This window comes from Nymphaea colorata, chromosome 6 (assembly GCF_008831285.2).
Source record: "Nymphaea colorata isolate Beijing-Zhang1983 chromosome 6, ASM883128v2, whole genome shotgun sequence".
Classification (NCBI taxonomy): Eukaryota; Viridiplantae; Streptophyta; class Magnoliopsida; order Nymphaeales; family Nymphaeaceae; genus Nymphaea; species Nymphaea colorata.
Genome location: NC_045143.1, coordinates 16,863,859 through 16,924,806, shown reverse-complemented (window position 1 = coordinate 16,924,806; position 60,948 = coordinate 16,863,859). Strand labels below are relative to the sequence as shown.

Sequence of the window (60,948 nt, the reverse complement as noted above, 5' to 3'; positions counted from 1 at the left end):
ACCCACGACTGACAGCATCGATGCATTGCAGGTTGTTGTACATGGAAAGAAAAGAAAGAAAGAGAGACAGAGAATGTTGAGGGAGACGGCAGTTGAGCACAAAGAGGGGAAATGGGTGGTCGTAAGATGAGAAAAAGAAAAAGTTACACCTAATCCTTCTCTGCCAACGCTTCGGCTCCGTCGACCTTCGATCATCGCTGTGGGTGTTCGTTCCCGATGCTATTCGCCGTCGAACCGTTCCCTGGCCTATTCCCCCGACGGGTTTCTTCTCAAGAGGAAATTATTTGGGTAGCAACGCGTGATTATCTCCTCGCATTTGGTTACGGTCGCAAGCTTTGCCATTGTCACGCGAGTACACGTTACCATAATATTTGGTAACGAATTTAATTAAATGTCTCTCGTACTCATGTACATGGCCGCCGTTCCAATATATGACGTTCCATCTTTATGCCAGTATATTCAGCTTTTCTTTCTGCTCATACGAAAGAAGGGGAGCCGCAAAAGAAGACATGCGGATATGAAGTAATGCGTGGAAGAGAATTATACATGCAACTGAATGATCGAAATATGACATCCAGCAAATTGTTCGGTAAAATTTTTAATGGTTCTTTGATAAAATCCAGCAAGTGGACTTCTTATGACGGCCTCGCCGATCCCTCCTCCCTCCATAGGCAGATCAACGGCCGGCGAAGGGGGAGAGACACGATTGGTTCAATACCCGCAGCAGAACGAATTCCTCCCCTATCTACGGTATCCATCATCTTTGGTATGAACCCTTCCAATCAATTTGGCTCATTTCAGTTTGGTGGCATCACGCAAAAGGGTATGAATTGTCCAAGATTTTTGTCTCTGAATCAGATTTTGAACATGACAATGCTCTAAATCCATGTGGTATAGAAGATCTATAACCTGCAAGTTTGAAGTGAGACCGGAAGAAGCTCTTGCTCACGATAACCAGACATGGGCGTAAGCCTTCTCCAACCCGAGTAACCCAAAGTCCACAGGATCCGTTTGGATACAATTCAGTTTCTTGATTATTTCGTTTTCATTCTAAACTGTACACAGTTATTAAAATCTTATTAATGCATCCGCCTTTCAATAGAAAATTTATTAGATTAATTGGATACTCTCATCAGATGATAATCAGTAGTTCGTGAAGTTCAGGGGAAAAATCTAAAGAACCAAAAGAAACATTGCTGCTTCCTCCCTCTGAAGGTGAGAGAACCAAGAATAAACGAAAACTGCTCGCAGGCAGAAAACATACTCATAGAAGAGAATTCACTATAAATCCAACACGAATTTAATCTTATTCCTTCCCTTACATGGAATCGAACCCTGGCTTAGGAAAAGCTAGAAAGTAAAGAGAGAGAAAGAGGGTGTTCTAAAACTGATAGAGACAGCTGCCGTCATCGCTCCTGGCCGTCGGATCGAAGTTTGCTGCGTTTGGGTCGGTGCAGCCTTCTGGCACTGGAATACTTATTTGCTGGGCTGCTTTGCCTGCAACATGTAGCAAGTATGAGCTACTTCTCTAATGTAAATAGATCCTTTTACTGCATTTCGGTGGATTTGTATGAGTATTGAATGTAGTTTTGAATAAGCAGGAAGCAGGAAACAAAAAACTTTCAGTAAATTGTTTTCCCTGATAAGGTATTCTAATCCTTGCTTAAGAACCGCAATTCTATGTCATAAGAATGTTCATGCTCGCAGAAATCATGTGTGTCTTGACATAGGAATCCCAACATCTGTCCTTTCAGATCCAGGTTCCTTAAGAACCTTATGTTCACATGCCTCCATCTAGAACTGGGCTACCCCATAGTATCAAATATATCTTTTAGCAACAGAGTTTCACACTCCCGTCTGTTTGTTAGTCTGACATTTCGAAATAGCTAGTCTTGTTTATGAATCTATGATTCCCCTAATGTTTCCTTATTTCAACTTCAAATTTTTCAGCCATGCAAGTGCTCAAATTAAGGATAAAAGTGCACTAACCATAGAAAACCCCTGTTTGAATCGCATCTTCATTGGCGTCTCCAAGAGCTGCCTCCGCCAAATATTTGTCAGCCAACTGCACTCTCTTCACATTCTCCTGCTCCTGCACCAGCATGTTGCCGTACTCCAGGAGCTTCTCCAATGTCATAGCTGGCTTTTCGAATGTTGGTGGTCCTTCTTTGGAGTTCACAAGCTTCTTCCCAATGTTCTCAACTCCAATGCTGGATACCCATTTCCTCACTTCATCATCATATACTCGTGCTCTAAGGGCGCCAAAGAAGTCTGCACGTAGCAAATAAAATTACTACTGAAGTGACTCAGGGATTAATTTTGATGTGCTACTGATGGAAAATTTCCCATACTTTTGTTACTACATTCTAGTGACTTACCAATAGACTGGCCAGGGAAAGTGTCGACGAGTTCGACAACATCCGGGTTGGGCACATTGTCAGCCCTGAAAATTCCTTGGCAGACACCAACCCGGTCATCTCTGGTGGGTGCCCAGTAGAACTTCTCCATACGGCCATCACGGATCAGGGGAGCATACAGAGTTGAGAAGTCATTTCCTGTGACGATGATGGGGACTCTGGGGTTCTCTTGCTTGTTGTACATACCAGGGAGCTGTACATTTGTGGGGTTATCAGCAATGTTCATCAGGGTAGCGTTCACCATTTGGTTGTTAACTGTGTACTGTGTGGTGCCACCCATTCTTCCAGCACCTGCATCAAGATCATTGATGAAGAGACAGCACATCTTCCCCTTCCTAACGATATCAGCTGCCTCACGATAACGCTGCCTGATGAGTTTTGCAGGCTCTCCTGCATCTCCACTTTCCAATTCTCCAGCACTCATCATGATTGGGCTGCAAATTAAGATACAGTTGAAAAAGCATGAGAACAAGCATGAACTCAAACACACTCAGAAAACAGGGAGTACGTTCATCGCCAACTTGCCTCCATAAGAAAAAGTCAAATTGTTATCGTACTTAAATACAATTAGATCAAGCCTCGCAAGCTAATGCAGAACACGAACCATTAGAACAGAACAGGAGAGCTGTAGAACATATTGAAATGATTAAGGGGGGAAAAAACAATGTAAGGTCACTCACTTAATTCCCAATTTGGCAAAGACAAGCTCACACTGGAATGATTTTCCTTGGCCCTTGCCTCCCCAGATACCAAGAATTAGAGGAACCTGAGATGACCAAAACAACAAAACCGTTAACCCAGCAATGACTCAGTTTGTTTAATTTGAAGCGAAGCAGGGACATCTGAAGAAGCAAACCTTGATGCCTGGCAAGGTCATGAAGTTCTTGGCTATGTGAACAATGAGCTTGTCCATGAAAGCTGGTGCAATGTAAAATCCATCCATTGTGTTGTCGAAGTTGTACCTGAATTTTATTCCGCAAAAGACAAATGAAATTAGTTTCTCAGAAACATTTTCTCAAACATCATCAACTCTTTAAAAAGCAAAAACATGCCAAAGTTTGATGCTTAATTTAATCGCTTTAGCTTGGGGCCTCCTGAACTTTAACCATTCTTTCTTACAAAATACAGTGTAATGAAAATATCGGCTGGGGTTCTTACTGCCGAAGCCCAGAGCTGAGGTACTCGTAGGAACTCAAGACAGCATGGTGAGTTCCAGTCCCCATTGGTGCCTGGAACAATGAGTCGACCATTCCCTTTCCTCTTGTGATATCTTGTTGGTCATCTGAAATATCAGTGGCAAGCCCCTTCCATCTATCCTTGCCGGTCTGCTTTGTTTCATCAGCATCCGGTGCTGCTGCTACCACCTTAAAGTTGCTAGCAGAAGGACGTGCACTGATCAATCCAGAGTTGATCTTTTTCAAGCTGCTACCCAAGAACGAAGAGCTTGAAACAGATGGTACAGAACCCGAACCGGGTCTGTTCAGCTGCATCACGCGACATAGTTTCAGTATCAGTAAAATTAATTTCACCCTTCATAGAGGACCAAAAAACTACCTATCCTGTCCTAAAGACAAATTTTGCACTGTTACCTTATGTATAAGAGCCTCATATGAGTTGAATGATTGAAGAAATCAGTAACCATAAAGCGTCAAAACCGTCACATAGAAAAAATAAGGACAGGTTGTTCCCCTGTACTACCATGCACGAACTAAAGTAGGCGAACCATTCCAATAAATTCTTATTCTGCACTACTAACATAATAAGTCTAGCAAGTATCTCACACACGAGCCTTAACACAGTTGAGATTTCGTTCGCCCGTACATGAATCTGTATATTCTGCCGTTATTCAGATTGGACATCTAAACTCGGTCACCACAGGCAAATCGTGAGGTCATATCAGTTGCAGTCTGACTGGTGGTCAATTAACTATGCGACGCTGTTAAAAGTGGGCATACATTTACCCGTGGAAAATATCGATCAAGGTTAGATCATGGGTGGATCATTTCAAGATTCGTAGCCTAGAGAGGACCAAATCAGAAGGTTTCCTACGGGAAACCCTTGTCGGAATTGCGCTTATCCTCGACTTTCCTCAAGATTTGTTGATCTGGTCAACAAGTTTTCCGGCAAGGTTCTTGATGCCATCTATCTATGTAGGCATAAAGATGGACAGGATGTCACATGCAAAGCACCACCTACGTCGATTTCCGTAGCGATGTGATTCTATGCCATTGAACCCAAGCATGTGTCCACAGAGCGCAGCACAACACAGGGCAGAGTGGACCCTGCAGGGCCTTACAGTGGAAAGCAGTATCAAGAGCAGGGTTCGAAAGCAGTAGCTTCAATAGACCACTCGGGAAGTGAGCACCGAGCAGTAGATATTGATGTTAGGAAACAGTTTTAAAGTGGTAAGCAGAGTAATACCAACAGTAAATTTATCTAAAACGATTCAATTTTTTTTTTAATTTCTAATCCTATTGTTGGAGGACAACCGTCGTCGACCAACATAGAGTATGAAATTAATCAAACCTGACTTCGTTTGGGAGATTCCCAACTACTTAGAAGTCGGTGCTCTAGTAGCTTTGAGTGAAAATCTCTTTCTGCCCCAAAACGAGAAAGGGAACAGACCGGTTGTCCACAACAGTTCTTGGGTTCATTACACCATCCGTTTCCCAAGAACTGTTGTGAGCATATTCTGGTAACTTCTCGGAATATAAAACAGCAGAAGGCAGATGTTGACTGTAAAGTTGAGAAATTTCTTTCCCTCAGCAGAGAAACACCCAAAAAGGCAAAAGGTAAAATCGAAGCTATCTCTTACATGGCCATATAATCCAAGATCTTAACTTTTTAAAACGCCACTAAATTCGATCATCATCTGACACAAAACACACCCAAACCATCTGGAAATTTCTAATATAAGGCGAACAAGAAACAAAGCAAAGTGATCGAGTCGAAGAGTGCTGTACCGTCGTAGCCACATTAACGGCGCCGGCGAAGGCGGTAGCCATGTGGGTTTTGCTGAAAGGCTCTTCTGATTCCAAACTCTTTCAGGCGTGACGGTTTTAGCAACACTGTGGAAACCACGCTAGCTTATATCAAGCACTTCAGTACCGTGCTTGTGCTCACTATTGACGACAATCGTGTGGTCGGCCTAGAACTTCCCTTAACGTCCACAGACTGAAGATTGGTTGCCGACACGTGGCATTTCAGGTGACCAGTGATCTGCTAGAGAATGGGGATAGACTGAAGACAAAACAGAGACTTCTAGCCTGGGCCTTTGGAATCCAAGAGTTGGATTGCTGTAGTCCACTTAAATGTAACCATGATCCAAAGGCTGATCAGAAAAATAGAGGCTGCCATCAACATGTCTTGCCTCACAGCGAGACTGAACATTCTAGAACTAACAATCTGATGCTTATGTTTGTTTTTGGCATTAAACATTTGTGCCTTGCAATTAACGACACAAAATAGAGATAAAGAAGAAAGCAATGGCTAGATTTTTGTTTTCATTCGGCAGCGTAAAAATTACAAAACCAGCACTGTTTATGTGGATATCGCAGTGTGATAAATTTCTGTTGCGCATGAATACATGCCAATTTCGGTCTTTGAAGTCTTCTTCTTCCAAACAGTCACGACAGGAAAAAAATTTTACGCTGTTCGGGCGTCATTCCTACGCACACGATGACACGCAAGTGGTTAATTTCCATTATGAATAGGCTTACACGAGATTTACAGCATTCGCAAGTCTCTCTTATCTGTCATACTTTTGGGAATTGGGATCATCATGCCGTACGTCGACGAGGCTATAAGAACAACCAGAGGATAGATTGGCAGGGTTGGTGGAAGTTAATTAGAACAAGTGCCTGGCCCACCTTGTGCTCTTATATTCGAGCATTCGGTGTTCCACCTTAACATTCTAGCACAGGATTGGCTGGAAAGTTTTTGGTTACTCGTCGGATCTAGACATCTGATAACCTGGTATGAGCCGTGCAAGTTGCCTGAAATGCATGGATTAGAAGGTTTTTAGCCTACGAAGATATCCATCCCAGACTAAAGGGAAACTGAAAAAGAAATATAGAATCCATTACCTGTTATACATTTCCACGGATCTCCTCTACTTGACACTTTGCCGAACCAATGTAAGGAGTTTCTTATTTTATTCATACTCTGCTTCAGTCCAGGCTTGAAGTTGGACGTGAACGCAGAACGGGCATTAAAATTTTACCTGTTTAATGATCAGTCATTTTCGTTACAAGAATTTATGGAATCGGGCCTCAATCTGAGTTATTGACAGCATAATTTCAGGATGCTGACATCCACGTTATAAACTCACCTGCTTGGTGAAAAGATCCTCTTCCATTTGAGAAAATGCACTGCTGTTGAAAGGATGCCCACCACGTGTTGCGTACTCAAGTTATCCTGTAAGCTTGGCAGCTTTCACAGATCATTCCTACTGATGGTGAAAGTCTTTTCACAGTTTTCGGCCAGTTATTTTCTTTATTTGTACCTTATGAGTTTTTTTTTTTTTTTTTCAGGGACTGGTTGGACTATAAATCATTCTAATTTTGTGGGTGCTACTCTGAACCGAACGGAGATCTTAGACCCTAAGGACAAGAGAAAGATAAAGAAACTTAGGCCTCTTCAGGGTATCTTCCCTTGCAATCTTAGACCCCAAGGACAAAGAAAAAAAAGGACTTAGGGCTCTTCAGGGTATCTTCCTTTTATTGAGTTGATAACTTGGGGAGCTCCAACTACTATGTCTTGCATGTAACCAGGTCCGTACGACGAGAAAGGAAGAATTATCGAAAACCTACGTAATAGGAAACAAATAGATATGAAGAGGAAAATCTTTGTTAGGTGATTTCCGGAAATTATTTCGCCACGCTTCCTTTCTTCAAGTTGAAAACGTGTTCAGAAGACGCTAAGTTTTAATATAGATCAATTAATCTGTCAACAGGTTAGTCATGTTAGCAACAGAAATGGATTAAATTCAACAACCAACAATTGCAATTCAAAAGGTCCTTTTTTCTAAAAGTGATCAGCTCCGTGCACCTGGATAACAGGTCGCCGGTCGGTTTAAAGAGTTTACAATTAACAGGGAGAGGGAGAGTTTTATTTGTAAATTCAGCAATGGAGTGGATTATGACATCAATACAAGGAGGGAAATGAAAGCATCGGATGTTTCTTTTGGGCTATTTGTGAATGTCCTGCTTCTTTTTTCGTTTATTTATCATTACCAGTCTTTTACACTAAGTCGAATTCATACGCCACAAAAATTGCATGAGACCCGCTTCAATAATTCCACCTACGATTGTTCAAATGAAGTTTATCTACAACGGCTATTCGCACCATCTTGACTAGCCATGAAAATTAAGCATAGCGCAATTTGGCTACCACATTTCTCACTTGCGTGTCAACTATTCAATCGTAAGCAAAAGAGGGATTTGGTCATCTAGAAGGAATTCATAAAATGGACTAGGTGGGTTGGCTTAAAGCCTGCAGGCTGAAGGAGGTTATGAGTCCGATACTGGGGTTTATGTGTTGCATCATTTAGGCAAAGCCATGAGAAAACCTTTGCGATGAAAAAGGAGGTACTAGGGTTTTGCCCTGTGCAAGAGATGGTAAATATGCATCTCCATGCTCAGTAAGCTTGATACGTCCAAAAGAAATAGTGATTTATCTTGTAAAGTAGTTTTCCATTTTATCAGATTCCGAAGGTTAAAAAGGACGAGGCAAGATACTAGAAGTACCATCATGTTGTGCGATCAGGATCAGCAAAAGACAAAGGCAAAAGCAAATAAGCCTTCTCCAACTTGGAAGCAGACCAACATGGTCATATAAAATTGTGCTAGTAGATGAAACGGAATAGCCCATACTTTACTATATTTTCGGATATGAATTTCTATTTAATATCCATAGTCAAGGACAAGGATTGGGGTACATAGAATGAATTTTATCAATGTCAGACATTATTTCCACAGAAAGATTAACCTGACATGATTTGATGACCTCCTGCAATTGCCACTGCTTCGTTGCTCCAAAAATGGCACTACCAACAAGAGGATGCTTTAAGACAAACGCTGCATTGAAGAAATGACAAATCGTTAAAGAAAATAAAAGAGTCAACAGACCTATTAACTGGGCAAGGGCACTAGGAAACAACAGTATACTCGTCAAGAGGGAACTTTATTGGAATACAAAATTGTTATGTGCATATGTGTGTGCACCTGTGTGTGTGAGAGAAAGAAAGAGAGGGAGAGAGGAGGAAGGAAAGGAAGAGGGGAGGGATCTCTATAATAATTGAAATACAGAAGAATGAGGAATAGTTAAGATGTTCTAATATTATGTACAAAGTAGAAACTATACCAATTGCAAGACATGCAGGACGGATACCATAAGCATCAGCAAGAAGTTTGTAAGCCTGCAAAACCATGGATACTTTTTCAAACAGCAACACTCAATTAGGAAAGAAAATGCATAGATCATTAGCGTACATATTATTTGCTTAAGCTACACAGACCCTAAACGTTGGGGATCAATGTAGCGGGTGATACTGCTCTGGGTTCACTATTAAGATCATACAAATAGGAGGCACACAGATGTATTTAAAAAGTCCTAAATAAGTACACTTAGCTCTATTGGGTTCCCTTTTTATGTTATTCTCAAAAAGGATATGAATACCATGAAACTATAAAGAAACAAAGAGTTGGGTTGAACATGAATGTTTCATATTTTTCAACAAGAAAGCAATTCTGGAGTGAAAATAGGAGAGCCAAGTACCTGTCTTCCTATAACTTCTATATTCTGGATCAAGGTATGTTGTAAGAATATGCAATAATGCTGTCCACGTATGTTAGCATAAACTTCTATATTATGGAAAGCCTATCAAATTAAAGGGGGACTAACCCTCAAGGTTGAATAGGACAAAGCAAGCTACTTTGCAGAGCACCATGCTCTGGAAACATGTTTTAGAGCATGGACAAGATTCCTCACCTCAATGGCAGCTTCAACATTTTGTTTTGATAGGCTGTATCTAGTTTCACCTTCAGCATATTTGCCTAAAAAGACATCTTAAGTTAACTGAAGGTTAACAGAAAAAATTATTGTGCATACACAAATGAATCAGCTACAATAGATTAGTCAGCTGTGAGAAGATTGGTGAATCAGAATTGGCCAAAGAAGCCTATTTAAGCGAAGCAAACTCCAGACCTAACAAAACTCTCCATTTGGATATGAAGAATACCCTCCATCCACCTGTGCATGTGCATGCACACTCTCCAGAAGCAATGAATGGGTTAGAAAAAACTAACCTCTAAACAGATTCATCCGAGCATCTGGTGGGCCTCCACCAGGATATAAATACTTCCCTGAAAGCAACCCCATTGCCATTGGACTGTACGCCAGTAAACTAAGCCTGGAACAAGAATGCAAAATCTCTATTAGTGAGAAGGTTGGTAGTGTAGTGAAGGAAAACATGGAAACTCCTACCTACAAAAAACAGCCACACACGGCTATAAAAGGACAGGTCAAAGTAACTAAACTTGCCATCCATTTCTCAAAGGGGTCAAGCAAAATCTGCAATAGAAATAAACAAGAACCCTAAACTTCGCACCTCTTTCCACGTGTGGCATCTCTAGTGGGAAATAATGAAAAGATGACAATACCAAAGATATAGCCACCCGAACTATGTAGATTACTATGAGAGGCCAGTGTTGTACGTATCGTATGATACAGGGCCATATCGTAGCCATATCGTACGATGCGTATCGTCGCGTTTCAAAAATGGAATACGATACACCACCTGCTAAGTCACATGGGTACTCCTCCAAAGGTATGGTACCGTCATGTATGGTATCGGTACGACACCGGTATGGGTATGCCACTCGGTATGCCTAAGGTGCTGCGTTGACCGTACCGGGTACGGTCAACGCACCGAAGGTCATTTTGACCATTTTTGGACAAGGTCAACTTTGACCGAGTCCAAATGTGTCATTTTTTAATTTTAACGATTATTAGATTTTACCATTTAAAATCATTTTAACGTTAGAAAAACGAAAGTTCAAAACCCTTAAAACATGTTTTCGTTTAAGGGTTTCTCTGTTCTCTTCTCACCAAGCGACGGCAGCGGCGACCAGCGACGGGGGCGTGACTGGTGACGGCAACGGCGACAGCAAACGGCGATCGGCGACGACAGGAGGCGAACGGTCACGGTATTTTTTTGTTTGTCTTTTTTCTTTTCATTTTCATCGGCTCCACCCCTGCCATCGCCGCCAGCGACGACCAGCGATGGCAGACATTTTTTCTGTTCCCTTTGTTCCTCATTATGGTTTTAGTTTCTATTTTCTATTTTTGGTTCTAGTTTTTGTTTTTGTGTGTATTATCGATGTTTCGTTCCACCCCTGCCTTCGCCGCCGGCGACGACCAACGACGGCAGACATCGGTTTCTTCTATTCCCTTTGTTCCTCATTATGGTTTTAGTTTCTATTTTCTATTTTCGATTATAGTTTTTGTTTTTGTGTCTATTATCGATGTTCGGTTCTAGCTTTGGAATTATTCAATGTGTTGATACTTGATAAATGTGTTCGGCAACCGGTTTGAGTTTCCACTTGCAGATTTATCATCTCTGCGTCTTCCCTAGTTATTGGTGTGATATATCATTTCGTGAGAGGTTTCTTCTATTTGGAATGATCCATTTTTCTATTGGTTCTGTGTTGCAGCTCTTTTGCTAGGTGTGAATATGTTATCTTATTTAAAATTTTTTGACATATATACATGTGTATACGGCCGTAACCCCGTACCCAAGTTTTTTAAAAATGGTCTGTACCCATACTCGTACCTATGTGACATAGACCACCTGTATCATAAACAGGTGGTGTATTGTGCCTGTATTGCACGTATCGTACGATACAATTACGATACGTTACGTTATAGTTACAATACAGTTACGATATGTTATGTACTTATGTTATGTTCCTTGTTGTGCTTTCTAGATTGATATTGACATATTGTTATGAATTTTGATGTTTATGAGTGATGAAATAATGAACCATAACTTTATAGCAATAATAACTAATAAGTTTATCATTCTGCAAAACATGTTTTTTATGAAGAACATATTATTCTTGATTTTTACTGATTTTTTATGATTTTTTCTATTTTTTATGATTTTTTTTTAAATACGATACGGTTACGATATGTTACGATATTTTATGATACAGCGTATCTTATAGCCAGGCCGACATGGCTTACGATGCGCTTTTTACAACATTGGGAGAGGCAGATGGGCTTTTCTGTCTAGCTTTTATGAGATAGTTAGGATTAAGATCATGCTTCCAAATTCACATTGTACCTTTTATCCATTAAGGATCACCTTGTCCATGTACAAGTTAGCAAAGGTGAAACCGTGAAATATTCTATATACATGCTGAAGAATTCTTCATTTCTGTGTCGTTTCTCCTCCTCCACCTTCCTTTCACAATCATTCATGCTAATTTTTTGCAAGTCTTATCCACGAACCATTTGACTGAGGCAACCCATAGCGAGTTGGTGCAGAATCTGCAGATGACATCAGACCTAAAATTTTTATACAATTGCCCATGAAGCATACAACCACACAGAGCATTTCATGTATCTTGGACAACTTCACGTATTCTAGCTAATACTTAAGATGTAAAGGAAATCTCAGTTATGTGAATATACATGAATATCTATAAGTTGTGAAACTGAAAAATGTCAACAGAAATCAACATAAATATCATAGCAGGTGAATTTTTCATATTGAAGCAGAAAATAAATTATTCAGAAACGTAAAAAAATGCCCAATCAAACAGTCCAAAAGAATTTTTTGGAAGTACCCCTCATGGTGACAACATTCAGCCAGACCAGAATCAAAGTTCCGACAAAGTAAGTTGTAACAATTCTGTCAAAATGGCAGCAGTAAATGAAAGGTCAAGATGATGTTTACAACTTTACACATAAAATAAGATGAATGTCCAAACTAGAAGTACCTGAATGGAAATTATTTTTGGATATCGGCTGTCACTTTCAGAAATATGAAAAAACTTCATTACACCATATGGTGTCTCATTGCTCAATCCAACATATCGGATCTATAAGCAGGAAATGTCAAGTGTGACATTAAATGATGAAGGCACACTATTTTCAGCAGTACACTCAGCTCAGAAAGCCAGTTATAGGTTCTGGAGACACCACACAACGTGTTTGCATGTGAATTACCTTTCCAGCTTCTACAGCATCTGCAAGAGCACCAAGCTGTTCTGTGATGGATATTGATGGATACTGTCTATTTGAATCATACTCTGATTCCCCAAACATAGGCACATAACTGTCACCAAAACGAAGGAAATTCAGGCAAGCTGCCCAGTTATTCCAAAAAAGTACACTGCTGTCAGTTCATATATGTAGTCATAAAGGGGCAAGTAGATACCAAAACATTCCTTCCCTTGGTGCAAACATACCCAACTCGATACACACACATAGACACACACACATACAACAGAAAAGAGCCATACAGCTCAATAACATCACATTTACATGCATGATGCATCATTAACCGGAAAGCAGAGACCAATATTTCTGATTTCATCATTTAGTTAAAAAATATGAAGTGGCAAAGCCATGGATTAAAGAGCACTTTTGGGCGGTTATGCAGCATGGGTCTCTATGAATAAGGGAGAAACTCCACGGTAGGAACGCTAGTGGTTCATATAAATCAACTAATGGTACATGTCTCAAATAAATTCAAGAACTAATAAACCTAACATCAGAAAAAAACAGTCTCCATGCTTTTTCAGATGAATCAGAGTCATACAACTTCACAGACCAAGGTCATCAGATGAGTGGAAATGGCAGAACAAACAGAGACACCACTCTCCCAACTGAGAAAGAAAAATCAAAGAAAAATTTGGCATGCACGGCTGCAAAATATTAAAATTTACTAAAACACATGCTCGTCAAATGCAAGTACTGGTTCAACACTTTTGATTAATAAATAAGAATACGCACCGATCAGGCCAGTGTATCTGATAGAGATCTATGTAATCTGTATGCATGCGCAATAAACTGCATAAACAGAACAAGTCCAAAGAGAATCATTATCCCTGTACTAGCAAAATGCATCTTAGTAAAAGGAAACTGTAAAATACCAAAATGCAAATAACCTTTGAAAGGTAAGCAACAAAACGGATGCGATTAGGAAGACTCAAAAAGCAGCCAAACAGCAAACAGTGACTGAAGGTTGTCATGCAATTTTCAATCATTTCAAGAGTGGACTCTAAAAAAGAAGTGGGCATGTTTATGGCTTCTTGGGGCCAGAAATCAAGTATTTGAAGTTTTAGCCTTTTAGGTGTAAACCTGTATACTGAAAGTCAAATATTTCTTTTTCTTTGTAGAAAATTAGGAATCAAGACAAAATACTGTTTTTAAAAGTGCTAGGAAGCACATGTTCAAAAACCACACGCTAATAGCAATTATCAGAAAAATCATATGCCAGCATCTGCCCTATAACTTCATTCAGATTATTAGCTAAGATGTTTTCTGTAAAATAGTATGCAAATTGCAAGATGATATTATGTGCAAAAGTAACAAAACAATAAAGAAGAATAAGTTTGACGAACAAAAATCAAGCATACCTTGCAGTGCTGTCTTTGTTTTCCTAATGAATTAAATGAAGTAGACTCTATGCACGTCTAACCCTTTAACTATTTATTGGCGTGGAATATGGCCAAACAAATTAACAAAGTAGGTAATGCTACCTCGCATCTATGGCTTCACTTATGTTTTTGGCGTCCAAACACATAGGTCCACCACGAATCCATACCATCTGTCCTGATGGCCCAGTGACCTGCATGATCAGCCAAAAGAAATATAAAGATGATGAAGCATCGCAAGATCTAGTATGATAGAACACCAGATCCGAATTGAATTCTCGTAAGCCCCAGAAGTCCCCTTTCTCTTAGCCCTGGTGTCATTCTACATATAAGGTTCCCCTTGAGTTGCCCGAGTCCCAATCCGGCTGCGAGTTCAAGCAAGAGATGAACCACACGAACAATTGAAGCTGTTCCTTTTCTTCTGTTTTGTTTTATTGTTTTTTTTTTTTTTGTCTTTTCCTACTGCAGAGGAATCAAACTTTTCACAATACATATAATAATTGAAAGCGTTTGTTCCATGCTTCAAAATGAGGAACCTAAGTGTCCCTTTGAAGGGGAGGTGCAAAACAAACAAATAAGTGAAAACAAGAAAATCAAGAATCCTAATCTAAAGAAAACCTGCGCTGGGTACATAAAGAGCTTGACAATAGAAAGAGTTGGGACAACTCACACTCACGGCAATCCTTGATGAATATTATCACTTCGGCAGCAATTTTGAAATCAGCAACGACATTCTCAATTTGGGAAACGTCAAAAGATATTAAAACAAGAGCTCACTTTGGTTGCTAAGACAACTTTATCACGAGGAATTTTCCGAGCTCTGACCCAACGACCAATATATTCCTCACTTCTCCCTTGTGTTACAGAACATTGTGGCACTGGATACCTAGAAACATGTAGACGCTTCAATAACAAAAGAAGCTAGGGTTACCTAGGAACATGTAGACGCTTCAATAACAAAAGAAGCTAGAGAGAGGGGGGGAGAGAGAGGTTGGAAATTCTTTGTCTGCCACAGACTGATGTGGACTGGGTAGTGGCATTGAATCCTTGAATATTATCCATCTGCCTAGATGGGCGAGACCAAAAGCAGACTGCCTTGGTCGTACTCCTTTCACCATGATGAGGCCAAACGAGAGAAAGGTTCACACCCCATGATGCTGCAGATAAACAGCTAGAGTAAAGGTTTGTTGGCACCACCCATCTGCAAAGATGGAACATTCAAGGAATCTCTACCCATCATCACATGCTTCGCCAACGTCATTCTTGGAAATCAAATATGTAACAAGAAAGATGATGGAGACGGATATATTAATCGCACATCTCGGCCGAGTCGATGAAATTGATGCCTGCGTGGAACGCTGCATCGAGAAGGCGATATGATTCGCCAAGCGAATTCTGCTCCCCGAACGTCATGCTTCCCAAACAGAGTCTGGAGACGTTCATACCGGGCGCGAGAAGATAGAGAGGCACCGCCATTGAGCAGCACTGGACTGACTCCCTTCCTTTCCGCGTGGCCGAAGCCAGGAGCACACCCCTAGCGAGACAAGGTTGAGGGGAAGACCTATCCTGTCGCTGAGTCTGGCTGGGTCATGTGCTTTTATGGATGACTCCCCCCCTTTCCCCTACAAAACATCCACTCTACTTCTTTATCGCGGAAGGCAAGGAGGTTAAAGCTAGTTCTTTCCAAATTCTTGGCTGCCAAATGGGCATTTACATGTTGATTGTTTCATTCCCACTGACTCTCTAATCTTTCAGGGCGCGTTTTTAATTAACTTTGGGTCATATCTTGATTTTTCAAGAAGTAAGATCATGGATTTAAGAATCAGATCCTCCTCCTAATTTTCTATTCGGAAACATCCCATAAGATCCTCCTCATAATTTAGATTTAGATCAGAACACTTACTAGTGTAAAAGAATAAATAAAGATCTCAAAGTGAATCTTAGACATAAGAGTTGCATGCTTTAAATATGAATTTTACTGCTTCATCAAAAGCAGCAACCTACAGCAGATCCTTATATTTAAAACTGAGGCAATCAAACGTCCCCATGTTACTTTCTTTTTGAGTTTTATTTGGGGAAGCCATATCGAACTAAGAGACTTCGTCGCTCGCTTGGGGCCTAAAACTTCGAGGCCATTACCATGCCCCATGTTGACTCTCAAAATTAACACCGTTAAAGGTAGTTCTGTCATATTTTTTATACTTTTACCATAGTCTGCAGCATGGTGTCTGAGTCCGTCCAGCTTTTATTTGTGCTATGGGGCTGATGTGATCCAAAACAGGTTCAAGTATGAACTGAGCTAAATATTTTTATGCCAATTAAAAGTGCTTCTCTGGCTATTTACTTATTTGAAACTATCAACTTTCAAGACTAATTTGCGACACAATGGAGAGATGCATGTCTCAGTTGTTTGTTACTTGGAATTTGGAAAAGGTATGTATCTCCTTGGGTCAAGCTAGCTTCCGCATCAACCACGTTTGCTGGTCAATAAGGATGTTAGATCGCTTGCTAGATGCATGGGCTATAATAATGGATTTGATGGAGAAAAGGGATTTAAAATTTACAGGTCTAAAACGATGAATTTGATGGAACAGTAGATGTGGGTGGCTCGTACATCGGATGCAACCTGAGGCATTCAAACGCTGGCGTAAAGTAAGCCGTTACAGAACTAGAAATTAATAACACTTTTCCACTCTACTTTTCATCAATTTAAATGTTCTCAACACCGTTCAGAACTCAGTGACAAGAGAAATGGAGAGTCTTGAGGTTTTCTTCGGATGGTGGGTCGTTAACTTCTTACTCACCCAAAATACAATTCAAATATTCTTTTATTGAACAAGGCACTACTTCTCTCTCCCTTCGCTCTCTTGTGCAGGTTGATGCTATCGTCTTTAGACTTCTACAGTTGTAATTCAGTGTAGTGTTTCTTGATGATATTATGAAGCATGATCGCTTGAAGAATGCGTTGACGAAAATCCGTAGTCCACTATTTCGAACTATTTGTGACACTTCTTACCGCTCTTGAACTGAAACGGAAAAAACCCGTAATCGACTTCAGCCAGTAGAATTCGAGCCTAAGACCCTCGAAACACCCAAGTTCTATTTGCTTGCAGATGACTACAGGGAGTCAAACTGCTGATGCACGAACAATGGCCGCAAATGTGCTCCCGCTGCACCAACCAGCAGATCCGTCGAAAATGAGGTCGAAAATGAAGTTCTCGAGGCTCCCTGAAAGAGCACTTGGATAAGGTTGTGCCTGGCTGCCTGCGGACACGTACCGACTCCTTCGGTGCTATTTAATACACGGAGGAGGCATGGCACGCTACAGCCAAAGAAGGATTTGTGCATGTGATGTGAGTGAAAGGGGCCTCTTCATTCTTCCGCTCTTGATAGCCGTCCTGAACGCTGCCGTCCTGCTTGACTGACGCCACTCGGTGGTTAGCGTTATTTGCTCTCTACCAAAGATACGTGTCATAAGCTTAAAATCTAATGTCCACGGCGATCGGCGCTACGGTCTCGCCCTCATTATGCCCACTCGCCTCCTCTGTCTCACTACCGAAGGCACGTTGCCGCTTCCTTTTTCACATGACGACTCACCGCTACGCCGCTTCCCGGGAGGGAGTTCTTCTTCTTCCGTCGTCGAAGAGCAGCCACCGCGTCGTAGATTCCACTACTCCCACCATGACATTTTCTCAAGAGAAGCGCAGATTCGAGGTAGATTTTACTTTTTGGGTCCTCCCCAGAAGGAATAGAGTGGAGAGATAAGTGACACTCCCGGTTGAGACGGGGAATTTTGGTTGATTTGCTCAACTAGGGGATTCTGACTCGTTAATTTCTCGAGTTTTAGGTGCGTTCTCGAGGAGATTACGCTTCGGGAGATGTCGTGGAGACTGGGGAGTCGTTCGTTGATGATGCCTCAAAGGAGGAAATTTTCTCTTGGTCTTCTGTCATTTTACCGTAAGATTGATCAAGAAACCTTTGATGATGGATTGTTATTGTTGCTTGTTTGTTGAACTTTTAGCAATGCGTCCTTCCTTATCGGAGTCAGCAGTCACCACGGTGTTTTCTTTTGATTGTTGATTGTGTACATTTTATTTGATTTTCTGTTGTTGGAATTATGTATGCTGCTTTATATATGTTATGGGGTATATCTACATTGCCTATACCTTTCTTTTTCTTGTTTCGATTGGCGAATGCGTGGTTAGCATGTCGTTGGAATGTGTTTGATTAGGATCAGTGTCGGGTTTCCTTTTAAATTTAGTTTGTGTCTACCTGTGACGATTTTGGTTCCTGGGCTTCATTACTTATTTCCTTGTTTTCCTTGTATCTATTGATGTCGGATGCAGATTTTTGTTCCCAGCAATGGGAGGCCTTCTATTTGGATATGATATTGGTGCTACCTCTGGGGCTATCATTTCACTACAGGTACGGCAAATTCCTGATACATAGTCCTTTTTTTAGTAGCTTCATAACTAATTTCTTGCTTTTTCATGTTTCAAGTCAGCAGAATTAAGTGGCACTACATGGTTCGATCTTTCTGCGATACAGCTGGGCCTTGTGGTATTTTTTCATGAAAACGATATATATACGAATGGTGTCTGAGATCCCTGTGCTTGTTAATTAAATTGAGGCATCTCTAGATTTTACGTTCTCTCAGTGCAATCTGTTTCATTGTGTTCTGCGTTTGCAGGTCAGTGGATCTCTTTATGGAGCTCTGTTTGGATCTCTTCTAGTGTATCCAATAGCAGATTTTCTTGGTATATTTTTTATGTACAAGTGATTCTCTGATTTTGAATGAAGTTAACATGGGATAAGATGCAAGAAGTTAATCCTTTCTTCTTTATCTCTAAAGGAAGAAAGAGGGAACTGATTACTGCAGCTGCCTTGTATATCCTTGGTGGCCTAATCACTGGTTTTGCACCTGAACTTTCTACTTTAATAATTGGACGAGCTCTTTATGGTATTGGCATAGGAATGGTGAGTTTATGCAGCCAACTTTTCTGAATTTCAGAAACCACATGCTTTGGCTTTATATGCTTTACCCTTTCCAATTAGTATGGCTGGGCAGTATTCTGAGTTATCTGGAATAAGATGTTGGTTCATTCCTTTGGTTTTGGTATGTGACCTTAGTTGCCCACTGTAGTTAGGTTTGATACCAGTGTCACTACTAAATGCTGGATCTGCAAAAGCAACGCAAGGTTTTTGTGCAACTCCTCAATCTTTTGAGAGTGAGCTGCAAGAAAGTGGGTTGTTTGTTGGGGACTGAAGTCGATTTTCTCAATCTTGTTTGCCTTCAGGAATCATGTATCTTAACTTGCTAGTTGTAAATTCTTTTGCCTTCTGATAGTTGTTTTTTCTCTTTCTTCATCAACCTTGTTCAGGCCATGCATGGAGCTCCACTATACATTGCTGAGACCTCTCCCTCTCAAATTCGTGGGTCATTGATATCTCTAAAAGAGCTATTCATAGTACTTGGAATTCTGGTATTGAAAGCACCCTTCTTTTTTCTGGTGGTGAACTTAGTTTCTTTCCCTGAATGTAATTGGGTGATATTTGTGCAGTTTGGTTATCTTGTTGGAAGCATTGCCATTTCTTCGACAGGTGGATGGCGTTTGATGTATGGATTTAGTGTCCCTATTGCAATTGTCATGGGCCTTGGAATGTGGAGTTTGCCACCTTCCCCTCGGTGGCTGCTTCTTAGAGCAGTACAAGGAAAAGGCAGCATGGAGGAAAACAAAGAAAAGGCAATCTATGCACTTAGCAAGCTAAGAGGTCGACCAGTTGGTGATAAGACATCTGAAGAGCAAATAGAAAGTACTTTGTCATCATTGAAATCAGTTTATGTTGAACAAGAGGCAGAAGGCAGTATTTGGGAAATTTTCCAAGGACCCAGTTTGAAAGCCTTCATAATTGGTGGTGGGCTAGTTTTTTTCCAGCAGGTATATATTATATTCATGTCAAAAAACAGTCGTATGAAAGAGTGCTGTGGGTTTGGTCCGTTGACTCCATTCTTTCTTGAATTATGCGGTTGCCTTGCTCGAAATGGTGTCGGACTTAATAATATGAGAATTTTCTTGTAATAATTATGTGTCTATGTTGGTAGATAACAGGGCAGCCCAGTGTCTTGTACTATGCTGCTCCAATTCTGCAGGTAAAATACACATAAATTATAGAGATGACTATTGATTATTTGTCTCTATATTGAAAGGGAGCTTAACTTGATGTTCTATCGTTAACAATTCCCTCAGAGTGCGGGATTTTCAGCTGCTTCCGATGCTGCCCGTGTATCTGTAGTTATTGGTGTGTTTAAGGTACAATTTTGTGCATATCTGGTGTCCTTTCCTTTTCCTTTTATCTGTTATATGCCATTTCTTCTTGAAGTTCAGCTCACCATGCTTTTAATTTTTTGGATACCATTTCATTTTTGTTTATTTTTTAGTGGAACATACTTCAAGTCTTCAATTTTATGCATGCTATTTCAGTGAACCATATGATATCTTAATCCACTGTCAGATATCACTTAAGTGTAGTGTTTATATTTAAGGATCACTCTGTTTTCTTGGTGCAAACAGGTAGTTGGGAAGAGAAACACTTGCAAATGAGGGATCTGTGCCATTAACTTTTGATCACATTTTCAGTACTAAACAGTTAATATCGATACCTTTTTTCATAGTCATCATATTATTACAGGCTTGGTACTTACTGAGGCACCTTTTTGCATGCCTGTGCATATGCATGAAAACACGCTCTGTACTCGACAAGCACCAGTGGTCTGATTGTAATTCCGAAAAGAAAAAAAAAGTAATCACCAATACTCCATCCCATTTGACCTAATATTTTGTTAAAATAGCACAGTCTGAACTGTTAAAGCATAATTTGCAGCCCTTAATTGTCAATCAAACATGACCACATTGAACTGAAACATACTGCCTCAATTAAAAGAGGCTTTAATGTCCAAGAAGCTAGGTAGGTTTCCCATATTCACGAGTACATGTACTTGAAGTTGTAGTCACTTAACATGCTCTTTAGTACTTTGTCTTTTTCTATTTGTTTTTGTCACGGAGCATGAATTTCTGACCAACTTGTCTCCATGAACAGGTGGTGTTTAGGGTCTAAACTAGTAATGATAATTGTAAACTGTGATGCATTTTCAGGTCTAGATTAGTTGCTAATGTAAAATATGTAAGAATATGTTAATATGGACTTTGATGCAATAAGAATGTGTTAATGATACAGAAACTACGTAATATTCTTAAAATAAGTTAGGTACCAAGACATCAGATTCTTTTAGAGGATTACACTGTCCATTTTGAAAATGTAATGATATCTTCAAAAGTTTATTTCTACCTTTTTGTGCGGTTATTTGACTGCAAGATTATCATGCTTGTGCTGACCTTTATCTTAGTCCATCTCTAAGGATATGGTGTTACCAATGGATGATGGTTCCCACTTCATCTCATGTTATTATTCTTGCATTAGAACTACTCTATTGTCAATCGATTTCTTGACAAACACATAAAGGGAAGATATTTGTGATGCACCTGCAGCTGTTAATGACTGGTATCGCTGTAGCAAAGGTTGATGATCTTGGAAGGCGACCCCTATTGATAGGTGGAATAAGTGGAATTGTACGTAATTTTTTCCCTTGCCATATTGAAACTTTAGCCACACCTCACAACTCAATTTGCCTTCAATGAAAGTTCTTCTGTATATTGCTACACTAACTAGTGTTACCTCAGTGAGTCAGTTTAGAACATTTCTTGCACTGTTAAATTGTTCACCTTTCATTCTTGGAGTAAGAATTGTATTGGTTGCTTTTGAATGACAGGCGCTTGCTTTATTCCTTCTTGCTGCTTATTACAATGCTCTTCAGGGTATTCCCATTGTTGCTGTGGTATCTTTGCTATTATATGTTGGCTGTTACCAGGTAAGCATTTCTCGTGCTGGAACAAGTTGAATTCTATTTCCATAACTGTGGATGCCCTTCCTATATGGTGAGCATATATTCTTAGTTGATTAGGTATTGTAGGTTTTTTTTAGTCTAATTGTGAAGCCCTTTATTTAAAATTCCCCACATGATTGCTGGTGCCAGGATGATGGTATGGGAATAGTTCATGTATATAGTCCCATCAAATTAAAGTTAGAAACAATAACAAAACAAGTGAAAGGTAACACCTTCCACTCAAAATTTTGAACTGAAACTGGGTTTGACCCAGATCCAGTTCCAATCACACTCAGATGGTGTGGCGTATGCATATCAATGAAACTGTCATACCTCGGTACCAACATGTGTACATCAGCCATGCTCATGTACCTATATTACATATTTGAGGATCCATCAGGGGATTGTGAGATTGCTGAATTAGGCCTTGCATGTTTCTGGAATTTCCATCTTAATCACTATTGAATATTTATTGTTATGCAATCTGTATCTCTCTCTCTCTCTCTCTCTCTCACACACACACACATATGCACATAAAGACTTGAATGATCGCTAAAATCTGCTAACTGGTAGCATAATACCTTTGTCCAATTCAAAATCTTTATGTTGGCACTTATTTCCTCTGAAACTTTTTGTAGATTTCGTTTGGCCCGATCAGTTGGTTGATGGTATCTGAGATTTTTCCTATTCGGACAAGAGGACGAGGGATCAGTCTTGCTGTTCTTACGAACTTTGGCTCAAATGCTATCGTGACTTTTGCTTTTTCCCCATTACAGGTATAAGCCAATTAAAATGTTTGTGTTTCTCCGTGCTCTTGCTGTCATGCATGCCAGTTTACGCTTTTAAGGTTGCTGGCTTGTTGCTTGCTGCTTTCATTTGCAGGTCCTTTGCTACAGTTTATGTGCATTTTGTTGTATGTATGTCAGCTCTTTGAGATATTTATGTGAAGGCTTTGTATTTGTTCGAAGTTGCTAAAGAAATTTCTGTCTACTCGAAACCTCTTGCAGGAGCTGCTAGGGGCCAGCAACCTGTTCGCGCTCTTTGGGACAATCTCCCTGCTCTCTCTCTTATTTGTGATCCTTAAAGTCCCAGAAACCAAAGGACTCAGCCTGGAAGAGATAGAGTCAAAGATCTTAAGATGAGACATTTTCTGTAGTTCCATGTCTTGTAAAGCAGTCAGCCCTGCACATAATAATGTTTTCTGTATATACATGGCTTTGGATTTATGCTGATATGTGAGGTATCGGTTCGGCCACTTTAATCTACGTTGTCATTCTGCAGTCGAAAGCGATAGCCTGCACATTCAAAAACTCATTGCTGCAAAGATTGGGGAGTTTAGGAAGTTGACTTACATTTCCAAAACTTTCTAGTGTTTAGTCATTTCTTAATTTAACAATTTCATAAGGGCATCTGTGCTACTCTAATCAGTAGACCTTATTAACCATGCTTGAAGTTAATTGGAGGATCGCCGAAGCAACTTCAAATCAAGCGTTGAAGGAAAAAGCTTTTCCAACCACTAAGCCAGCAGAACTTTTAATAAATCGAGAAAAATAGACAATTTCTCTGATCCAGTTACGTAAATGATAACCTTAAAAAGGAAAATCATTAAAGATTCAAACTGAAGTGCCAAATTTGCACCAAATTTGCGGGGCCTCATCGATCGAGGAGCTACTTATAAAAGAAACACAAACGTTGCTCAAATTTGTCGAAATAACTTTTGCCTATACTTTTCAACTTCTGCCACCCGCTTCTTTCCAATCTCCCAATAAAAATAGCGGCAATGGGGAGATGCGCGGTCGTGCATGCGCCCGCCTGACTGGAGAGAGAGAGAGAGCCAACAAAATGAAAATATGTAAACAAAAACTGATGACAAAATGTCATCAAATGCAAGAATAGATAGAGTGAGAGTTAACAAAATGAAAGTATCATAGGTGGCCACGGACAAGGTGACACCAAATGCAATCATATAGGGAGAGAGAGGTAAGAAAGACATGCATGGAGAAGGAAAAGATGTCCTACAAAATAAATTTGCTCAGATTTTAGGTACTGTATTAAAATGGTGGTAGGGATTTATCATTGGTACTTTTTTTTAATATTTACTTAGTAGAAACCGCTTTCGGCGGCATATGTATGTGCAATAAATTTGTTGAGCATGTCACTTCAAAAAAAAAAACATTGCACATATGCTACCGAATTTCCACTTAGTAAATATTTTAAAAGGTAGTAAGTACAAGGACAGATCCCAACCACCACTTTTTTTTTGGGTTTTGTTGGAGTGACATGCTCAACAAATTTATTTGTATGGTATATGTCAATCGTCTTGGAAATAAGATCACGAATAGCTCTGCCATTGTACCAAATTATTTTGAAATATTCGTAACAAGAATCACAAGGCAACCCTATATACCCTAATTCGAGAAAGTTGAAGCAACAAAGTGAGAAAATTAAATAATTCTTCGTTTTGTGAAATAAAAAAGGCGGCGCAATGAGAATGAGGGCCCAGTATTTTGGAGCTAAGGTTTAACTGTCCACTTAAACACAAAGTACAAACAAATGTAATTATTTTTCATCATTTTCTGGCGATTATATCGCGATAAGATAAGAATTTTGCAAGTTACGGCCCACGCTCCAAGAATGCCGAACTCTGCCGATAGCTTATGCGAGCCGTTCTGCCGTTACTTTTTAAAAGAGAATGAACGAGCTTCTTTCTTCTGCTCCGACCTAGGGTTTTCCTCTGAACCAGAAAAACCCTGAGTATCTCGCTCCTTCTCTCTCTGTCCGTGTATGTCAGGTAGAGAAGGCGGGTAATCAGAACCTCGACGATGTCTGGTGGCTTCTTTCGAGTATGATCTCGGATTTCTTTTTCCTTGAAATTTACGGGCTTCACCGTTTACTGTATCTCTTAGAAATGGGATCCCTCTCTGGCTAGTATTTTTCTTAGTTTTCCGTCTTCAGAATCAGCATTTTGGAGTTTGTTTTTGTTCATATAGTCTTGAGTTTTCCCCTGTATTTCCTTCAGGGTACGTCTGCCGATCAGGACACTCGCTTCTCCAACAAGGAAGCGAAGCTGCTCAAGTCGCAGAAATTCGCTCCCGAGTTAGAGCATACGGTCAGTGATTATCTGCCATCTTCGTAGATTTAATACATCGACTAGCAGCTTGCAGTGCGTTTCTTTCTATTTCCGTCTCCGGATTTTCTATTACAATTTTGGTTTGTTGGGGGATGCGGCTCTAGGTCGACATGACGAAGGTGAAGTTGGATGTCATCAGGCCGTGGATTGCGAACCGAGTTACCGAGCTTCTTGGCTTCGAAGATGAAGTTCTCATCAATTTTATCTTTGGGCTTCTCGATGGAAAAGTAAGTAGGCATACCCCATCCGTGTTTCTTACGCAACAACGTTCTCTGTCTTTCATGCCTTATGTATCGAGATCTAGTTTTGTCTTCGAAACATCTAAATCTGTTGTTTCCTTCAAAGCGTCGTTCATTAAGTGGCTGTGCTTGAGCAAATTTGGTTGATTATTCATAATGTGGCTATCTTAGATAAGTTTTCTCCTTTTCTTCTTTTTTTCCTGGTGAAATTAATTATTGGAACAGGCAGCCATCTACATATGTGTCTAATTTTTGGGTTCTATTTTGTTAAAGGATGTGGATAAGTGTTAGAAATCCAGCTGACTGGGCGTCTCAGTTCTTGATTTTTAGTTTCTGATTCTTTGGTTTGTCACTGAAGGATGTGGATGGAAAACAAATTCAAATCCAGTTGACGGGTTTCATGGAGAAGAATACCGGGAAGTTTATGAAGGAGCTGTGGAGCTTGTTGGTTAGCGCACAGAAAAACATTAGTGGTGTACCTCAGCAATTTTTAGATGCTAAAGAGGAGGAAGCAAAAAAGAAGAAGGTCTCATTTTCATTATACTTTCTGTTTAGTTTTTTATGAGCTCTATGAACTATAGGCTATGGGATTCAGTCTGACTAGCATTAAGACGAATAATTAGGTCATAGGTGGTTATGGATAAATAAATTGTAAGACATCTTTTTTTTTTTGGTGAAATTGTTGTTTGTTTTCTTTTCAGGCTGAAGCAGATCGTATTAGCCGGGAAATTCAGCAAAAGAGGGAAAAGGAAAATCGTGAAAGTGAGTGGGAGATTAAAAAGAAGCTGGTAATGAGTTAATGGTTGTTTATGATGGAAACCATATTGAAGCTTTCTTCATTTTCTTTCCTTTGAATCAGAAATTCATTTGAGTTTGACATTAGTTTTCTTTCTTCTCAGTTCAGCTAGCTTCTCCAATATTTTGGGTTCATATCCTTGTTTGCCTCAAACTACTGTAGGGTGACGAGAATAATGACTCAAGAATCATCAATCATGCTTCTGATGCTAGCTCAAAGCACTTGCTACCAAATGTTTCCAACACTCATGTTGAAGATAATGAAGTCGGCAGACATAAATTGCAAGGGAAAGAAAGGTTAGACTCTCGATTAAGTTCCCGTGTTTTTGTTCTTTTCTTCTCTATGTAAGTCTTATAGATCTTGAATGCCAAGATTGTGTTCCTGCTACTAATTGCTTGGATTCTTTATCCTTTTGTATCCTCAGATGAATATTGTTCTGCCACCTATTTTATCTTGTTTCAGTTTCTTTGTTTCCTATCATTTACACATTCGTCCTATATATATATATATATATATACTTTCAGCAATTCCCGCCAAGGCATCAGTTTTTCTGAATTAAGAGGTTCATACAAGCTTAAAAAGAAAAGCATGAAGTCTAAAGATTCATTGCATGATCCTTTTTATTTGTTACATAAAAAATACATTTTGTTACAAATCTTAATGACTTACTATGTTTGAACATACACTATGTAACTAGATGGAAAAACAGTATTTTGGACCTTTGAAACTAGGTTAAATCTTGTAACTGACTAACTAATTATCTTGTAGAGGGTGTAACCTACTATATATCTTGTATTGTATGTTACAATATCATATGGGTGTATATTTCATGTTATACCTTTAAAAATTAAAAGGTGCCACTTTTTTTTATAGGTATATTTTGCTTACTTTAAGAATCAGTTATTTTCTTGTTTTATTTTACTGAACAAAACACATTCTAATAATTTTCTTTAGCACATAGGCATGGACTTTTCACCTAACTGTTTTAAGGAAAACATCGTGATGCTCTTGTTGTTATAAGGGGTGACACAGGATGTTACCATGTTGTTGCAAAAGGCTAAGCACTTACACAACCATTTTTGAGACAAGTTGTTTCTCTCTTCCAGGTTTACAAGGTCTCCAGTTGAGGATCGTTCCCCTTCACTGCTTAGGTATATTGTATCAGTTTTTAACTTTCTTTCTATCCATTGCTTATGAGACTTTGAGTGTATTGGCTGGCAAACTTACAACTTCAGGACATTTATGTAGACATTCTCCACCTTCCCCCAGGCCAAGGAGCAAATCATTCTCAAACACCAGGAGCTCCTCAAGGTGGTTTTTCTTCGCCTTGCCGCCCATGGGCATTGTAATTAATCTGCCAATTTCATCTTGCTTAATTGTCAAAAATGATTTTTCCTTCTTCATTTTAGGCTTGAGTTAGAATGTAAGATCGTCACAATAAAGATTGTTCTGAGGAAGCATTTGATTATACTACACTGACTTATAGTCATGAGCCCATTTTGCGCACAATTCATGGCTAAGTCACATGGGTATGGGTAGTACCAACACGATACCTTTAGAAATATGGGGGTATGGCAGGATGTATAAAAACATTACATGTTAATGAACAATAACTTTAAAAACAGAATGAAAACTGAGTTGGAAGAAATTAAATCACGTAAAATTAAGCAATTTGGATTGGTTTTGATCTAAAAAATACCAAAGTGTGTCCTAGTACCCACTTTGGGTACGGGTACAACGACATAGGTACGTGGACCTTATTGAGGTACCCATATGACTTAGATTTAGGGTATTTTGAAGGAGGTACTATGTCATATTTTATAGTTGTGAATGTCTCTTGGAAGGACCAAAATCAACATGTATTTGCTCATCTGTGTATGGTTTTCTAAAGGTGGTTGCATATGGTATTTCAAAGCTATAGGTATTTGGCAAAGGAAACATTTAAATCTTTGTGTATGTTTGGGTATTATATATGTGCATGTGATTTGAGTGCATGAATGCATGCATTCGTGTCTATAATCTATATATTGCTGATTTTGACTTTTTATTATGTTTTTCTCAAAAATGAGCTTATATTGTCCTCAACTTTTTGGTTTATTCTAGATCTCGTTCCAGTGAAAGACTTAGATCAAGGAGCATATCAAAATCACCTAAGCATCGAAGGCGATCTCCTTCAGTTGAAACGCGTTCATATTCGCCAGTAAGGTCTTACCGTTACAAGCGTTCACCACGACATGTTTGGTCACCTTCACGACGTAGATCTCCTTATTTAAGGCGAAGGTCACCCTTACCTGCTAGGCGAATGTCACCATCACCAATTAGACGGAAGTCTCGAACTCCTATTCGGCGTAGATCTCTTTCACCTCAGTATCATAGATCTCCATCCTTTGTAAGGAGGAGGTCTCCCTCACCAGGACAAAGATCACCTTCTTATGTGCGACGGAGGTCTCCCCGTGTAAGACGGAGGTCGCCTTCTCCTTCTCGCCATAGATTGCCATCTCCTCCTAGGAGGAGGTCCCCAAGATATCATAGAAGATCCCCTGCACCTTCATATAGAAGTCGTGATGCAAAGGTTTCTCCTTACCAAAGAAGCTGGTAAGTACTTCAAAACTTACACTTGTTGTTGGTTATTATCTTGGTACTGTTATTTGGTTTCTGTTGGTGTCTGATTTACAAAACGTTGTACACGCCTTTGAAACCATTCATTCTTAGGAGTCGAAGTCCATACCCAAGTCAGAGTCCTCCACACAGAGGTCATACTCGTAGAAGCTTGAGTAAGGAACCTAGAAACCGTGATCGTGCTTCAGACAGGTATCGAGATGAAGATGAAGTTCACAGGTAGCAATGCCTATGCACCCGACCATTCCTCTGTTCAGATATGGCTTGTATCACTTCACTTTCCAAACTTTGTTCTTTACTTGTGCAGGCCACGTGGAAGGAGATCCCCAGATGTCCATTGTTTGGAAGGTGAAGAACATTCTGGTGGGAGGCGAAAGGCTGAGTCATCGGCTCGCCCACTGTCAACTTCTTTGAGGTCACCACAACGTGATGTGATGCCTCAACATGAAGAACCATATCGTGGTAGGTACAAGTCACCTGTTTATGCACGAAAGGCAGATGTGAGTGAGGATGAGAGGTCAGTATCTTATGCTTCTATCGGTTTTTATTATGTCGTTTTATTAACAATCTCATGCTTCATGATGTTGCTGTTTGGCTGCTGACATGTTTTTGCCGTATGTTTTTTTTTCCAGCAAGCAAGATCAACATGGGACAAGAAGGCCACATGTGGAAAGGTATAGGTGAACACAAAACTAGTACTTCTAGGTTTTAGTTTTCATAGGCATCAATTTGTTATTTTTTCTTATTTGTTTTTCAAAACAATTTGTTATTTTTTCTTATTTGTCTTTTTGAAAAACTTCCCTTCCAAAATCCTCTTTCATGCATTTTTTCTGTATGTAACTTTTGTTTGCTATAAAGTGAAGACCTTCTTTGTCCGTGTCATGAAGCATGATCCCATAGAGCGCATTTCTCTAGGAATGGAAGGTCCATTTCCTGGCAGTCCCGGAAGAGGAAGGCAAATGCGGACCCCTGGAAGGGGCTGCATTTGTTTTCTGCGGACTCCTGTTAAACAGGAGCATCCTTTCTTCAGCATTCTACTTTCTTAAACATTCTCTGGAATATTGGATTTCCTTTTCTGCTGTTCCATGGGTTTGCAAATGCCCTCATAGGGTGGCAAATGGCATGAAACATGTTCATCATTTTGTTCGAGTCTGTTAAAATTTTGAAATAGTAACTCTAGAAAATACATTTTTGGGTACTAAAGCAGCAGTCAGATTACTTTATTAATGAAAGTTATAAACGTATGTCATTATGTCATGTTTAACAGAAAAAGCTTCCTCATAAACTCGTTTTTATGTTTTGTTTTCATGTTTATTGATAACACGTGCATATGCTCGAAAACATGTGGATATACATGTATTCTGTGTATGCAGTAAACCGTTTGCTTCAATGGTAGCAACCTTCTGCTGATTGTTATGAATAATAGAGTATTCATATTGGAAAATTTTCAAAAATTACTGAAGGTGATTTAGAAATTTACAAAATGACTCCATCAACCCTAATAGTTGCAGCTTTCACATTGACCATTTTGATCAGTTGATTGCTGCTACTCTTATGTGTATTTGTTGGTTTTGAACCACAATTTATGATTGTAAATGGTCTTGTTAGCAGAGACATAGAAACCAAATATGTGATCTAATTGTAGATGTGTTTCTCTTCTGTTTTAATCACCTTAAAAACATAATAGGATTAAAAATTGAAGTGGTGAAAAATCTATCTCAAAATTCTTGAATGGTGGTCTAGAACTGCTCTCTTCGCTATTGTAGATGACTTGAACACCATACTTCTAGGTTTTTGTTTTATCACACCTTACAATTATAGGTTCTGTGCCTTACTTTCTAGAAACGATGTAGTAGACGAAGTGCCTTTTGCATCTAAATTTTTTGGCAGCAGAAAAAAAAAATGGAGAAAAGAAAAGAACTTGGTTCACATCACATTCAAACTTATTTAGAAGCAAAATGTCAAGATTTTATGTTCAATTGCTTGCTTCGTAGTAAGTAAATATAGTACTCATGTAGCAGTACAATAATCAATTAGAAGGTAAAGTGTCCGCTGAATTCCTATCTTCACAACTTTATTGCTATGTTTAGCAGTTCTCCACTGATTGAAAGGACCACAAAATGGCATTTCTGGAAATGTATAGTTGCACGCTGTGGTGAAAGAAATCTCAGTCACATAAGTCAGTTGAATATTGCTATTTTTATTATAAAACTAAAAAATTAGAGGAGTCGGTATTTGATATTTCTATTTGTTTGCTTATTTATTTAAAGTATGCATATGCATATGGATATGCATTAGCATTAGTGATTTGTGTGCATGCGTTTTGTGTTTATCCTTGCTAGTGATTGATCACAAACACATTTCCAGGCAAGAGAGAGGGGATGCTTCAAAGAGAGCAAATCGGCATTCACATAGGGTTCATGACGGAAGCGAATCTCTTCGGAGGAGTGAATCCAGGGAGCATTCTCCTGCTTCCTTAGGGGCCAATTCGTCTCCTGGAAGTGAAGACCATTTGGAGTTGTCTAAATCAATGAAGAGGAGTCACAGCCCAAGGAGGTAATATTTTTTCTGATAATGATAATGATTTCCCTTTCTTTTGTTTCTTCTCTAACATTATCTTTGATGCCAGGGATGATGGTTTTTGTCAGGACGATTACTCAAATAAGCCGAGTCGTTTGTCATCTCATATCTCTGAAGACATTGAATATGAGCCTGGCAGGCTAGAGAAAGATGCCTCCCAGGATCGGGCACCCGTTAGGCGGTCATCTTCAAGACAACATATTAGGGATGATTTATCCCCTGAAAAAGCATTGAATGGTGCAAATACGACATCAGAAAGAGGATACAGAACAGAGAAATTTGATGATGATGATTACAAGAGGGCAGTGGTGAAAAGATCCATAAGCAATGTAGAAAATACTTGTCGGATGGACACATATGAATCACATGATGAGGAAAATGAGCGTTCTAGGCATCACAGTTCAGACAGCAAAAAACAAAAGAGGGAAGGGATTGAAAGAAAGCACAAGAATCATGATGACAGTGATGCCCTTTCACATGATGATGAGAGGAAGGAAGCACAAAGGAGAAGGAAGGAAGACAAGAAAATGTGGAAAGAGGAGAAAAGACGAAGGCGTGAAGAGCGGCACCGAAGAAGAGAAGAGCAACGTGCTATCAAGATGAAGGGCAGATCTGATAATGCTCGTGAGAAAAGTCACAAAGATGGTGACATATCGGATGGTGATGAAGGACAGGAAATTTCTCATCAAAGTGATGCAGAGGAAACAGAGTTAGCGCAAACAAAGCTTGAGATTGAGCTGCGAAATAAAGCTCTTGAATCGTTGAGGGCAAAAAAGGCTATTAGCCCTTGAATCTGTTTTTCTAAGATTTTGAGCTAATTTACTTTTGTAGATCTATAATTGGAAACTGTTCTATGTTGTGAACAATGCACGTATATGATTTTAGCTATTAAATTGATGTATTCTGTCTTTACTGGTGACAGTTAAGGTTGATATATGTCGATTGCCTGAGCTAGTCATTGATGCAATCATTTCCGACCTTTTGCTGCATGGCTTTCTGGTAATGACTGCCTTCTGTCTATTGGTGCCAATTCTTTCTCTTGAATAGTACTTCTTTAGCTGTGTTTGCCTAATAATTTAGAATTTTTTACCAGATTATCTAACAAATTGATGACTTGTAAATGTTTTATACATCGTCATGCTTGTCTTTTTTGAATGTTTGTGAACTATATCAGAATCTTCAATGTATTCACATTCGAATTTTATTATAGCTTATATGTGCTTGATACTAAATCATATTTATCATTGATTGATAGATCAAAAACTATGAGCTAGGTCCGTTGGTTGAGCTGAAGTGGCAGCAATTGCTTCTGATGCCTTTTATGAGGTGAACCATTTTAACAGAGATGCTTTATGGAATTTATTCAAAAGGTGACATGAATAGGTTGAGATTTCCTTGAATGGTCTATTGGTGTGGAGAACAGGTTTAGTGTCTTACTGTTGGTTGCTTAGACAGACACCCAAGACACTATTACCGTGCATGCATCAGATGATATAAATTTCAGTCTTCATGCATTTGTGCTGGTATCTGCTCAGCCTCTTTGGATGTTTTGATTGTGTATGTATCCTGTTTTTCTTAATACATTAGGTTAAATAAAATCATTCGGTTTCTCTGTCTTCCTGGTTAATGCATTGGTAGCCATATTTGATGTTCATTGTGATGCTCTTTAATGAGCCATCCAGGAAATGGCCTTTATTTTATTGTCTTTCCCATACTGCAATAGTCTTTGGCAGGTTTTTTTTATCACTTCTGTTGATGTATTCTCTTTCTGTTTACGTATAACAACCAGAATTATCGTAACCGTAGTTCCTATCCACTCTGAAGCATTTTAAAATGATTAACAAAATGCATGAAACAATATGTTAAGGTCATTGCAGGAACTTGAATAGTGATTTCTGAACTTCTATTGACATTATGTTTGTTAGACTGTCAGTTATCATCCATGCAAGGTTTGAGATTAACTCAAGTCACTTATTAATTTTGACTTGTAATGTTGGAAAAATAAGAAAATTGTAAGAAGAAAAATTAGAAAGATTTTATGAAACATAAAGGCCTTTAATCCCACGTTAATATGTTTGAAGCTGTAGGTGATTATGTACAGCATAAAAATCTGTAAGATTACTATGTACAGCATAAAAAATCTGTAAGATTATCAAGTATTTCTAACAAAATAATTGGAAATGGTAGAATGTAAGCTACAAACAGTGTGTGCAAAATGTAAAGATTCTAACATTACCTTGGTGGGCTGCATCTTCTGTCACTGTTTCTGCTCTCTGGTGTAGCTTCGGTTTTCTCCTCCCATTTATTGTAGACTTGTCAGGTCGATGTGTTCTAAAATCCTATATTTTTGTGAGGTCAAAGGTGTGAATGACCCTTTATCCTGTTCCAAACTGTTCTGGGATTAAAAAGGCCATTGATGTTTAATGAAAATGCTGCAAGTACTCAAAACTGAGCTTTTTTCAGGCACATAATTGCCTAAGATGTCCCAGTTATTATGTACATTTTATTTTTGAACTTTTTCTGGGTGAAATTTAAGGTGGAGGCAGGTGCGATGTATGTCAGCTATCTAGACCCACTATAAGTCTATATATCTTTGTATCTATTATGTTCTTCCACTGGATGGAGAGTTATACTCCATTGCATATGGTACATTCATTGTGTGTTTTTTCTTCACAACAATCTCGTTGAGTCCCCTCCTCCACCAAAGCTGGAGTTATGCTAGTCCTATTGTATGTTAATGCCTTCCCATTTTGCTATGATTTAAAAGTGTGATGGTTAATTTTCTAGGGTATAGGATAAATGGTGGGGCAGGGCCTACATGACTGCCGGAAGAAATTGTGGGGATATTGCATAGTTGACGGTATTTGCCACAACTTCTTTTTTGGTTCCCACGTTGCAACATCTCATATAGTCTACATTTCAAGCTTCATAAGAATTGCCAACTCATTGGATCCTCTGCACATCCATGTGACATAGTCACCCATGTGTGGCTTCACCTCTGTAAGTTGGAAATAAATATTTGTACAAAACTACTACTAGACATTCAGTCAGAATTTAATTTAACCGTATTACTCAATAGCTGATGGAAGTTACTTTGATCGATTTTCTCATTTACTGTCATTCTGATGTAGGCCCTATTTTGTCTGGGTGACGCAATAGTTGAAGTTCATTTCTTGATAAGCTTTTGGCATGGATATTGCTGCACCTGAAGCTTCATTTTTTTTCTGTGCATTTGGTTGTTGATAAATGTATATGCTAATAAGGTTTGACTGGCATTGTTATATTCTGATGCTTTGGTCACTGCTCTTTAACTTAGTCATTTGTACTCATCTATTTCTCCTTGCCATCTTTCCCATGTGCGATGCCCACACTTTATTTATTTATTTATTTTTTACTTGATTGGCAAATTCAGTCTATAGTGGAAATCAATCATAAATGTTGAATCATGCAGCTATTGATTTTGGTGAAATAGGTCTGCCTTTACACTGCTAAATCATTTCATCTCTTTCTCATCTTGCATTCAGTATTTTACTTCTGAAAAGATGTCCCATACTGTATGTGGAACTGGATGCTGCTTCTAATGAAGGCACTTCTTTAGTATCTCCGTGTTTGACCTTTTTGGCAAGCCACATTTTCTTTTATATGCAAGCATCTTTGATGTGCGCTGAGCAGTTCCCTGATACTGAATATCTTGCATATATTTGGGCCAAAATGAATCTTGCAATCTAAAGTTATTTTGTAGCAGTGGTTCTATGTCTTATTGCCAACTTGGAAAATTGTCTCCCTTCTTCTGTAGTCTTTTATTTTCAACGACGTTCTTAGGTTTAATCAGGTTTACGGACAGGCATTCCATTGAAGGCCTTGTAAAGCTGAGCACTCATGTATGATGCACTTTTATACTTGGGTTAAAACATGTATTGCCGTCTGGCAGTGAGGTGAAATTTATTAACTTTGGTCATTTACTTCAGCATAACATTTGATGAAAATTTGGTTCTTTAGTTACTGTTTCTTGTTATTTGATATTTCTGCTACCAATTCTGCTGTTTCGTCTAAATGTAGCTAAAGTAGCCGTTTATTTTTGCATGGATTCTTTTATGCAGAAGGAATCACCTATAGTTGACTAGGTTTCCCCCCTGGGCATCTGCTGTGGATGTACTATTCACTTGACTTGCTGCCCTACCACATAAAAACAGAATAGCGTCCAAAAGAAACCCGTTAGAGATGAACTATGTTCCTAAAGCGTAACTATGTCCTCAGATGCTGTTTCCGTCACCTCTTTGTATCATTTGAATGAATATGAACAAGGACTTTTTGTTAGGAAAATGTAGGAATTTGATGTGGAGAATACATGTTTGCCAACGTACATAGGTCCACGGAACTTGTCTATATCTACCTTATTTGTTGTATCAACTGTATAAGACAGTACAAGAACCTCTTAATATAGGAAGTTGTTACCATCGGCATTTTGTGTCGTTCATCAAGTTCTGATTTCGTGATTTCTCCAAGAATATTACTGTCAAGAGAAAAGGAGAGTTTTATATATTAGGACTAACGTATTTTGCAGTTTTATTGTTTTGGTAGGAAAAAGATATTTCAACGCCGATTTAGGGCTATAATCAATCCCTTAAGATGATTCTTCTTTTTCAAGTTAGAAGTCATTGATGCATGTGAGGCCTAGCACTCCTTATGAGTTGATCATCTGCCAGACTTGAAGAGCCATTGGTGTGCTGGCGTACTGACGTCTTTAGACCTGATACGACCTAATCGGGTACGAATGGTATACGAATTTAGTTTTTTTTTTTTTTGAGTCCGATGATTAGATCATATAAGTTTCCACTCACAACCAATTACTGGAATTTGATCCAGAACGTGCCCGCCTATTTGGATCGAGGTCCAAAGGATAATCCAATTTTCTTGAGAACTAAATTTTCTGCGGCTTCATTGTAATTCACCATGGATAAAAGTCCATAAATCGAAAGGGGAAGAGGGAAGGGGGTGAGAGAGAGAGAGAGATGGGGGGTGGGGGCCGAACAGCCAACTTTTTGTTTCTTGCACTACCCACCAACCGCGTCCCGGCGCTTTCTTCTCCTCTACTCTACTGGAGAGGGTAGTGGGGGCCTCACCGGGCTGGCCATACCACGAGGTGACAGCTAAAGGTGGGGCGGGGGTGGGGGGGGGGGGGGGGGGGGCGGGGGCGAGGATACAGCCCTGTTTTGGTCAATCATGGATGACTTTCTTGTAGGGTCCAAGCATGTGGTAGGCGCCACCAGGCAAATTCACATGGCATTGTTGTACAGCATGAGCATGGATAATACTTACGCACTGTAGCATTCTTTTACTCCATGGGGGAGTAACGGATGCCTTAGCCTGACTCGACCCGCATGATATGTCATATTTTGGCATGTGGGTAAGCTTGTTTCTTGATTCTATAGATTGCATCTCAATATTGGCCATGAGCTAAAAGCTGGAGCTGCCATCTGAGGCAAAGACCTGAGCCCAAACAAGGACTGACTACACTTGATTTTAGCCAAAAGGTCTAGAAAGGTATAGCCAGAAGGTCTCGTGTACCTTTTTCACTGTCATTAGGTACAGGTTCCTTAGTCTAGGAAAGGGCTATGCAGAGTAAATACTCTTAATAAGTTTCACTTTTGGCATTTCAATGATGATTCCTAATGGGTGGCGAAAATGAATCACATCAAAGAAAGGTGCAACTAGTAGTCACTCTAAGAATGGTTGCATGTCTCAATTTAAATAGGAATCCTAGATTTCATGTATTTAGTTGATGAGAATCCTATTCGTTTGCAGCCCTGTACATGATATCTTTGATAGCAGTAGATGCATGTGCTTGTTCCGCAGAAAGGTGACATGGTAGGAGGGCATTTAACGTGCAGGGTAGGATGAAAGAGGGGAAAATGTGGGAAACCCAAGTGATTCCCTACTGAAATTTGGCGCACATTGCGGAGAGAGAGATTGAGAGAGAAAAAGAAGGCGCGGCATGGATAAGTGACACATGGCTGCCTGAATAAGACAGTTGTGAAACAATGTCAATGTGATCCTCTGTCCTTACCTTTTTCCTTTATTCAAATGTTTGGTTTCAATACCTTTTAGCTTGAGAGAGAGAGAGAGAGAGAGAACTAAAATTCTAATCCGATGGTCTTGAGTCCTGACGCATTGTCGTAAGAAAGATATTGTTGACTTATCGGTTTGTTCAGCTGATAAATATTGTTACGGATTGGCCTATATTTGTTTCAGAGTTTGATTTTAAGAACTACAAAACACTTTAGAATATTTTAATTAATTTTAATCAAGAAATCTAAAAATTGAAAACTTTTCGTCCTTGTAGCCGTACGATGCGATATTGATAATGGTACTTGAGCATGTAATAGATTTAAAGGGAATGGAAAGTAGGATGGGTAAGTAAGAGCACAGATTATTAAATATGAATTGGGTTCAATAAGAAAGACAGTCTAAGAGAGAGAGAGAGAGCAACACCACGATTAATTGTGTTATCACACGCAAACTCACACGTCGAACATACTATAATACTATAAGTCCTATATGTCTCTTCATGATACACTTTGTTACATTTGTGATCACATTTTTCTTCCACCCTTTTACAAAGGATTGTGCGATTGATTTGTTATTTCTCTCTCTTTATTGTCCGGTCGAATTTGAGCCTTTTTTTGTTTTTTTTTTTAACTTTGACTTCACGGATGACCTCAAAGAATCAATTCTAGAGGTCTACAATGGGATTGTTGAAATTTGATGCACGAATTGAAATGTTGCGATTTTTAATAAATTTAAATAATGTAAAACTGTGATCTTAAATTATGTCGAACTTTGACAATTTATTTTTGAAACATTTATGGAATGCCAAGTTCCTGGATCATATATATATATATATAGCTATTCAAACTGATGCACATGACAGGCAACTCCTAGTTTGTAGTTGCTTAGATAAGGACACATGGGCACATGGATTTTAATTTGTCCAATTTGTTCCGATTAACATACACGTAGTTTTTAGCAGGAGACAAGATCTAGACTGTACGATTATGATGTACAAGTAGTCTTTCCGTGGACATCAACATCAAAAGCCGGTAACATATTACAAATTGTGCAACTTTACGAGATCTAGCTTAAGTCAGAAGGCATTATTCTTTCTTGAAACATGAGACAAAGAAACACGGAAGATCCTTTAACTACTTCAAAACAAAATCAAAGGGCCATAACGTACCAAGCTTGCTGCCACAAATAAAGAAGTTATTGAGTATAATTTTCTATCTCAATCGCTAGAGATTTACTCTCAACGGGTTCATGGACCTGCGCTGTAGAATTTATTCTCGACGGACCAGATTTGGGCTTCGCACTGGCTTGTTTCTCTGAGCACGGATCGTCACCCTTAACCAGTTACATAGATCCTAGTGGCCTATTCTCTTGAAAGAAAACTTGCCTAAGTCACCCACATATACACGCGCAAACACGCATTCTGGTTGTTAAAACTCACTGTCTGGAAATAACTTTTATCAAATCTAAACAAAAGATATGATCGTCTGGTCTGCAAAACGTGAAGATTGGAGATCTGAAATCCTGATGATCTCAGGCTTTGTTCGTGTTCTTTTCTTCCACTTCCTTTCTTTTTGTCTCATTTCTCTTTCATTTGTCCCTCAAGCCTCCCGTACATATTATCACCACCGGCGCATATAATGAACAAATGGTAATGAAAACTTTGGATCAGATCTCTCTTTTTCTCATTATTTACTTAATTATATTTTCTCTGATCCTTGGATGTATTTTTTGTTTGCAATTAATCTATAACGTCTTTAATTTTTTGACTCTCCAGAATGTTGTAGCAAAGAAATTAACGAACCAACCATGTTGCCGACACTGGCCGAGAGAGCCGTGTTCAGAACGAATGGTGAAGGCTTTATCTGATTTGCGTGCAGAGGAGCAGTTGGTGGCACTGCTGCCTTAGAGTGGTGGCGAAGTTTGCAGGTGGGGGCAATCCCGTCATCCTCCAAAGTCAAAAGACAGATTCGTCATCTTGTCGGCAACTTACGAACCCGGAAGACCGTTGCCGCGCGAACGTGATAACTTGCCCCCTACTTCACCTCCAACGGTCAAAAAAGCACGACCCCAACAAACTTCCTCGTGACCAAAATACCCTTATCCTTTCACCGTTTTCGCATCGATGCACCTTTCGCCTGTGCATGCCGATCGCCAATATAATTATTGGTCGCCCTTTGACACAGGTTCTGCAAATAATTGAGAAGGATGTCAAATCCAACTTGACAACAGGTCGGGAAAAGATCCAAGAATATTATGAATGGGAGACAATTATTTTTTTTTGGTTTTCTCCTCCTATTGGCGGTCAGGAGAAAGGGAAGTTCATACCAGTTTATGTTAAAAGATGAATTTAGATATTCAACTCATATAACTTTCTTTTGTTTGAATACTCTACGCCCCATTTTTAGACATCAAGATGTCAACGAGTTGAATTCGAATTGGATGTAACTTTTATCATACCAACTTCCACCTCTTTAGATTATGTGAATAAAGAAATTCTATACAAATATCTAAATCTGGCTTTTAAATTCACCTCGAAATGCAATCTAAAAGTCACTTTTAAATTCATATCCGAGTTTGCATTATGATATGCTAAGAACTGAATTCTAAAATATAGATATTAACAATAGGAAAATTTAACTGGCCATATTAACGCTTATTATCCCATAGCATATTTATTTAAAATGGATTCCATGTTTGATTGGATATTATTTCTCAAGACTGAATCTGGTCCATTTTCTTGCTTGGATTTTTTACTTGAAACCTGACTCAGTAAAAGCAATTAGGTCGGATATTCCATCCCATTCCACACATCCCCTAATTAGACGTCTTAAGAACCAAAATCAAAAGTCTTATTCTTAGGTACTTCAACTTCCATGAGTGAGAATCCATCAACCTCTTGTAGAGACCACGCCGACCCTGAAAGAGTATAGCTGAACGAAGAAAACCTCTTTATACTCGACAATCTCCTAACCAACTCCTTAGATTTTTGAATTGAATAGATATGAACTTGATTCCAGCCATGAACTACTTGGTTTAATTGCTAGGCCCTAAAGATCGGTGCACATACATGCATCAAGTATGAATGCAAAGTCAAAATAAAGTTTGATATATTAACTTTAGTGGCCCGCAGCAGCCCCATGCATCCCTGCCTCTGGACTACCTATGCCAGGACCAGAGGGTCAGTTGAATGTCCTTGAGAGTTTTACACTTTGAGCAAGCAACTAAATCTCTCGGCCAATGGTAGTTGGATCCTAAAAAAGGAAAAAAAAAACAGGTCTACTGATTGGTCCCAAAAAAAAAAAGAAAAAAAAAAAGAAACAAGAAGAGAACTACAATCTACATGAACAAAAATGCCTCAGCTTTCAAAAGGCATAAGAGATAATGTAAGACACTAGTAGTTAACTTGTTTAAATGCAACTGCCTTTGTTAGAGAAAACAAAGCCTGCCTTTCGCTCACACAGGTTTTTTTTTTTTCTCATTAATTTATCGCCAAAGATGATACCTTCGCAGTGAGTCAAAGCAAATACGGGACTCTTGCATTACTAGCTAAGGGGTTTTCCACCATCAAGACTCTGCTAATTCTTACATCATGGTTGCATCCAGTAGTTGCCATGCATGACAAGAAGAAAAGATATTACTCCCGTGTGAATCTTTTGGAACTAGCAAAGATCATGTTCAATAATTAGATTGACTAATTTTACAAATGACTAGATTCAGACTAAGGGTCGATTTTGTTAGCATTCCTACTTCAAGTTAAGGTGACTAAGCACCTGGTTGGGACTAATTTCAATTTGAATGTACATGCATTTGAATTCCTGTAATAGCATTTGCGTAGAATTACACATTTGCAGTGGGCCAGAGGCCAATTTCATTAGGTTAAACCATTCGGAGACGAAATTAGAATACTATGCTGCTTGGTTAACCACTCCACGACTGAAAATTGATAACATAATTTTACTATAAAATAATTCTAGTTGCCCGCGCAGAAATAACCCATGTCTGAAACAGTTATTATTATGCCTTCCTCTGCTCATGACTTCTCTAAGGCAATGTCATATGATCTAGTGGAGATCACCATTAATGGTGGACTTTAACATCTACCAACTATCATGGGAGAAGAAGATCAGAGGCCAAATTCCAAGCAACAAAGAGAAAAAAAAGGCAAATGAAACATTGTCTACCTTCTGCGATACGATTTCAAACCACCATCTTGAATTTTCATCTTAAACCACCTTCGAGTGACAAACAGGAAGGGCACATGGTTGTTGCCGAGTAGTTATATCTCATTTATTCCCCAAGTTTTTGCCCTGAAAGCAGCACAGTCTGGAAGAAAAAACTGAAACGGCACCTCATTGTTCCAATTATTGCTACTATTATGATTAGTTAAGTTGAGGAAAAGTCCCTCTTCGGACCGGATCATATATTGGCAGCTGCCATCGTAAGAGCCTGCGAAATGAATCGATGCTGGCCGATCATACATAGGTTTGAAAGAAAATATATTCTTGTTTTATGTAAAACAGATTTTGATTATAAATTTAAATAGAGAAAGGAGGCCGAAGGTTTGGAAACTACTTGATACATTGTTTTATCTAGTTTTATCCAGTCTCTTCAACTTGTGAGGTTTATAAGCTCTTTAGATTGTGATAAGCTGAGGTTAGGCAGACCCAACCTGATCTCAACGATAATCAACAAGGGCATACAGCTATTGTACGCAAGAAGAAGCCTCAGATCTCCACTCTGGAGGTTTATCCTTCCATTACATCTATCATTAGCATAATTTACTACATTATCCAAAAAGGACAACTAATGAATCTTTATCGGATGTATTAAAAAGAAATCGGGGAGGTGGGTAATTTGGGACTAAATTACAGAAAGATCTTCGTGTTCGAAAATTAGAAACGAAACTTTGATATGATCAGCGGAAAATTGCGATACCTTCAAAATATTTCCTAATTTGATGCGATGGCAATGCAGAATCAGTATTTGACACAAACGTATTAACTTTTTTTTTTTTTTTTTTTTTTTATCGTACTTGTATGACCGGTTATAAGGATCCAAACTTGATAATTACTGGTACGTTAAGTCCTGAATTATATATCAACATTTTTGTGTTCACTTTTATTGCTTCTGTTGCAATATTAGTGTTATGTTTCGAGGGTCATAACATAGCCGAGGACACATTTTTCTGTTTGATTTCTATTGATGCTACCATTACAAAAGATGACATACACAGACATTGGAGCTAAACAGGCTACTGTAAAGGTTGGATAAGAGGGGTGGCTTCACCAAGTTATTCAGTGACAAGTCTTTTAAAGGAAAAAGTGTAGGAACATGAGCCAGAGCCGAGAGGATAAGAGAAAAGCAAGTCTTGAGATTAATTAGTGGGGAGAGAGAGAGGGTCAGTTCAATCTCTAATGGTAGACCATTTTCTTGAATACATCTCATGTTGGGACACGAGAACAACTGACGTGCTCCCAAATTCTTCACTGTCTCACGTGCACGTTACCCCACCATTCACCAAAACCCACCAATTCTCAGACCAGCCCAGGAAATATCGAGATACTGCCAAAACCAGCATCAGGAAACCGCTTTCTTCCTTTGAAAAAACCTCATCTCTCTCTCTCTCTCTCTCCCCCCTCTTCTTCATGAAGTTTTAGTCCTTGAGAACATCGTTTTTGGTTGTGTTTGTATGGTACGCCGCACGATCCTCAAACAAAGGGAAGTGATCTGAGTTTTCTTTTTCCCTAACAAGATCGCCTTTATACACATTCAGGCAGTACAGTCCCTTTAGTTCTTTGCGTTTTCTGATTTGGTGTCTTTTGAATCTTTCTTTTTTATAAAAATTTTCTTGGGTAGTGCTTATTCAACAATCGGATGAATTTAACAAAAGTTTGCGAACACTGAGTAGTAGTACAACAGCCACCTTTAGGCTGCTAGACTCTCTCTCTGTGCTGAGCAAATGTTAGCGCTTTTCTAAAGGAGTTGATAATGCTCTCATCATCTTGTTCCATTTTCTTCTTTACGTAGTTCTTGGTATTTCCTTGTCATCCTTTTCCAAGTTTCAACTATGGCTTGGCATGTGGTCTAAAGTCTAAGCTCTCTCTCTCACTATTGGGGATGGGGGCCTTTTCCTTTTGCTGGGGATCAGATCATGTGGAAGAACTTCCTTTTTGGGGCGAAAATAAATAGATAAACGAACTGCTTCTGTTCATTATCTGATCGAACACTATTTTGCTGGACCTACTGTTCCCTTGTTTCCCACTTCCCCTCTTCCGCCGGATCCAACCCAATCCGAACCGAAGAAAGAACACCTGCCCTTCCTTCTCCCTGCCATCGTCGCCTTTCCAGCCTTATATAGGGACATAGAAGAAAATCTCCCTGCTTTTTTTCTTTTGGCCAGAAGAGCCTAAAAGCCAAAAACTCAAGCCGACTCGTCACGGCAACCGAACTGCTAGATTCCTTCCCACCGCCTGTCCTGTCTGCTTCGTAGGTCTTTTCTTGGATTGTCGTTCTTCTTCTTCTTCTTCTTCTTCTTGTTAGAGAGCGAGAGAGAGAGGTTTTCTCCTCTCCATGGTTTTGTCGGGCAGTTGTTTTTGAAGGAGAAAGAAGGATCGGTGAAGAAGGGAGAGCTGGCGAACAGGTGGTGGTCGGGGAATGTGGGGCTCGGAGGGGCGGACCACGCCATAGCCTCCTCCGGCCTCCACCTCCACACCTCCGAAGTCGACTCGGCGGGACGGCCTGGACTCGGCCCGCCAAAACTCGATCAAGATACTGCCACTAACGGTGGCAACGACGAGGAGGAGAACGACGCAGGGCGGGGGACTACTGCCGAGCACGAGCAGGCAGACCACGCGACGGGGGCAGAGGCGGTGGTGGAGCCAGGCCCTCGCCGTCCGCGCGGCCGCCCTCCCGGATCCAAGAACAAGCCGAAGCCCCCCGTCGTCGTCACGAGAGAGAGCCCCAACGCCCTCCGGAGCCACGTTCTCGAGATCAGCAGCGGCAGCGACGTCGCAGAGAGCGTTGCCGCCTTCGCGCGCCGCAGGCAGCGCGGCGTATGCGTGCTAAGCGGCAGTGGCGTCGTCACCGACGTCACGCTTCGGCAGCCGGGCGCACCCGGTGCGGTCGTGGCGCTTCGTGGCCGGTTCGAGATCCTCTCCCTCTCAGGCGCCTTCCTTCCGGCGCCTTCTCCGCCAGGCGCCACGGGACTCACGGTCTACCTGGCGGGGGGCAGGGACAGGTCATCGGCGGCTGTGTCGTGGGTCCGCTCGTCGCCTCCGGCCCAGTCATCGTCATCGCGGCCACCTTCACCAACGCCGCGTACGAGAGGCTCCCGGTAGAGGAAGAGGCGGAGAACCAGGCGGCGCAGCAGCAGCAGCAGCAGTCGTCTCCTGGCGGTGTGAGCACTTCGCAGAGCAGCGGCGGCGGCGGTGGGGGGAGCGGCGGGCAGCAGCAGCAACGCGATTTGGCGGAGCCTTCGTCGTTGCCTATCTATAACCTGCCACCCAACTTGCTGTCTAATGGGCAGATGCCGCATGAAGTCTACGGTTGGGCTCCTTCACGTCCGCCACCACCATACTGATTCTCCTTTCCTTTTTGTGCAACTTTTAAATGGTTCTTTTGTTCATTTTTTAGAACGGTAATTTTTCTCTTCTCTTCTCTTCTCTTCTCTTCTTTTGTGTGCTGTGCGACATGTTTGTGAGGCTTCGTGGGTGATTGGGTGTGTACAAATAGTCCTAACGACGGTCACTTTTCCTTCAATTATTTGTTCCTTGTTATTTTTGGCTGTTCAAGAAGCTTAGACTGATTGTGCTTCCCCAGTTGTTATATGAATGGACGAGAGATGCGTTTGTGCTTACAAGTGCGAACGGCAATCTATAGAGAGAGAGAGAGAGAGAGAGAGAGAGAGAGAGAGAGAGAGAGAGAGAGAGAGAGAGAGAGCGAGAGTTTCTTACTTCGTAAGGCATTCTATTCTTTGTTGGAATAAATATTTTTGGTGCTTCAATTTTCCGAGGTTAAGTTGACGAAAGATGGTGCAACGGTGATCAGTTGTCGAAATAAGACTATGGGGAGGAACTGGGAGCTATTTCGTTCGTCTTCCTCTCCTTGTTCGCTCTAACTTCCGCGACTGAATTCATCATCACAAATGAAAATTGCTCCTCAAGTTTCTTTTTCAAGATGAGAGCTTCTGGGCGACTGTGTTCTTCCTTTCTTTATTTATGCTGATTGCTGAGCACATGTCATCGGAAAGATGGACGAAGAAAGAGGAGAAGAGAGGATAAGAGAGGAGGTAGGGTTCAACAAAACAAAGTTATTAGGGCTTTTGACAAGACAGAAAGAATCAATGGGGAGTGGGATGTTCTCTTTGATGCTTATCTGAGAGCCCCTTGAATGATTGCAGTTATTTTGATGGAGTGAGCCGAGTGGATAAGTGTGGATGCCACAGGATCTCCGTCGGGTTTCTCCATTGGTTGACTGGGCTGTGACAGCCGCAAGCAGCAACAGAACTGTGGGCTAAGCCGCCGGTGCACAATGAGCTGGCTGAGCAGACACATGCTCAACGTTCAAGAAACCAGTCAAATCTCCACGAAGCCCCAGGGTAAACCAAAGTGAGCTCGTTTCGTGATGTCAAATAGCTGCCTGATGCATGAGCATTGAGCTTTTAAAAGAAACTTTTGTGGGTCCTAAATTCCTAATCTCATTTAGTTCCTTTCTCATAAGCAATCTAGCAAGTATCTACTCGGCCTGACCTTTGTTTGTTTAGACCACGAGAGTTTAAATAATTATGTGAAGGAAAGAAGCTGGAAAATGCCACCGAGCTCGTCTAATCCTGAACCAATCAGCATGCACTCCTAAGTGGAACCATTAATAGAGACCAAGATCCTCCCTAGCTGCAGCCTCTATCCCTCATCCCGTAATCTGCTTTAGAAACTCGTCATTGCAATTCATTCCATGAAATGGAACCTCTTAGATGGTGCCAATGGCCCCTTCTGATATACCAATAGGACATGGATTTAGTATAGAACGAACCTAGCTACCTGACATTACCCTACGAGTGAGTATGCCCGCTAGCTCCCAAAGATCCCTTTTTTGCCAGTTTTTGTTCATGATGAAAGACCTGGATCTGCCCCTAGTCCTGCTACTTTCTATCCTCAGCTTCCTCATGGTTGCGTCTCCACAAGGCATGTGTGTATATGTGTGGTTTGAGCAATTTATCAAGAGTTTACGCCTCAGGGGTAGTCCGTCTAAACATCCCTTCTCATCAAAAGGAGAAAACTAAGAAAGGGTCTTCGATTTGTTTTCCAAAAGAATTAGTGCCATGATTTTGAAGCTGGGGATTATTTTATCTAAGAGAATCATGGCGAAACATTCATTGATGTTTCTCCCTTTCATTTGGTGCAAGTAACGTACAGCCATGAGTTCTTGAACAAGATCAGAGGATCTGCCTTCTTCCAGGGCCACCACAATGGGGCAGAAGGTTGCAGAGTTACTAACAAATGACCCTCCTGATTCATGGTACTGATAAGTTGCTGCGATGTACACCATTGAAGTTTCTTCCTGCCGTTTTAAAGCATATATGTTGGTTGGCCGTTTGATTATTACTCAAAGCGGCCAAGCCCGTGGCATTTGATCTTATTCTACGGTTTCCTGTGTATGTTGTGGCTCTTTTTTTTCTAAGATGGTCATGTATTTATGAGAACTGCCATAGGCATGCTGGCATCTGGTAGTGGATCTGTTTTGCCACCGTAATTTTATGTTGCTTTACTTTACTGTCTTCTCTTGTACTTTTACCAAGCGATATCTTCCGATCGGCCAAGTTGGTACAGTGCTTAGTCGCGTCGCCACTGGCCGCGCACAGACGATATCACTGTACCACCACGTCCTCATTCTCCAGTACAGTCACCCTGTAGCATGTGCCTTGCGTTCTGGATTTTCTTAGTATATCTTATTTTGTCATATTTTCTCTGAAACGTCATATCTGTTCATCCCAAGATGGACGGCTTACCAGAAGGTGTCAGCCCTTAGTATTTGGTCATCTTTCGGCAAAATGTATTTGGTTTCTGTCAGAGATTTCGCGGTCGTCTTATAGTACAGTAATTTGACTGCTTTTTGTTATGGAAATTATCACATACAGATGTGAGATCCTCTCATCTCCGATCGAGAAACTACAACCATCTATCCTTTTTTTTTTCACATTTTAAGAGAAATTATGTGCAAATTAATATATGAAATATTTAATGTTGACTTTCCGGTACAGACCTTAACTGAAGCTCTGAATCAATCGAAAGTATCATAAGCAGGTTGCAACCAACAAAAGCTTTTTGCCTTCTTTTCGAAAGCCAGCCAAAGGGAAACCTGAACCTGAACTTTCTGAAGATCAGCAGTACTGGTAAAAACTAAAAACTCATCGAGTCTACTAACTCACAGACAGTAGCTGATAGAGTCCAACTTCACTTAGGCTTCGGCAAGTGGTGATTCTCGACTACCTGATGTACTGGGAAGCCGACAACACTGTGCCAACTTCCCTTGAATTTAGCTGCATAAATCTTTACCTGCCATTACCTACGCGCCTCTCGCTTAGAGCTCCAAGGGCGCCGCCCTTTTGACATGGGGGTTTGAAAGCACAGCCTGTGGGTCTTTATTAATGCCTCTCTCAATGGCGAGGCGGGAATAATCAAGGCGGGTTGTAGTTGTTGAGCAGAAGAGTCTGTTTACAGAAGGTCCTGTACAACAACTATTTCAAGGTCAGTGGTCGAGACTTTTGAGCAAGAGATGATGTAAGGGCAATAGTTTCTCAACTCCCATTTATTTTATAAGCTTTAAATACAGGACCGATCATTGTACGCCTTTTTTTTTTTTCCTTTTCAAGTTTTGGATTTAAGGAAGATCTTCACAAGTTACAGATCTGATCACTCAGGCAGGTTGCTAGATAAACTCGGGTACATGGAACTCTTATTTTAAAGATGTTGCCCTAATTGGGTGCAGAATGTCAATAGAGTCATGTGCAGTGGGTCTGTTCAAGTACCATATTGTTGGCCCCCCCGACTGCACAGTAATTTATAGGGAAAGAAAGATCCGGTTTGGTTACTTAAATTTTCTCTTATGGCAGGTGAGATTTCAATAATTGAGCAGATCGCGAGTCAAGAAACCGTTGAGTCTAAAATCGTGAACAAGATTGAGTTTGGCTTCTTCACAGCTGAAAAACGCAGAGCTCCCAAACGAGGATGAATAATCTCTTCAACCTTGTTGGTGAAATTCATTGTGCACGCGGGCTCTGGATCATTATTCGTTCTGGAAATGGAGTTTCTGCCTTAGATGAGCTAAAATGGAGATTAATCCTCATTCCCTACTGGTGTTCCAAGACTTTCCTGATCATCCCTTCACTTGTTTGGACTCTTTTAAGGTGTGACTAAATGCCTCGAATCAAAGCATTGTTACCACTACATGAAAAGGCTGCCAGAAGCGATCGTATATGGGACTCCAACAGTTAAAAAAATATTAATTCATCAGTGTAGGTGATGGGATCTGGCGAAGCGGCAAAAAACAAGAAGAGAAATGCAAGCAGGGAACCTGTGTAAAACAGGAAGAGTAACTAAATCAGGGAAGTGAATTTTTTGTAAAATTAGGAAAGTGGGTTTCCTGGTAACCGTGCATTAATATCCAAGCCGGCAAATTGGATCTGTTGTTACAAATATCGTTCTTGAGAAAATCTGAGCGTGGGTTTTCTTGGGTATCTTTCAGTGGAGTTGTTCAGGTAAATCTTGGATAAATCTCCACAATTTTTTTAAATATTAAAAATATTTAAAAATAATAAAAAATTTAACATAAAAAAAAACATCTCCGGAAAAGAATTGCGACACTTTCATTTTTTGGCAAGATTTTCAAAATCTCACCATTTTTTCCATTTTTTTTTCTCGTAAATATCGTGAGATTTTCGCGACATCTATCACATTTATTGGAGCAATGCGTCAATACCACCAAGCCATTTGGAGCAAGGCGTCAATACCACCAGGCCTTGATCTCAGGCCGGCGCAGAAATCCAGGATTTCTCAGATGAGATGTGTCCTAAATCTTAAGCACATGATCAAAATAGATAATGTTTCAATTCCTTGAATCTAGCTAAGGTCTAAAGAATTTTAAAATTTCCACTTCCCAATATCTGAACTCCACCATGAATATATATATGTATGTGCCCAAAAGATCATAGTTGCAAAACTTGGAAGCCCCATACATTGGTATAACCTGAAGAATGTAGTATAACAGAAGTTCTTACGACCGTTTTCGAAATGGGTATTGTAAAGCTCAAAGCATCTTTCCTTCTCAAACTGGTTATCCACGCAATCCAACAAGGAACACGGCCTAAAAGAGGAGCTAATAGGATTTATGGCTATTGATTCTCAAGCACTCGACAGAAGGTCCAGCTGGAGAATCGGGAACACGTAAATATGCATTCAACCTTCAAAGTTTGTATATTTCTTCAAGGTCTTCATATGCCTCCAAAATTGTCTAAGAGGAGATTGCCGGTTGGAAAAGAAAAAAACTCTTTCAAGCTAAAAACGAAGTCAGAATGTTGGTTAAACAGGACGAAGTCAGAATGTTTCCACCAAAAGAAGGGCGAATCATTTTTCCCAGATTGGCTATTTCACCAAATTTGTTGCCGATTTTCTGAGCATTTGTTGTAGAGAGCCAGCTTCACATATGGAAGTAAGAGTCCTATAGTTTTGAGCTGTCATCTCAAATCGGCAATAATTTGGAAAGTATTGAGAACACCCCAATGCCACGACTACCACTTTAACTTGTAGGATTGCATCAATTCGTTCCAGGCGCTGAAGAATCCTAAGTTGTGGAGGGTGGCAGGGAGGCATTCGAGTTTGTGTTAGGACAACTCTTAGATGGTACTGGAAAAAACTCTATTTCAAAAATGTTCTTTTAGTAGAAAAGTTTGAAGATGGCTAAAATTCCAATTGCATTACCAATTTTATCTGGAGTCGAGATTCAGACTGCAATCTTGGAACTATTCACAGCTAGTTTCAATTTTGAACTAACAATTCTGAACCAGAACAATGCAAATCATTGGTATGGCTCATCTGACCCACAGTAGACATGGATAATACGTGCTGAACGAATGAAAAATTGGTTAACCTGTTCAACTATGCGCTTGCTCAATTTGCAAGGCAACCAAGTTGTATCAGTTTTAATAAGTTGGGTAATTAAGAAGAAGAATGATGCACTAGGTTGGGGAGGAAGAATTCTAGCATTCTGTTCTTTGTTGTTTGTCGTCGAGACTCGCGAGCATCAATTAGTTCGTTCCTTGTTGTTTATCGTCGAGTGCATCCTTGGCAGCGAACGTTGTTGGTTTCTAAATTTCCATATTATAGGAGAAAACACTTTCATACTTTAAAGTGGGAAAATTTTACAATGGGACGCTTTAACCTTTGGGCCAATCACAAATGAGTCCTCTACTTTTGCAATACAACAAAGCGACCCTCATCTTTTCCAACAATTTACAAACGACTCTTTCCAATAAAAAATAGAGCAATACAAAAAGTAAATGGTTATTTTACCCCTTAATTAAAGGTTGTTTGTGATTTTTTTGGAAAAGACGAAGGCCTCTCCGCTATATTGCAAAAGAAGAGGGTTTAGAAGGTTGGGCATCCCTTTATGATTTTTCTAAAAGACATGATAGAAGCAAACAATGCCAAGCAATCCAATTTAATTTTGTCTGAACTAAATCAGTGTGCCACGAGTGGATGAGAAGAAACTATCGTCTCCTCTACCTCCTTACCTCCTCCATGAGTATGATGGGGTCCTCCTCGAGTCAAGCCAAAGAAGAACCGAGCCAAACCACATGTGGCTCGTCTCATTCCCGGCCCTGTTGTATCAGGAGTTGTACCAGCATGCATGCCCACTTGTCTCACCACTTGAACAATTGGCCGTTGTGCAGAAAAATGAATGCCATTGATGATGAATGTGTGTATGGTAGGAAATTTGGTATTCAGATCTAACATCGAAGTCCAAACTATATTCAAATCCAATGTAAAAGTCAGATCAAGCTTTTTCTTTTTTCTTCTCTCTCTCTCTGTCTCTCTCTCCCTTCAAATTATAACCATCCGACTCCAATTCGAGCCCAAACTTGAATAGAAATAAATCTTACCTTCTCTGACACAATGCCTAATCTAAGCTGGAGTCTGAAATGTTCTTATCCGTTGCAATATATCTCATTTTCCGCCCAGAAAGAGACAGACATGTCGAGGGTGGTGCAGTCCCATACGAAACAATTCTTGTATTTAAACAAACATTTTGCTGCAACTATTAAGATGCATTTTATCATCAACCAAGTCAGCCAAAAGAATGTGCCGTTCTTTTACTGTCCTTTTCTTTTCATAAAAAAAAGTGCAGGTTTTTCTATTTCCTATCGTCCTGAACCAATTCTTCTGGGTGGAATTTCTGTGTCAACAAGAGAAGTTCATCTCCGTTGCCATCCTTTGCTAGTTTGTTCATAAGCCGTGATGAGCATGCTTTCCAAGAGATGACAACCTTATTATCTGAACGGGTCTGCCTAAGAACTGTAAGGACAACCTTTGGAATCAATAGAGATATAATATGATCGCACTCTTCACCACATTCAACAAAATTGATATATATATATATATATATATATATATATATATATAGCTCGATGCAGATTTAGATTCAGAACTATACTGTCTAAAGCTGCCATCTTGTCAACTTGTTAGTTGTTACCCAGTAATTAAAGACACTACATCTGGGATTACACTCCAAAAGTGTTAAACCAAATCTGGACTTAATTTTCTTCCACCAGACAAGCTTGACAAACCGGTTGTCTAGAGTCATGAGGATTATTGAGATAAAATTGTAAATCAATATCACGGCTATGAACTAATTTGGCTCAAAAAGTTGCCCCTAAACAGAAATTTACGTCAGCGGTTAAATACATCAGAAAAAAATATGAGGCATCAAGCTGAACGTACGCCAGGACGTTTTCCAGTTGGCATGGAATTCTTATGCGTTTCACATGAAACGACAATTTTTCTATGTCAGAAACTGTCTATGATTCAAAATATATTGCTCTTGCATCTCTGCAGTGTTTGACTGTGAAAATCTCAAACTTGGTGAAGGCCTAGATGTCAATTCCTGTACATGGGCATCCGAATATGTTGATGATCTGAAGCAACGTCTTTCTGTGGCAATGGTGGAGGCAGTTTATGCAGAGCAACAATTGCTACAGGACTTTAGGTTGATGAAATAGGTTTTCAGGCATACTTCACATGGCATGACATCCCCTGTTTCCGGTAATATAAATGGTGACTAGTACACACAGAATGCCAGCATCCCTTCTTCAACCAGCAAGTTTATGCAATCCGATCCTGTGTGGCTGAGTTTGAAGTGATCATCAGGTGGCTTCTTTGCACCTTCTTAGCTTCGAAAGATAATATATCTAGCACAATGGCATGTCTACTACCTTACCTTATGTTGGCAAATACATGCTTCATATGAATATGAGCTTTTAAACAGGAAAAATTTAGTGGCCTTTGTGTGCCATTTTCATGTTTTGACATTGAAGATGACATGAATTTCAATACCAACTATAAATCAAGCAATTGATTTTGATCTACGTTTAGATGGAATCTTAGGACACATTGAGGATAGTTAAACCTACTCACATGATGAACAAAAGGAGATTGTATATTTGTACCCTCAACATTTGGTGCCTAGATTGTTAACAGAAACACTAAGAAAGGCTCTCAATGTAAATTACTTGGGAGATGAAAAGTCATATCATCTCTTGAGAGATGAAAAGTCGTGTCTGTTGGGAGATGAAAAATCATGTCTCTTAGGAGATGAAAAGACATGTCTCTTGAAAGATGAAAAGTCATGTCCCTTGAGGGATAAAAAGTCATGTATGTTGAAAGATGAAAAGTCATGTCTCTTGGGAACTAGAGACCCCTTATATAACTCCTCTATATAAATGAGCCTCTCCATCAAAGGAAGGCAAACAAGAAATGATAGAGCAATGGACGTAGGCCCATTGGCTGAACCACTTTAAAAATTCATGTCCCTTTAATTATTTCTTCATTTTGATTTCTTACATGGTATCAGAGCCACTGGTCCTTGTTAGTGTTGCTGCTAGATCCTAAGGATTACATCTTGTGGTGCCGCTTTTCATTCTCATGGCAAATCAAGAAGCATCATCAAATACGAGAGTCCACTCTGATACGGATATGAATTTTCTTGTTTCTCCTCTTTAGTACCCAAGCAATTTACAACATTTCTTCACCATCAAGTTAAATGCTGAAAATTGTCTTATTTGAGAATCTCAATTCACTTCAATTTTGATCTCATTTGATCTTATGGAATATATTGATGGAAGCAAACCTGCTCCGTCAATGTTTAGATGTAGAACAACTGAAATTAGTTCAGAATATATTGAATGACTGAGAAAAGATCAGTTACTTTTGAGTTGGATTAAGTCTTCTCTATCTGAAGCAATACCTACCCAAATTATTGGTTTAAAAACCTCTCTAGAGGTTTGGAGTGCTCTTAGGCAGTCATATGCTGCTTAATCCAGACCACAGTTTCAAGATTTGAAAAAATGGTCTAGTACTATAGATGTTTATATAAACAAAGCAAAAGCTATTGCTCATCAATTAGCCATTGCATCCAAACCCGTTAATGAAGATGATCTTGTTCTTCAAATTCTTAGAGGATTGCCAAGTGAATATCTTGCTTTTAAAGTCAGTATGGAAACTCGAAAAGACTCTGTCTCTTTGAATGAACTTCATGGGCTTACAAAAAGTCAACTTAAAAGAAGATGATTCTCAAACTTTTGAATCTATCATGCCGACTGCGAATATTACCTCAAAACAAGTTTACAATAAGCAAACCAACTACAGAAGTCGTGGTCGAAACAACTACCAATCTAGAAGAGAAGTCCGAAAAAGTGAGCAATACAAAGGTAATCGTCTTGTGTGCCAAATATGTGGAAAAGTTGTCATATTGCAAAGTTTTGTTGGTCATATACTAACTTGCTTAAAGAAAAATAGAGAACGTCTACTCAAGCATAACATGCAGTTTCTTCTAGCACTCTGAATCAAGACATTGGAGATGACAATTGGTATCCTGACTCTTGGTGCGACTCATCACATCACCAATGATATCAATAACTTGTCCATTCATGTCACATACAAAGGTGGAGATGCAATAAAAATCGGAGATGGACCAGTTTTGAGAATTTTTCATATTGGTTCTTCAAAGACATCTCAAAATTTAGTTTTAAATGATCTCCTTCATGTGCCCAAAATAACAAGAAACTTGTTATCTGTACAACGTTTTTCTAAGGATAATGGACTCTATTTTGAGTTTCATCCTAATATGTGTTATGTTAAACAGTAGGGAACGAGAAAAATTCTTCATCAAGAAACGAGCAGTGATGAGCTTTATAAGATAGACCTTAGTAGCAGAAAAAAAGAAGCACAACTTGGAGAAAGACATACTATTGGGCAGTGGCACAAAAGACTTGGTCACCCTTCATTTTTCATTGTTAAGAAAGTTTTGAACAAGTGTGATTTGTCTTATTATGATGATTGTTTAAATTATTTGTGTGAATCTTGTCAAAAAGCTAACAGTCATAAACTTCCATTTAATGTTATTTCAAATAAGGTGAAACGCCCATTTGAACTCATTTATTCTGATGTATGAGGTCCAGCCCCAGTGGAGATTGTGAATGGTTTTAAGTATTATGTGATTTTTATGGATGTCTTTTCAAGATATACTTGGATTTATTTGATAAAAAAAAAATCAGACGTCAGTCATGTTTTCAAAGCTTTCAAGGTACTTTCTGAAAATCTCACTGGACACAAGATAAAATATTTCCACTCAGATTGGGGATGAGAATTTCAAGGGCTTCAATTATATATTGTCGATAATGGGATTGGACATAGAATATCATGTCCTCATACCCATGAACAAAATGGAGCAACTGAAAGGAGACATAAACATATTGTTGAAACAAGTTTATCTCTAATGACAGAAGGTAATATTCTCAAGAATTTTTGGTCCTATGCTTTTTGTACTCCTGTATATTTGATTAACCAAATGCCAACCAAGATTCTTGATTTTGCTTCTCATTTGAAAAAATTGTTCAAAGAGAAACCTGATTATGGCTTCATCAAAATCTTTGGATGTAAATATTTTCCTTGTTTAAGAGCTTATCAGAAAAATAAATTAGATTACCGTTATAAAAGATGTGTTTTCTTGGGCTATGCTCCTCAACATAAATGATATTATTGTTTGGGTGTACGAATCGGTAAAATCTATATTTTGAGACATGTCCAATTTAATGAGAAAAAATTTTCTTTTATTGATACTCAAGAAATTAGAACTCAAGATCTAGAAACTCAAAACCAAGCTATTATTTTAACCTCCCCTCATGAATATCAGTTTTCAAACCATACAATACCATCATCTAGTACCTCCACAACATTAGAGGAACCCTTACTTTAATTTGAAACAAATAGTGAATCTCAACCTAAAACTCTTGGAAATGAGGAGCCAACCCAATCTAATGAAAATGAACCAAATAAAAAACGAGTCCATCCTATGACTACTAGATCTCAAGTGGGAATCTTCAAACCTAATTATAAATACAATGAGTTTCAGACATATTTTTCTACCAAACACTCTCTTCCAAGAGCTCTTGTCCCTACTCTTCTTGAAGACAAAGAACCCTCAAGTTTCAAAGAAGCATATGAAGATGAAAATTGGAAGAAGGCCATGCAAGAAGAATATGATGCTCTTATTCGAAACAATACTTGAAAACTTGTTCCAAAGAAAGAAGCCAAACACATTGTAGGATGTAAATGGGTGTTCAAAATCAAGCGAAAGGCAGATGGATCATTGGAAAGATACAAGGCTAGACTCGTCGCCAAGGGGTATAGTAAAAAAGAAGGAAATTGACTATACTGAAACCTTCAGTCCTGTTGTGAAGCCTACTATAATTCGGACAGTATTGACTATTTCTATTAGTCACAAATGGAAAATACAACAGTTGGATATTCAAAATGCATTCCTATATGGATCTACTTCATAAGAAGTTTATATGGTTCAACCACCCGGATTTCAAAACCATTCTTTCCCAAATCATGTATGTAAGCTTGAACATGCTTTATATGGTTTAAAACAGGCTCCTAGGGCATGGTTTGCCCGTCTTAGTTTATTCCTCCAAAATCTTGGTTTTAAAGGAGCTCAAACAGATTCATCTCTTCTTATTTTGAGAAAAAGAGAAATACTTCTATATGCTTTGGTATATATGGATGACATGATCATAACATGATGCTCACCTGAATATATTTATAAAATTATTTGTCAATTCAAAAGTGAGTTTGCCATTAAAAATCTGGGTGAGCTTCATTTCTTTTTGGACATAGAAGAAAAAAAAATTGACAATAAGCTAATATTGTCTCAAATGAAATACATATTCGAGCTTCTCAAAAGAACAAATATGCTTAGAGCTAAGGGAGTTTCAACTCCCATGGCATGCTCCTCTGCTTTATCTGCTCAAACTGGATCAAATTTTTATGATCCAACTCTTTATCGCAGCATTGTTGGCGCTCTTCAATACTCTACTATGACTCATCCATACATCTCTTATACTACCAACAAGGTTTGTCAATACATGCATCATCCTACTGATACCCTTTGGGATGCCGTAAAGAGAATCCTAAGATATTTGAAACATACTATTGATTATGGTCTTGTTATTAGACCTAGTTAAGTTCTAAATATTAGTGCTTACAGTGATGCAGATTGGGCAGTATGTCTTGATGATAGACGGTAACAGGTGGATATGCAGTGTTTATTGGATCCAATCTAGTTTCATGGAGTACTAAAAAACAGTGAGTTGTCTCTCTTTCTAGCACTGAGGCTGAGTATCGATCTATTGCCAATACTACTGCTGAAATCATATGGTTACAATTTTTATTAAAAGAACTTTGTGTTGATCAATCACAACCTCCCACATTATGGTGCGACAACATCGGTGCAGCGTATCTTGCAGCTCATCCTGTGTGTCATAGCCGCAGCAAACACATAGAGATTGACCATCATTTTGTTCGAGAAAAATTGGCTAAAGGAGATTTGAAAATTCAGTACATCTCTTTTAAGAATAAGGTTGCTAATATTTTAACTAAGTCACTTAGTAAGCAGCACCATTATCAAATAATTAACAAGCTCAATCTCATTGTTGGAGCATTGAGCTTGCGGAGGATGTTAACAGAAACACCAAGAAGACTCTCAATGTGAATTACTTGGGAGATGAAAAGTCATATCTCTTGAGAGATGAAAAGTAACAAATAGGAGTAGATCTGCTTACAAATATTACAACCTCGTTTGCTAACATTAAAAGATCTCAACATTTCTATGTATATGCCATAGAAAATGAAAACTATTTGGACAAGTTGCTTGCTCAATAAGGATAAAACTAATGAAGATATCTCCAACAAAGAAAAAGCACCAATGAAAACAAACAAAGACTTAAATACTAATTTATGACTTCATGGTTCAACTACAAAAAATATGTGCACAACCTAGTTCGAACATTCTGAAAACTGTTGGCAGAACGAAAAAAGAATGACACAAATCCAGTGAGGATTTGCAAAACAAAACCTACCCAACTCCCTCCACTCTATCAACTTTACTACCCATAGATCAAATATCTAGGGAATTGGATAAGGAAAACAAGAACTATCCAATTCTTATTTAACTAGAAAACAGGCTAGGGTGGACATCTGGACAAAGCAAAAGAATAGATAGCTAGAAAATCTCAAGCCCAAAAGGCAAAAACCATAGGTGAACATGAAAATTGACTTGATCTGATAAAAATTGGTTGTACACATTACAAAACAAGAAGGAAAATGAAAACACATGTTTTCTGCTCAATTTCTTGTGCCCTTCTCATGTCTATTCAATGGGGTGAAAAGCAAATTATGGCAAAGAGATGTTTCACATGTTTTCGAAAGTATAGCGGTAGAATGCAACTACTCATAACTACCGTTTCTCTGTTTTCTTTTTACATGAGTCTCTTCCGTTTAAGGTCATGCTTAATTAGGGAAAAATAGTCGAAATAGAAGGCCATTGGTGCATTTGGGCTGCAGGTGGCGGGCAAGGAGAAAATAGTTGAGGGAACGCGAGATCGTGAGGGAGTGAGTCATGAAGAGAAACCAGAGAAGGCGAGAGAGAGATGTCATCTGTCACGGGCGCTGTGGTGGCCATCGGTCATCCAGGTTGCCAACAGCTATTGAGTGAACAGAGGAAATCGATGAGACAGAGCTTTGAGGGTGAAGTTCCCTGGAAATGCTATTCGTCGGACCAGCTCCACCCCTCGGGTCCTACATACTTCAACCGATTTTCACCGAGTAGGTGAACTCATATGTATCTTTCATGTGTATCGAAAATGAAAACACCGTCTCATGTCGTTCATATGCATTGGCTCGCATAATCACTTTCAAATGTGCTTAAGTTTGAAATTAATGTTAAATTGTTATTTATTATGATTTCTAGAATTTATTGCTTTTGGGATGTAGAAGATCTCTTACAAAAGATTGATTAGAAAAAGTGTGATGAATTTGTCACACCAGGTTTTAACATTCTATATCATTTTCGTGTAAAATGTGGACGTAAATCTTGGTCCTCAAAACAATAGAACTTTATCTAAAATGGCATTACAATGCTGAAATAAGATCTTAGTAATCAATATCATCCTTTTAAGCTTATAAAACTCATTTTTGTGTTGATTTCCACAGTGTAAAACATGAAGATTAATAAAATTTGAGGAAAGATATTGATGGGTCCTTATATATATATATATATATATATATATATATATATATATATATATATATATATATGCACACTTTGTTAACTTTATTTCCTTTTCATATTGACACTGACCAAGACCCATTTTGTGCAGGATTTGTTAGTTTACTGAAATAGTTTTTGGTTCAAGTTACCAAATAAGAGCACCATTCAAACTTAGTCAAACAATTCTAGTTATAGTAAAGTTGAGATTGGAAGCAAGCCAATGTAATTAAACACACTACACAGAGAGAGAGAGAAAGAGTCAGAAAACTAAATGTAATATATTATTGTGCCCAATTTATTATATGATTATACATAGCATCATAAGTAGGATTCAGTTAATGGGCACCAACATGGTTGATAGAGTGGGAAGCAACGACTGATGGTTTACTTAGGCTGTTTGGATGAGCTTGGCAATGACACAGTAGGCTCGGTCCATGGACTCATGCTCCAAGACGCCGACCTCATCTTCATAGTCGTACATGCACTGAGAGACTCACAATGTTGAGAGCCACGTTCATGAACAAATGAGAGAAGACGGTCTGTTTCTACTGCTGCTGAGTCGAGAGCAGCTCCCTGTTCAGCCTCCTCCATGCATCCATTAGCAAGTTCCTATGTGTTGTCGTGCTTGCTCCTCCGCTACCGTTGCCTCATTCTGTTAACGATAAGGTTGAAAGGCAACCGTGTTAGAGAGATTCAAGGAAAGAATCCCAACAAGATCAATTAAAATTAATGATAAAGGAAAAAGAAAAACTTTATACAAAAATCAGATTTAGTTTCCTATGTTTATCGTTGTCAATATTTATAGTGTTAATGATAAGGTTGAAAGGCAACCGTTTTAGAGAAATTCAAGGAAAGAATCATTATAAAAACTTCAACTATTTAAGCTCGTTCTATGTTGTGTTACTAAGGCTCATGGTAGCCTTCCATGGTGAAAAATCATGCACATTTAATTAAAAAAATCTTTTCATTGTTGGTTTTTATTTGTTTTGCTTCTTCTTTATTTTTTGAACTTAGTGTCACAACAGGATGCTTGACGAAGAAGAATGAAGCTCATTGGTGGCCTGCAAATGACCAAATACATCGTTGTCTTCTCCATCAAAGCGAAGACTTGATCTTGTGAAGAAAATCTTAAGGAATCAAACTTGGGTTTTTTGAATCGCTGCCAAAGCACGATCTAGCTTCAAAAAAAACTTTATGCAGCAAATTTGGTTTCACCGAATCACTGCCAAAGAGATGGCATGATCACCTTTTACAAAGCAACAAACTTGGAGTTTTACATCTATCGTTTAGTTTGAGGAATGATGTTAACGATAAGGTTGAAAGGCAACCATTCTAGAAAAATTAAGGAAAGAATCACAGTATGATCAATCAAAATTAATGATAAAGGAAAAAGAAAATCTTTTCACAAAAATCAGATTTAGTTTCGCATATTTATCGTTGCCAAGATTATAGAAAGTTCAACTATTTAAACTCGTTCTATGCATTTTGTAACCAAGGCTCATGGTGGTCTTCCATAATAAAAAACCATACATGTTTAATGAAAAGACATTAAACTCACCTGTACAACCCACCATTTGAGACATCAGTAGATCACCTGTACACGTGTTTAATTTG

At 39.3% G+C, this 60,948-nt stretch overlaps 4 protein-coding genes, 1 long non-coding RNA gene and 1 pseudogene across 7 annotated transcripts in view; 3 read left to right on the top strand and 3 right to left on the bottom strand.

The window, feature by feature from the left end:
* Positions 1-1,231: 1,231 nt before the first annotated feature.
* LOC116256242 (ribulose bisphosphate carboxylase/oxygenase activase, chloroplastic-like) lies at positions 1,232-5,540 on the bottom strand. Its single transcript, XM_031632542.2, has 7 exons — positions 5,381-5,540; positions 3,576-3,901; positions 3,274-3,379; positions 3,098-3,183; positions 2,379-2,851; positions 1,990-2,271; positions 1,232-1,497 (listed from the first exon to the last, which is right to left on the bottom strand). Exons 1-7 carry the CDS (start codon positions 5,420-5,422, stop codon positions 1,382-1,384), a joined length of 1,431 nt encoding a protein of 476 aa, XP_031488402.1. The 5' UTR covers positions 5,423-5,540; the 3' UTR covers positions 1,232-1,381.
* A 2,730-nt stretch (positions 5,541-8,270) lies between these two features.
* On the bottom strand, positions 8,271-15,638 carry LOC116256279 (uncharacterized). The gene is made up of 11 exons (XM_031632600.2): positions 15,402-15,638; positions 14,861-14,969; positions 14,189-14,277; positions 13,440-13,496; positions 12,651-12,759; positions 12,422-12,523; positions 12,269-12,333; positions 9,725-9,828; positions 9,408-9,472; positions 8,781-8,835; positions 8,271-8,494 (listed from the first exon to the last, which is right to left on the bottom strand). Exons 1-11 carry the CDS (start codon positions 15,557-15,559, stop codon positions 8,334-8,336), a joined length of 1,074 nt encoding a protein of 357 aa, XP_031488460.1. The 5' UTR covers positions 15,560-15,638; the 3' UTR covers positions 8,271-8,333.
* Positions 15,639-17,245: 1,607 nt separating this feature from the next.
* On the top strand, positions 17,246-23,286 carry LOC116256514 (D-xylose-proton symporter-like 3, chloroplastic). Its single transcript, XM_031632897.2, has 14 exons — positions 17,246-17,797; positions 17,931-18,040; positions 18,430-18,508; positions 18,584-18,643; positions 18,774-18,840; positions 18,936-19,060; positions 19,465-19,566; positions 19,645-20,022; positions 20,187-20,234; positions 20,332-20,394; positions 21,631-21,711; positions 21,912-22,010; positions 22,664-22,801; positions 23,033-23,286. Exons 1-14 carry the CDS (start codon positions 17,573-17,575, stop codon positions 23,165-23,167), a joined length of 1,710 nt encoding a protein of 569 aa, XP_031488757.1. The 5' UTR covers positions 17,246-17,572; the 3' UTR covers positions 23,168-23,286.
* A 1,381-nt stretch (positions 23,287-24,667) lies between these two features.
* On the top strand, positions 24,668-34,722 carry LOC116255848 (uncharacterized). 3 transcript variants are annotated; one of them, XM_031631922.2, is made up of 17 exons: positions 24,668-24,868; positions 25,045-25,134; positions 25,260-25,382; positions 25,753-25,920; positions 26,096-26,182; positions 26,353-26,486; positions 27,297-27,341; positions 27,439-27,501; positions 28,294-28,785; positions 28,903-29,001; positions 29,117-29,326; positions 29,442-29,483; positions 31,177-31,365; positions 31,439-32,388; positions 32,645-32,715; positions 34,177-34,389; positions 34,521-34,722. In XM_031631922.2, exons 1-14 carry the CDS (start codon positions 24,848-24,850, stop codon positions 32,178-32,180), a joined length of 2,505 nt encoding a protein of 834 aa, XP_031487782.1. In that variant the 5' UTR covers positions 24,668-24,847; the 3' UTR covers positions 32,181-32,388; positions 32,645-32,715; positions 34,177-34,389; positions 34,521-34,722. The 3 variants fall into 3 exon arrangements, with proteins under 3 accessions (XP_031487782.1, XP_049934227.1, XP_049934228.1); XM_050078270.1 differs by having other exon boundaries at positions 24,669-24,868; positions 28,903-29,028; XM_050078271.1 differs by having other exon boundaries at positions 24,669-24,868; positions 28,903-29,028; positions 32,813-34,389.
* A 7,956-nt stretch (positions 34,723-42,678) lies between these two features.
* On the top strand, positions 42,679-47,153 carry LOC116256602 (AT-hook motif nuclear-localized protein 20-like; annotated as a pseudogene).
* Positions 47,154-59,665: 12,512 nt separating this feature from the next.
* The window catches only part of LOC126410178 (uncharacterized), a 5,269-nt gene continuing 3,986 nt past the window's right edge, over positions 59,666-60,948 (bottom strand). The window contains exon 3 of the long non-coding RNA XR_007573716.1: positions 59,666-59,986. This is a non-coding gene — a long non-coding RNA (uncharacterized LOC126410178). The remainder of the gene's footprint in view (positions 59,987-60,948) is intronic.

What these genes read in the sequence shown, in the direction of transcription:
- LOC116256242 (XM_031632542.2), bottom strand. Translation starts at nt 5,422, where the DNA reads ATGGCTACCGCCTTCGCCGGCGCCGTTAATGTGGCTACGACG. An exon ending in CTCAGCTCTGGGCTTCGGCA is followed by an intron (nt 3,380 to 3,575) that starts GTAAGAACCCCA and finishes AATAAAATTCAG; the next exon opens with GTACAACTTCGACAACACAA. An exon ending in TCAAACAGGGGTTTTCTATG is followed by an intron (nt 1,498 to 1,989) that starts GTTAGTGCACTT and finishes TACATGTTGCAG; the next exon opens with GCAAAGCAGCCCAGCAAATA.
- LOC116256279 (XM_031632600.2), bottom strand. Translation starts at nt 15,559, where the DNA reads ATGGCGGTGCCTCTCTATCTTCTCGCGCCCGGTATGAACGTCTCCAGA. An exon ending in AGTGAAGCCATAGATGCGAG is followed by an intron (nt 13,497 to 14,188) that starts GTAGCATTACCT and finishes CTGTTTATGCAG; the next exon opens with TTTATTGCGCATGCATACAG. An exon ending in ATGCTGTAGAAGCTGGAAAG is followed by an intron (nt 12,524 to 12,650) that starts GTAATTCACATG and finishes TCCTGCTTATAG; the next exon opens with ATCCGATATGTTGGATTGAG.
- LOC116256514 (XM_031632897.2), top strand. Translation starts at nt 17,573, where the DNA reads ATGTCCACGGCGATCGGCGCTACGGTCTCGCCCTCATTATGCCCACTC. An exon ending in ATGCTGCTCCAATTCTGCAG is followed by an intron (nt 20,235 to 20,331) that starts GTAAAATACACA and finishes CAATTCCCTCAG; the next exon opens with AGTGCGGGATTTTCAGCTGC. An exon ending in TTGCTTTTTCCCCATTACAG is followed by an intron (nt 22,802 to 23,032) that starts GTATAAGCCAAT and finishes AACCTCTTGCAG; the next exon opens with GAGCTGCTAGGGGCCAGCAA.
- LOC116255848 (XM_050078270.1), top strand. Translation starts at nt 24,848, where the DNA reads ATGTCTGGTGGCTTCTTTCGA. An exon ending in TTGGGCTTCTCGATGGAAAA is followed by an intron (nt 25,383 to 25,752) that starts GTAAGTAGGCAT and finishes TTGTCACTGAAG; the next exon opens with GATGTGGATGGAAAACAAAT. An exon ending in AGGAAGCAAAAAAGAAGAAG is followed by an intron (nt 25,921 to 26,095) that starts GTCTCATTTTCA and finishes TTTTCTTTTCAG; the next exon opens with GCTGAAGCAGATCGTATTAG.